The 72,089-nt window shown below is 39.6% G+C and overlaps 2 pseudogenes; both read right to left on the bottom strand.

The window, feature by feature from the left end:
* Nucleotides 1-13,572: 13,572 nt before the first annotated feature.
* On the bottom strand, nucleotides 13,573-14,480 carry LOC149254670 (NDR1/HIN1-like protein 6; annotated as a pseudogene).
* Nucleotides 14,481-16,471: 1,991 nt separating this feature from the next.
* Nucleotides 16,472-39,991, bottom strand: LOC149254669 (aspartyl protease family protein At5g10770-like; annotated as a pseudogene).
* Nucleotides 39,992-72,089: the final 32,098 nt, after the last annotated feature.

Here is a 72,089-nt window from a genome sequence, read left to right as displayed (position 1 = left end):
GGGGATTCATTTCAGCCACCTCCTCTTCATCCTCATCATGAGACAAACAGTTTTTAACATTCACTGTTTTCTCTATGCTTCCATCCCAAGCTTCCTCTTCAATGAATTGAACATCCCTGCTGACAAAGAACTTCTTGGTAGATGGAATGTACAGCCTGTAGGCTTTGGATTCCTCACTGTATCCAATGAAGATGCATTTCTCCCTTTTGCTGTCCAACTTCCTCCTTAGTTTATCTGGAATGTGTGCATAGCCCACACACCCAAAAACTCTCATGTGGGTGACTACTTGCTTTCTCCCACTCCATGCCTCTTCTGGCACTTTGTTCATGACTGCCTTTGTAGGACACCTGTTCAAAATATAAACTGCACAATGTACAGCTTCAGCCCAATACTCATTTGGCAAATGCTTTGCCTTCAACATGCTCCTTGCCATCTCCATGATGGTTCTGTTCTTCCTTTCAGCAACTCCATTTTGCTGTGGGGTGTACCGAGTTGTGAACTGTTTATGTATTCCATTTTCTCTACAAAACTTTAGGAATTCATTTGAGATATACTCACCTCCTCTATCAGTTCTCAATACTTTTATGTGCAGCCTGCTTTGGTTCTCCACAAGTGCTTTGAAGTTTTGGAATTTCTCAAAGACTTCACTTTTGTTCTTGAGGAAATATATCCAAGTCTTTCTTGTAAAATCATCAATGAATGTCAAGAAATATAGGCTGCCAGCTAATGATGGAGCTTGCATTGGTCCACACAAATCTGAGTGGATAATCTCTAAGGGTGCCTTTGCCCTTATACTTTTCCCTGATGGAAAACTCTCTCTATGTTGTTTGCCCAATATACAACCTTCACAAAGGCTGTCCGGCTTCTCTATTAATGGTAATCCTCTTACCATTCCTTTTTTGCTCAATAAGTTTAGACCTCCAAAGTTTAGATGCCCGAATCTCAAGTGCCATAACCAGTTCTCATCCTTTGGCACGCTTTGGAAGGCCTCTTGGGTGACTGCTGCCATTTCCCTTTTGTTTTTCAAGTCTGCCCGGATCCGGAGAGGGAACATCCTGTTCCTTGTCATCTTCACTTCAGCAATGCATCTTTTGCTGGGTGGTATGTCCATGATGGTGCACACATCATTTACAAAGTAAACATTGTAACCCTTTTGGATAAGCTGTCCAACACTCAATAGGTTACATCTCATTCCGGGGACATAGTATACATCTGCTATGGTTTTCTTTTCTCCTTGTTTTGTAAATATTTTTACCTCCCCTTTTCCCATAACAGACACTTTACTATAAGTTCCTAGTGTGACCTCTGATTTCAAATTCTGATTTAAGGCTGAAAAGAGGGCTATATTCCCTGTCATATGGTTGCTGCAACCTGAGTCTAAAAACCATATGTCTTCACTATGTGTTTCAGCCATGTTACAAGCTAACAGGACATTTTCTTGACTGCTGTTTTCTCTTGTAACATTTGCATTTTGTCTGCTGTTCATATCATGCTGTTTCTTTCTACAATCACTAGCATAATGTCCATACTTTTTGCAATAATAGCATTGAACATTAGATTTATCATACCTTTGTCCTTGAGCATGATATTGTTCTCTTTGTTGGCTGCTGCCTTGGCCTTGGTTCTGATTTGGATTGCTGCCTCTTCCTTGTGCATTTGATGGGCTGTTCCTTCCACCTCTGTTCTGGCTTCTGCCTCTTCCTCTTCGGTTTCCTCTTCCTTGACCCCTTCCTCTTCCAAAGGACATCTGGGTCTTGAAGGCTTGCTCAAGAGATGAGTTTTCATTCCTACTCAACCTTTGCTCATGAGTTATCAGTGATGCATGTAGCTCATCAACTGAATATTTTGAGAGATCCTTTGTCTCTTCAATGGTGGTGACTATGGCATCGAACCTTGAGGGTAAGACCCTCAATATTTTCTCCACTATTCTTCTATCTTCAATTGTTTCTCCATGAGTTCTCATTTGTGTGATTACACCAATCACATGAGTGAAGAATGAGTCAATGTTATCTGACTCCTTCATGTTCAAGTTTTCAAAATCCTTTCTCGGCATTTGCAATTTTGCTGTCTTCACTCTCTCCATGCCTTGATAGGCTGTCTTGAGAGTTTGCCATGCTTCATGTGATGTTGTAGCTGCTGCTATCCTTGGGAATATACTCTGGTCCACTGCTTGATACAACAAGACAATGGCCTTTGCATCCTTCTTCCTATTGAGCTTCAGCTGATCCTTCTCTCCCTGAGTTAATGCATTGAACTCAGTTTCATCTGCTGGTTCCTCAAACCCATATTCTACTAGTTCCCATATATCTTGAGCGATGAACAAAGCTCTCATGGTTATAGACCAGTAGTCATAGTTCTTCCCATTAAAGTGTGGGAGCTGGGTGTTGAACATACCCATGCTTGTGCTTGCCATTCCTTGCATCTTGAACTATGGTTTTAAATCCTTGATTGTGATTTTTTTTAAAAAAAAACTGACTGTCTTCAGCAATAACAAAAGAAATGCTTTTGAAGAATACCTGAATCCTTCACTGTCTGAGTCTTCTGTCTACCTGAGAGGTTTTGCTGCAGCAACAACCTTCTCCCTTCAGCTTCTTTAACTTCTTTAAAGAGCCTGGTCCTGCTCTGATACCACTGTTGGGTATTTTTCAATGGAGAAAATACCAAAAACCAAATAAAAATTCACCACAGAGACAATGCTCTGTTTACTCTGTCCAGGATCTTTTGCAGACAACCTCTTAAAACTAAAATGACTCAGAAGACACCATTACACAGTCACAACACATTTCTATTAATTTAAAACAAGCATTCTGTTACATATTTCTTCCTCTGTGCAAAGAGGGAATTACAAAAAAAAAACTCTGTTGCAGACACAAATTTTCCACTGCTGTGGATATTACATAAACAGCTTCAAAACATTCTTGTGTTTTTCATTTTCAGACAAACACTACAGCACTGCTGTGCATAAAAAAAATCACTCACCCTCGTGCGTAGCCACTCCACTCACAACATAAAAAAAAACTCGTGACATCGTGCGCATGCACCATATATCAAAACTACAGCACTTAGACCCTTTTTTTGTTTTACATATGACAACGTGTACATATAAAAAAAACATATAAAAATGTGCCCATCACTATATTAAAAACAAGCCCATAACAATATTAAAAGCATGGGACGTGTTATCACAAAACCAGTACTAGGGACTGCAACCAAGCAAGGTCTCATGTAACTGTTTCAGACCATACTTTAGATTAGGAATTAGCCTTCCTAATCAGAGAGGGCTCTCTCATGACTCTTGACAAAATCCTTCAAACACTAGAGGGCTAACTCTTCACACCTTTATAAAAATATAGCTGGCTGGACATACATCAAATTAGTCTTCATTGGGCTATGGAGTCTCTCACAGTTAATAAACCAAATCACAGTCATCTCATAGAAGCCAAGGCTCTTTGCATCATCAAAGGTTCAAACATAATTTACCTAAATCAAAACCTGCTGAACATACAGGAAGTCAGAGCATTAACAAATGAATTCTGAGTGATGTTCAAACATGCTTCACCAAAACCCACAGCCTGTCAAGCACACAGGAAGTCAGAGCATATAATATGAATTCTGAGGGATTGTACCATAACAAGGCTGTAAAAAGAACATTAAGAAACTAAAACCACCATCACATTTGAACAAAAGGATGCATTGAGAATCTTGGGAAGAAAAAACTCTGTTTGCTATTACTGTAACAGTCCTTTCATAAGCTCTAAAACTCTGTTTGCTATTACTGTAACAGTCCTTTCATAAGCTCTAAAACTCTGTTTTTGTATATACAATCCAACCCCTATTACATCCTAGCTTTTACCTTATATAGGAAAACATTCTCCCTTTCCTAGAATGAGCTAACTAAAACACCTCGAGCATCCTCCTCCAGCATGAGGGGAGCCTCGAAGGTGATTATTAATTATTCCTACATGCTACTAACTAATGCATTAATTACAAACATGTTGGTACGTAATTACATAAAGTCCTAGTTAAACTAAAACACTACTTTCATTTCTCCTCTTAGGCTTGATGCTTTATTGAATGCTGTGACAGCTGTCCTTCTTCAGTTAAGCTGAGATGGTTGAAGGAGAACGTACTGAATGAGCTGGCCTTGGATTCCAGTCATGTAGACGGCTTCATTAATTAACTAAGGGAAATGCCCTGTTTGCACGGCTTTTGTCTCCCAACATTCTCCTAAAATATAGCAGCCTGCTCCCAAATCCTTTAATGACCCCAAGTATGGAGTAACGCCAGATTTATGATGTGCTGGAGGTGGTCCTTAATAAACAGCTGTTCCTCTTCCTCAACTCCCGCTCACCGTGTTAGACTAGCTGCTCTGCACTTTAAATTATCACCTACAGCAGTTTCGTAGCGCGCTACGAAACTGCTGTGTGATTTTAAAAAATACACTCTTCCTCTCTGGTTTTCTAAATAATCATCAGTGTTCATGGCTTAAGCACTTGATTGTTTTGAAAAGATTTGCTTGCAACAAATATTTCTCCTGAGGAAAAACTTGTCTCCTCTGTTAAAGGACTCTTGGAACCTCCCACAACATCCATGTAAAGTAATTTACTGCATACTGGACCGTCCACAGAAGGTGAATAATAATGTCTTGATCCTTCTGTTGGTATAGACCAAAACCCTCGGATAAGAGTCCAATTCCCCATAAGAACTGCTGGAACATTCTTAAAAGGTGCGCGTTAATCTCTTGAAGCATCTATTATAGATGGCTGTGTCCTTTCACAAAAATTCCATTCTCTAATGTCAAATATAGATGGAAAGAGACTATTGGAAAATTTCAACATTGAATGCTTAAACTACCAATGAATGTGACATTGGGAACTCAAACTTTCCTTGAACGGGCCTTTTGATCATCTAAAATCAACTGTGGCCATACAATAGAAACATCTGGGATCACCATAAAATCTGCTCATCAACTTATTTGAAAAAATTCGTGCTTCCTTTTTTCCTTCCTCTACAACCTTAACTCCAGCTATCTGATGAAGATTCAAATTTTAGTGGCATTTCATTATTGAATGTCCATATATACTCAGCTGTTGTTAGTACTTTAATTTATCCAGTTGAACATATCTCATCTTCCATGCTGCTACAACAGAAACGTCTATCATCAATATATTCTGCATCCAGGCCCATCATTCATGAACCCACAGATATATCCTCATGTGCATATGTGTTTACAGAGGCACTGCTTATGTTAATATATTGTACAAGATTCCTCGACAAAATCATACAATGGAGCAGCTGTATTTTCCTTTTAAAGAGTTTACCATCGTGTTCACTAACCGAGCAGCAGTCATTCAGTCATCCATTATGCTCTGCGGCCCTAGCCAGAAACAGAGATAGTAATCTTCTTTTCGGTTCCCAGAATGATAAGTATATAAAATGACATAGCAATCAAGTAATTTGTTTCTCTGCTATGTTTAGGTTTCTTTCCTGCTGTTTCAGTAACCAAACTCATCTTAAGAAACTCTCAAATGCATTGTCCCTGTCATGAAAGCCTTTCCTTCGCCATTAAAATCATAGACATAAGATGCTGAAAGGTTGCGTTGTCGAGCTCAAAATTATGCAACAGATAATTCTTCAGATATCGGCTGACTTCAAGGAGTATCACCCTTTGTAAAGGAACAGAAGAAAATACACGTGACTGCCAATCCTTTTAATGAACTCTAGTTCATCAAATTGTGTTCTACCTATTACAGAAACCACTGGATACCACACCAAATCGAATTTTTCATATAACTGGAAAAAATGTGTAATATCAAGTCAATCCGGCAACGCACCCCTGATTCTATGAATTTGACATAAGAAGCCGCAATGTTTGAGACATCAGATGCCGTGCTGAGCTTTCCAATATCACATCTTCTGCTAATGCTATTTTCTTGACCCGTGGCTTTTAAGTGAGCGCTAAAAATATATATGACAATCCTCCTTCTCTAAGCCAACAGCTGGAGCATGTGACCGGCACGTTACCACGTTTGTAAAAGACCACATCAAAATAATACAGTCCACCTTGACTGAGGAACTTATCTATTTCGAGCTCTGCCATTTGCTTCCTTGTCTCTATGACAACGATTTTTCCTCTCTGTCATTGACATTTGATTATGAAAACCCTGAATTGACAGTATCTTTGGTATGAATTGCGCCATCCTTCTTTATCTTCAGGTATTGCAGTCTTAGACTCGGGCCAGCGATAAACAATGGTTGCATATTCGCTTTAAAGTCTCTTTAATGTGTTCATACACCTTCTCGACACATGGTGTTGCTAAATACTGTGTTGTGACACCTGTCCAACGGACTTTATCGAGCTTACATGAATCAAGCCAGCCGTTTGCCCTGAATCCACAGGGTTATGTATAAGTGAAACAATTCCTTTCATTAACCCCTCCTTTTACCGGACAGATGCTACAGTCATCTAAATCTCTCTAAAAATCCGATGTTTCAAATAACACGATTTGTCACAAGCGGAGAAAAGCCTGACGGTGGGCATGCAACAAGAAATGCCACGTTACATATGATTTCCTTGGTGTCTCCGGCTTCTATAAATCTGCACAGTCTTCAGCATGCTTATTAATGCATGGGTGAAAAAACCAAACTCACTGGCCTGTAATTTCTGATATAACATTTTGAACTTTTTTTTTTTTGCCCATAGCTATTCCCTATCCGGTTTGAAGAACAAATTTTGGTATATAAACCACCCAGGAAACAGATTTTCAACAAATTCAAATGCGCTTGGAATAAGAGGAAACTTGTCAATTGCCGCGATAAGTCCAGTTGAAGCCCCAAAGCACTATCACAGCTGCAAAGCCCAGTCTACCAACAGTAAGTTTGTCATCAGTCTTTTCCCAAGCTTCCTGAACAGGTTTGAGGACATTCGTCAATGGCTTCACTGGATCAATAGAGGTCTCTCCAGTAGCCATTGCAATTACTCTGCCTCTCCTTTTACCTAGGCGAGTGAATGATGTAGAAGAGACACCAGGCTGATCTAAACGACATCTCAAAGATGACAGAGAAACCACGTGAGGCGAACAACGACTAGCCGATCCTCCTGCATTGTGATATTAACACTGCTTCCAGACAAGCCATGAAGAGAACTCTCTTCAAAGCATTCATCTTTAGAGTCGACGATTATGGTGAATGACCTAGATAATTCTTTCTTGCTCTCAAAGTGAACACCTTGACTTGGTGAGACAGCATGCCTAGTCACCAGGCTATTATCTGAGATGGCTAATATACCCAAATTACTTTGATGCGGTATTATGATTCAAATTAGCTAATGTCCTCATTGCATATGTTCCTTGCCTTCTGATTAAACCTCCTCAGACTCTACCACAAGGCTGGGCTTGCATTCTCCAGAAGACCGAAGAAATTGTCAATCAAAACATGCCACTACGCTCCCTACTAATGCTGTATAAATTATGTATTCACTATTACCACATACAACAGCAAATCTTCCATTTGGATTAATGCTACCAAAGGGATCCAAATTTTTCCATAAAGACCCTTCAAATAAGAACTATGTAGGTATTATAATACTTTAAGTTATAATACCTACAAAACCAGTACTAGGGACTGCAACCAAGCAAGGTCTCATGTAACTGTTTCAGACCATACTTTAGATTAGGAATTAGCCTTCCTAATCAGAGAGGGCTCTCTCATGACTCTTGACAAAATCCTTCAAACACTAGAGGGCTAACTCTTCACACCTTTATAAAAATATAGCTGGCTGGACATACATCAAATTAGTCTTCATTGGGCTATGTCCATTTACAAATCACAATGCTATCTAATTTATAATCAAAATAATACATAATCAAAATACATAATCAAAATACATAATACATAATAAAATTTTATGTCCAACAAACAATGGAATTTTCCTCACTATTTTGATTATTATTTGGGGTAAGCTGCTGCAAGGAATTACAAAATTGAGCAAGTTTTTCCTCTGCCTGAGGGTCATAAAAAATTTCCTCCAATATTTCTTCTTGCTGGGTGCAATCAATTTCATCTTCATCATGATCTGAAGCCGGACCAAACTGCTGCATCTCTACATCAATATCAAAGGATAAAACATGGTTTTCACAGGTAAACTCTTGCTGCTCTTCATGCTGTGCTTCATGGAGTGTTATAGCTTCTTCTTGGTGCTGTAAAACATTGTCATGAAGAACCTCTAAAATTTCTTCATCTGTAAATTCATCATCACCATAATAATCCTCCAAGCACTGAATAAGATTCAAAGAATGCCTACTAATGCTCCCTACTAATGCTGTATAAATTATGTATTCACTATTACCACATACAACAGCAAATCTTCCATTTGGATTAATGCTACCAAAGGGATCCAAATTTTTCCATAAAGACCCTTCAAATAAGAACGGAATTTGGGAGACAACAGTCAATCTGGAGCGGAGTTCTTTGAGAGAAACATTTGATATATGCACATTATCAATAAGTATTTTCCCATCAGAGATTGGAGTGAGGCGAAATATGGCATTAAAGACACTAGAGTTGCTTTTCCAGCTATTCCAAACTGCTCAGTCATGCTGGAGATGTCCCTGATCAGCGAATCCTCAATTTCGTAGCGCTGCCAGTGCAAGATCAGTGTTTTTCGCTACGAAATCACTAAAACAGGAGGCGCTGCGAAACTGCTAACGGATTCATGCGCTACAAAAACAGTTTGTCCTTCAGCTAAACTGAAAAATTTTGGCAACACTATTTTCAGTGATAACAGTGGCTCCACTTGGGATAGTGTGCCCCTGTGGTGCACTAAGAACATGCAGCTCCAGTGCCTTACCCATTTGTAACAAAGAGAAATTTGCTTGACAAGCCTGACTGTAGGAGAAAGAAACTAATGCTACTGAAAAATAAATGCTCAGCCAACCTTGAGCTTATTTGCAACTTACCTACCTACCTACCCTAACAATTCAAACTTTCCTCAGCTCAATCAATATGAAACTTCCAATACAGCCAATCATTTGCTTTATCTGACATTTGATTTCTTTGACTGTCCTGGAGTTCAGATCCAATATGATAGTGCAATGACCGCTTCCACTGAAATCTTTTCTGACTGTATCGGACTTCAGAACTGATATAATAGTATAAAGACCGCTGCCACTGAAACTGTCTCTGATCTTCATTGGTAAGCTGAAACACTGGAGAACAAAACTCTTCCATGTAATCAGCCATAGGATCCCAAAACACATGATCAGCTTGTCTTTCCACGACACTTTCCAGCTGTGCAAACTGATCTTCAACCACACAAGACTCTTCTGATGTACTATCCACTTTTCTATTTGACAAGCTATCCAGTTGCTTTTCTGAATCATTCCAACAAACAATGGAATTTTCCTCACTATTTTGATTATTATTTGGGGTAAGCTGCTGCAAGGAATTACAAAATTGAGCAAGTTTTTCCTCTGCCTGAGGGTCATAAAAAATTTCCTCCAATATTTCTTCTTGCTGGGTGCAATCAATTTCATCTTCATCATGATCTGAAGCCGGACCAAACTGCTGCATCTCTACATCAATATCAAAGGATAAAACATGGTTTTCACAGGTAAACTCTTGCTGCTCTTCATGCTGTGCTTCATGGAGTGTTATAGCTTCTTCTTGGTGCTGTAAAACATTGTCATGAAGAACCTCTAAAATTTCTTCATCTGTAAATTCATCATCACCATAATAATCCTCCAAGCACTGAATAAGATTCAAAGAATGCCTACAACAATCTTTGAGCAGCAACAAAGAAGGATAATATTCTTTATACATTTCACAGAACACATCATGGAAATCAGCAAGAGAAGATAATGAATCATTTTCCAAACTTTTATACCAAGACCATGCTTCTCCTTCTAAAGTAGCCATAAACATCCTCATGAGACAATCTTCAGGGAAATGAACCTTAAGACTGCGTACATGTATGTGAAACTTAACCAAATGGAGAGCAGCATCATCCTTCTTTTCATCTTTAAATATTGGAAGATCATCCACCCAATCAACCTTTGGCATAGGATTTGGAAAACCAGGGATATGAGACCGATTCATAGGAGCATACCTGGCATTCTTTCTTGCGGTGGAATCCATCTTGAAACTTCATCAAGCTACTGATCTTCTAGCAGTGGAGTCACCTTCTAATTTGTTCTTTGCTGTGTGGAGTCGCCAAGGTAGTTTTGCAGCCTTGAAAATCATTTGAACTCCTGCTACCTTCAGAAATTCAATCTTAAGCTCCCGGCAGACGCACCAAAATGTTATCACAAAACCAGTACTAGGGACTGCAACCAAGCAAGGTCTCATGTAACTGTTTCAGACCATACTTTAGATTAGGAATTAGCCTTCCTAATCAGAGAGGGCTCTCTCATGACTCTTGACAAAATCCTTCAAACACTAGAGGGCTAACTCTTCACACATTTATAAAAATATAGCTGGTTGGACATACATCAAATCAGTCTTCATTGGGCTATGGAGTCTCTCTAAAAATCCGCTGTTACAAATAACACGATTTTTCACAAGCGGAGAAAAGCCTGACGGTGGGTATGCAACTAGAAATGCCGTATTACAAATGACTTTCCTGGTATCTCCAGTGTCGACCTCCATAATTGAGACATATGTCATGGTGACAGCGTCCAAAGGTGGAGCATTGTTACAGCTCAGTTGAGTTTATTTGTCGACATATTCTCCACACAGCTTGAGAAATCAAACAATATAACCAAGCTAACATTGATAGATGATACCGACGCTTTTATATCATTTGCATGAAATATTGTGATTTCTGTATGCGCAAGAGGGCGCCACAGTAAAGAGCGTTGATAGGCAGAGGCAACTCAATTTTGTTGTTTTATCTCTGAATTCACAACCCTTACATATGCTACCTGACCCAGAAAATATAGAAAATTAATCTTAAAACATGTCCTTACTTCCTTCTCGAGGATCTTGGTTTTGTGTAGTTGCATACAAACTCCTATTGCAGCTGTACCCTCAAATGAAAATCCTTGCCTATGACTCTCCAAAACTGGACTACGAGAGCATATCTGGATTCCAGTTCCCTCACGATCAAACGATGGATTAGGGACCTCCCATAAACAAGAATCATGATTCTCCAGCTCCCCTATGGAAGGTATTAGATTCTTTACCTTTATATAACCTCCATTCAAAATATCAGCGCAGCTATCTCCAAGGGAAGTATGATATGTTTTAGAATTAGTGTGGTACTGTGAGGCCACAGACAACATTTCCCCCAGCATTCTTTCTTCTTCAAAATATGCATCCATACGTCCATTTGGAACTCTGTACTGAGAAAAGCTTATATTAACTGGAAATTTTGGGAACTCACTTTCCACAGATGGAAGACATGCAGATTCACATTGCATCCTTGGAGTGTCTAGCATAGCATCAACCTGTGTGTGAATTGTGTCCTCCTCAGCTACCACACTTTAAGAGTTTGAACTAGTGTCGTCCAGAAATATGTCTAACCATTTCATAAGTGGCGCACTATCTCCAGTTGTATCAATTAAAATCTTCGATGATATTTTTGATAGTAAATGTAAATTTACATCAATCCCCTCCACTGGCTTTGACTGATCTTCTGATTGCACTTCAATGTCACCAGAGTAACCAAGGGAGGGATTTTTCTTTGTAGGAGATAAATCACCCTTCTCAAGTGATGCCGTGCACTGTTCTCCACTTTTTTCACCAAGTCCACTCTTCACTGAGAAGCAGTTTAGCTGCATCATCATAGGGTGCCTCCTTGGACACACTGTCACTGCTCTCATCAACATTCCTGGAGGGAAGCAAAACTCTATACAATAGGCATGCTAGGATTTGGACCCTTGCTGAAAACTCGAACCAATTCCCAATTTCGTAGCACGCTACGAAACCACGCAAACAGGTAGCGCTGCGAAACTGCTAAAAATAATTCAGGCGCTGCGAAAACACCCATTCTTTAAGCCAGGCTAAAAAATTTTGACTACAGCATTTTCAGTGATAACAGGACGTATGCCCATCATAATATTAAAGGCCACCACCAAAAATCATGTAAAGGCATTTAAAAACCACGACGTTTTCACCTACAGCGGTCAATGGGACAATGACAAAATTTGATGTGACGTGGGCGGACAGCACATTCTGGAAGTCAACGGCAGAGATCACGCGATCAAATCGCTGAGCCGATCCAACGTGGTTCGCACGCCAACCTCCAGCAAACCAAACGACCTTTACCGTCCGGGGAAAGTGGTTTTTGGGCGTTCGTACATGGGACGCGTGGCGGAGTGTGAATGTGTTCGGAGCCTCCTCCTGCTCGTACAGTCTTTGCCAAGAGCGGTGCGGGGAGACCGGGATGGTTTTCAAAAGCCACCGTGCGGCGTAAAATTACAATTTTAACAAGGGAATATAGATCCTATTGAAGGTGTAGTATTTTTCAGCGTCTTTTCTTGCAAAATGGGAATAGAAACCTGTAATTGTTGCTTTACTCAGGCAGTTTAGTTTACTTGCAAAAAGGGAACGGAAATCTTGAAATGTTGCCTTACTGAGGATGCGCATGTATTCTGTGATCCATAGTGTGTAAATTTATTTTTTTTTGCTCAGTTTTCACTGCTTAAAATTTTTCTTTTCCAACTTTTTAATGTCAAAGATGCGCATGTATTCTGTGATCCATAGATCCAATCCCCTATTAAAACAATAACTTTTCTCTTAGAAATTAACAACATTTTAATAACAAAACAAAATTCAAAATTATTAAGGAATCCAATTCCTCCCAATACAATTATTTCCTTCGAATTTTACAATATTAAAATAAAAATAGTTTACATTTCAAAGTATCTGATCCTTCTTTAAAGTTTAAAATATTAAGACGAAAATTGTTTGCATTTCAAGGTTTTTGATCCTCTTCAAAATAGACTTTAGCATATATTATTGAATTTTTTTTTTTGGTTTTTAAATGTGCGCAGCCTATGAGTTTGATGGCACCCTCTTTTCTTCTTGTATGCAGCCTATGAGTTTGAGGCTATGTGATTTGTGTACATATTAACAGAATTCCTTCCATAGTTTTCGTTTATGTACAGTCTGGTTATTGTAGCTTATAGCTGCATTAAGCAGGGTTTGGTGGGTGCTTCACTGTTAGTTGGAGGACGCCTTCATTCGGAGGAATTCCCTTATACTATACATTCATGCTAGCTACCATGGTTTGAAAAAACTGTGTGCGACGAAGCCCAAAATCCTAAAGTCAAACCCTCAAACTTTCCATGGGAAAATTTAAATATTTAGACTAACAGTAATGGCTCAAACAATTACTCTACATCCAATCTCATTCTAAAATATTCCTAAAATATACCATCTTTAATTGTAAATTTCACCAACATACCCACAAAATACTTACTCATCCGTGAGAGCAAGGAAAGAACAATAGAGAGTAAAGAATCCAATTATATTTTGGAAATACTAAAACATGTCTACATAAAAACAGGGCCACGCTATTAAAAATAATATGTCTGCCAACTGAAAGTTTGCAGTTAATATTTTATATGGAGTCTGAACAAAACAAATTGTATATCAAAAAAATATATCTGCAGTCGTAGCATCTATATGGTCCTATCACAAAAACACTTAACCCTAACCGTGCCATAACCATGAATTCAATGCAATCCTCACAGCTTGACCCGCACCTTGGAATTCTTAACAGTCACTGTGGCCTTGGCATCGAGCTGGTCGACGATAAGGTCCTATCACGGCCGAACTGTTATCTTCCATAACTTCAACTTCCCAACCTCTATCTTCACGGGAACATCGCCTTCAATTTCAGGGGAATGCCCGCCTGATTTATCTGTGCATTGAGCGTAGACTTCATGGCGTTGGTGAGCTTAGCACCGGTCCCACTGAGTTCCACGTCCAACATAGTGGTGTTCTTGTGGCCCTGGTAGAATACCAGCAGGAAGTCTGTGCAAGGCTCCGAGCCTGAATACAAAACTGCGAGAGGGTTGTTGTCGACATAATATATAACATAATATATACCGATCCTCTTGTTGAGATTCCGGGTCTTTATTTTCACATCGAATTGGCAATTTGTACTGAAATCGACGGGGTTGATGGTGAAATTAGTAATATGGACGCTGTCGACAGAGTATTTGGGGATCTTGGGCCGGAAGACCAAGTACAGAACGCCACAGGGAAGCGCGATTAAAAAGCAAATGGTGCAGCACAAGCAGCGGCAACAGGAGCACCGTCGCCTGGGAGGCGGTGATAAGTATCTGGGATGCTCTCTTCTGGAGATAACCTGGTCCTTTGAAATCTTTAACTCTCACGGGATCGACTCCGCCCTTCTTAGACGAAAGATTGTTGGAATTGGGCGCCAATGGAGCGCTCGGCTTCTCGTTTACATATTCGCCTGCATCCTTCTCGACATCTGCAGTCATCGGGTAGATTCTCTGTTGATCTGCCATCATGGCACCCGGCCCCGAGCTGCGAACAAAGCGATATGAACCGATTTAGGCTGACCAGATTTGATCCTGGGAGTCCCTGAAACTTAAAATGGACCGACTTAAGCCGACGAGACTCGATCCTGGGGCTCCCGAAACTTAAAATGAACCGACTTAGGCCGACGAGATTCGATCCTGGGGCTCCTGGAAACTTAAAGACCTTCACGCAATGATGGGAATGAATTCTGCAGGCGCGGAGCATCCACAAAAGAGATGTTAGTTCACGGCAACCAATATTTCCAATCTGCCTTTTGGAAGGTGAGGGAATGTAGCATAGGTCGCCTGGTGGAAAAACTGAGTAACGAAGCTACCCGCAGCAATTGGAGCGGTTAGTATCGTGTACCAGTTTCGAACCACGTTCTTATGCATTGTTCTGTGTATGTGCTTCGGCAACAAGCGGGCTGAGGAGACCCTGTTATCTATACAGGGCATCATGTCGGAGCTCTCCCCGATCAACTGACGTCTAGACGAAGTCTTACCAATTCCAGAGTTCTTCTATATGGGCATGGTTCGCATAGAGGTTTGGGTTTTCGAAGGAAGTGAGGGCGGGGTTGATTTTCTAGAACGAATTCAAATTTAAAAACTTGAGCATATACAATCATGTATGCTCCATGCCATAACCTCCAAAAGCATGGCGTACTGTCAATGCAATTTTTGGGATCCATCATGGATGAATGCGAATACATATAGAGACATCGACACATTCTTTTATTAATCAGAATCTGTTCGTGTGGAAAGGATGCACACGGGTTGACAGCGATGGCCGATGTCAGAACCCGTCTGCCAACGCTGTCTTTAGAGTCTCTTAATGGATCCATAGAAGTGGAAATAGCGCTGGCCATAGAGATGAAAATAGTTCTTGCCATAAAGTTCATGCTATGTGGAGGTGCATGTGTGGAGGAGACTTTAATTGTGCCCCTCCGCGTGTCTACACTCAACATAGAGTGTCGCACAACTGCGTTTGTACAAAGACGCCACCTCATTGCGCCCCTGACATCCCCTATGAGCTTTAGCGGAACATTGATACATCACGTGAGGGAATTGGGAAGAAGCTTCCTTGCAGTGACGGTGATAAAGGTAGAGCAATTGGAGTCACTCATAATTTACGAAAACCATTCCATGTAATCCCATTTCAGAGAAAATATTTATATATTAAAAAAGCTCGTCATGAACTGAGCATTCGGTATTTATTGAGAGGCATTGTGTCAGTGTGGAGGAGAATATTTCACTTTTCGAGCTAGACCTCAACTTCAAATTTTACGTCAAAGGTGTTTTTCACTACGGGGTTCGGGTGGGAAAACATGGTTTGCCCAGCAAATCAGAAAGCTTCAAGAAAATTACATTCTGACACATGGTGCTTATTGTGTTACATGACGGGGATTGTCGCCTTTTGCAGAAACATGTGTTTGGCAGGGTTTGCTGATGGGAGGATATTGGGCGTGGGGAAGAGCCGATGGATTTCGAGGACGTTTTGGGAGATGCTTTTGTTTTTGGGTGGCGCAGCTGTCCGCACACTCCCCTGCTCGTCTCAGATTATTTCCATGTAGTTTTGTCCCTTCGGGGTTTTGATGGCAGGATTTCAAGATTTTTTTGACTTTCTTTATGTTTGTCAACTGGGTTTTTAGCTGATGGGAGGATATTGGGCGTGGGGAAGAGCCGATGGATTTCGAGGACGTTTTCGGAGATGCTTTTGTTTTTGGGTGGCGCAGCTGTCCGCACACTCACCTGCTCGTCTCAGATTATTTCCATGTAGTTTTGTCCCTTCAGGGTTTTGATGGCAGGATTTCAAGATTTTTTTGACTTTCTTTATGTTTGTCAACTGGGTTTTTAACCTTCATTGCAATGAAGTTTTTTCATGTAAGCCTGCGTTCCTGGTGGAGTTCAACTTCACAATTATAGCTCGGACAATGTACATGGAGGCTGGGGGAATTTGCCAGTATTATTGAAGTAGAGTGCTAAGTAGAGCAGGATCTAGAGGCGAAGCCAATTCTTCCGACTCTCGTGTCAAAAGAAACCTAATTTTCCTGCTGTTGGAAGTTCCCAATAATGTTAATACCACTCACCTGCGGTGTAGCTGCGAATGCCATGCACGTCTAAGATCATTCATCCTGAATGGGAAACAAAATCCCCTTATCGCTGATAGTCACGTCCGCATTGTTGTCAAAGTGGAAATTTATAGTTGGAAGGTTGACCTGGCTGGAGCCAGACAGGTCATAGCATATGTCCAGGAGCGAATCTGGGTCCGGGTCTGCTCTAGGAAGATGTTGGGTCTTGCTCTGGAATGAAGTATTCAGGGTAACATATGTGTCTGGGGCAAGCTGAGTTATGAGAGTTCCAAAGGCCACAAATGTGCCTCATCCTCCCAGAGAAGCACACGAAATCGAGAGCCTCTCGCCTTCGACGCTTATGCCATTCAATCCCATGAAATAGAAGTTGGGATAATCAAAATTTGAGACAAGAGGGGTGAAAGCGACAGTGGAAAGAATTGAATTCTCACCGATGTTGAGTGAGCCTATTTCTGTGGAGGATAGGAAATCTGGAAGAAAATATGAAAATTGGCCGCCATATTTGTTTTTTGTCTAGAAATAAAAGGCAAGGCCAGTCCGCCCCAATTCTAAAATCCTGACCGAGCCTTTAAATTCCCCTATATTTGAATGCCTACATTCGAAGGTGAAGCCCTAGAAAGAATCAAAACCCAGAGTGTAGGTTTTCTGGCTGAAATCTCTCTAGGTTCTTGATCCATTTTTTTTTCAGAGGAAAAAAACCATCATAGATTTATATTAAGAAAATATAAAGATCTGCATTACATAACAAGATTGAGGGCAAAAGAAAAGCCCAGAAGTTGATACTAAATATAGGGACAGATTTTCAGGATCATCCAAAACTATGACAGAAACATATACATAACCTGCATTATCCGATCATGATACAAAATCATTCTACCGCAGAAGAAACAAAACCAGCAAAAGATTGCATGATAAAACACATTCATATAGAGAGCTTGCGGCCTTGCCATGGATGAGAGTCACATTCCATTTATGCTGAAATCCTGAATGAGGAAAGAGATACCATCATGCATGACTGATAATGAGCACAGACCAGGCTGCATGCTAAGACCATCCTTTGAGAGGATATCAGCCTGAGCATTCCAGGAACGGGGAATATGCTGAAACGTAATCTGGTTAATTAAGTTCCGAAAGAAGCTGATGCGGCTTAACCATCCGAGGAGATGTGGACAGTTTATAAGACCCAGACCGTTAACATGATCAATGAGCGATTTTGAGTCTCCAAAAATAGATATAGACTGGATGCCCAAGAAGACACAGAAGGCAAGCAACCCCGAGAGAGCCCTAGCCTCCGCCAGAGAGTTTGAGCCAAAACCGCCATGCCAAGATAAAGAATAGTGAAGGTTGTCACTTATAACGATGACAACCCCGCAGCCACAACTATGGTTGCGTTCAGCTCCATCAAAGAACGCGGCAGGAGTCTGATAGGAAAAGATTCCCAGCTTCTTTTTGCAGGCTTTTTTTGGCTGTGAGTCGTCCTGATGAAAAGAGTCATGGCATGCCATAATACGCTGAAGAATTGCATGAAGGGGCTCCTTTGATTCTTGAAAAATTTGTGCGTTTCTCCATTTCCATAAGAACCAAACAGCAATGATGAACAATGATCTCCAGGATAGACATTGCCCACTCCACCACTTATAACCATCCTGTACAGAAGGAAAGATAAGGTAAGGAAAACCAAAAACTAAAGAAAGTTCATACCAGATATGGAGGGACGAGGCGCATTGAAAAAACATATGCAGGTTTGATTCCTCTGCATTGTGGCACATGGCACATCTACTTGGGCCCTGCCAGTTTTTCCTTTGAAGAACCTCCCATGTAAGATTCCTGTTCCCAAAAACCAGCCAAGAAAATATAATCATTTTAAGAGGACATGCAGCCTCCCAAAGGCAAGGAGGGAAGAGCAGACCAGGACACCTAGCGAGATCAGAGATCATTTCAGCATAAATATCCTTTACGCGTACTGGCAGTTTTGCTTTTGGAAGAGACCAAACCAATACATCCTTTGTTCCCGCTCGAAAAATCCCCAGGCTATTTAGTCTCTCTTTAACAGAGATCCAGAGAGGGATCAGCGATTGAGGCAAATGCAGGTCCTCCCCATCCTTCCAGACAGGGATAGAGTCTGACCAAGATTTTATCAGTTTGTCCCATGAGAAACATCCCAGTCTATGAAGAATGCATACCAGCGGAGGAGGGAAAGAGAAATCCAGACCACATGAAATAGAGTCAAACCCGATAAGCATACTAGATCCCGAGCAGAGATTCCATCGAAGATTTTCCATGAAGAAAGGATGGACTTTCCTGAGGCTTTGCCAGATTGTCGATCCCTTTCTAATGCCAATGGAGCGCCTTCTGTACCAGAACTCTAAGCTCCTGCCTTTTAAATATTTCGCCCTTATAACCTTGCTCCATGGCCCATCACCAAAAATACCTCTATAAAGAGATTTGCAGAGAAGTGCTTTCCCGAAAGAGCGCATGTCTAAAAGACCCCAACCCCCCGCCTTTCTTGGTTTTGATATAGAAGCCATCTTGACTAAGTGAAATTTGCTCTGATTAACTTGTCCTCCCCAGAGGAAATTGGCTGCCAGATTGTTCATTCGGTTTATAATACTAGCAGGGAGAAAGAAGATATGAGCCCAATAAACTGCTAGTTGAGATAGAACAGCCTGGACTAAAATGAATCTACCAGCTAATGAAAGAAATTTTAACTCCCAGCCTGAGATCTTTTTATAAAAACGGTCCAATAACCATTGCCAATCCCTCTTGGAATTGCCTTTTGCCTTTAAGTTGAAACCCAAATATTTAATCCCTTCCTTGATCGAAGAAGGAACAATGCCCATCAATTTAGAAATCCAAAGAACGATTTCCATGTTAGAATCATTGTGAAACAAAGACGATTTTTCCTTATTGATAAACAGACCTGTTGCTTTCTGAAAATTTGCAAGGATATCGTTTAGGCAAGCCCAAGAAGCCCTACAGAGCATAGCAAAGATGAGGACGTCATCAACAAAGAGATTGTGAGAAAGAGAAATGTCCTTGCAAATCTTAACCGGGCGACATCTCTTGTCCTCGACTGCTTTATTTATCTGCAAACTGAGAGAGTTCATAACCAGGATGAAGAGCAGTGGAGAGAGGGGACATCCCTGTCGGAGACCTCTCTCCGCTTGGAAGAAAGACGAAGGAATTCCATTTACAATGACTGAATATCTGACATTCTCAACGCAAGACATCACCCAGTTGATGCTCTGAGTTTTCAATCCTATTTTGGCGAGCAGGATTCTTAAGAAACCCCAGTCTACGCAATCATAGGCTTTTTGCAAATCAATCTTGAGAATAGCCACGTCCAAATTGTTTGACAGCATTGAGAACAGACTTTCCTGGGTCATGGCAACAACATCCAAGATGATACGGCCCTTTAAGAACGCATGTTGGTCCCTAGAGATGAAGGAATTTAGAATGGGCTTCATCCTTTCCGCAATGATTCTTGAGATAATTTTGAACATGATATTGCAGAGTGAGATAGGCCTAAAATTGTAGAAGGAATCAGACCTTTCCTTTTTAGGAATTAGAGCAATAAAGGTAGAGGAGATAGCACTATGAATGCTTCCAGACATTCGAGATGCATCCACCATCCGCAGCAGATCTGCTTTAAAAAGGTCGAAGAAGTGAGAGAAAAATTCGATTGGCCATCCATCCAGCCCAGGGCTTTTATCCTTTTTGAAAGCTTTGATAGCTCTCAGGAGTTCTTCTTCAGAGATCGGCTTGAAGAAACTTTCATTTGCTGTGTCGTCAAACATTTCCGGAACCAGTTCAATGCCCCATAGAGCATCTTGAAAGATTACCTCCCTTCTTCTGTATTGATTCTGGAAAAATCTCGTTGCCTCCGCCGAGATTTCGTGCTGAGAGAAGAGAACATTTCCCATGTCATCTCTGATCCTCCAAATAGAATTTTTCTCTCTTCTTGCATTTGCATAATTATGGAAAAACCTCGTATTCCTGTCCCCCTCTTTGAGCCAGATGGCTCTGCTCTTAAGTCTCCATGTAGCCTCCTCCTTTAGCAAAATCAATTGTTTCCTTTTTTCCAATTTTCTTATCATACTTTTTAGGTCTAGAGACAGGCTATTCGGATCTGCAATATCTAATACGGAATCCAGTTCCTTTTGGATATCATTCAACTCTTGTTTGTCCATTCTTTTCTTTCGAATTTTCCAATCCTTTGCCACAGACCTCAAGCATCCCATCTTTTCTCGAAATGTCATGAATGGAGCCATTTCAGATTCCAGGAGTTCCTTCCATTTGCTTGTGATGATTTCATTAAAATATGGGTCATCTAAATGGATCCTGTTGAATTTAAATGAGTAACCGAGCCTGACATCTTTTCCACGCCATTCAAGGAAAATGGGTCTGTGATCAGAAGTGTAGTCATTCCCAATAGACGATACTGGCATTCCCAATTTCCCAATAATGCTTGAATGAATGATAAATCTATCGATTCTCTTTGCAATATAGGCCTGCCCAGTCCTGCTGTTATCCCAGGTAGGCTTCATTTTATTGGGCAGGATGTCCACCAGATTCCTATTCAGTAATTCCTTCCTGAGTCTATCAGCCAGAGGGTCTATTTTCCTACATTTACCCCAGCATTCATCAGAACTGAGAGTCAGATTTAAATCACCTGCTATCATCAACGATTCGATCTCAAGAATTTGCGAGGCAAAGAGCCTTTCCCAAAAAGAGAGTCTATTCTTATAAGGAGCATAGACATTTAGCATATTGAGAACTAAGGCATGACCCCTGATAGAAGCCGAAATTAAAATTCCTGCACAGCATTTAAAAGCTTTTGCCTTAATCCAAGCTGGGTCCCACAGGACCGCAAGACCACCCGACTGGCCATTTGCCTCAGTGGCAACCATAAACCACGAAGGGAACATTCTCCTAAAGAAAGCTATAGACACATAGTTGGGGTGCATGGTTTCCTGTATAAAGATGATTTTAGGATGAGCCGAGTAGAAAATTTCTTTAAGCACACTGTATTTAGGGGATGCGCCCAAGCCCCTGATATTCATTGAAGCAAGGAAGGTCATTTGGATGACTCGCCAGCCACGCATGCTCTAAGAGGCTGAAACTCTGATGAATCCAGAACAGGAACTTCCACTAAAGATAAATTTCTCACACCATGCTCAGAAACTATAGATCTCCCTCTAAAGTGGCGACTACCACCCTTGTGTTTCTTCCTGACCGTAATATTCTTTGCTGATTTGGGACTAATGAAAGGATAGGACGGGCTGGAAGGTTTATGAATGGTCAATGGCTCAAGATCCAAAGATTTTCTATGGAGAAGAAAGTCGATATCACTGTCAAACTTATTGACCGGGGACTCAGAAGGCGAGTTTACCGGAGTAGGCATGAGAATAGGATCTTTTCCCTTTGGATCAAAAGAAAGGGATTTGACAGGAGTCGGAGATGAGGAGGAGATCTGAATGGGAAGAGAGCCGACCACGAGATCCCTTTGGTTCATAGCAGGAGGAGAGGGAACCAAAATTTCCTCCAGGGGCTCAGGAATAGGAGTGCAATCAAAAGGAGGTGAAGTGAAAGCATCGGGTCGGCCTAGAGAATCTTGAAGAGAGCAGCAAGGGTCCGGCTCAATATGGGGGCCATGGATGGATAGATTATGAGACAACATTTGGCCAGGAGCCAATTTATTCAGATTTTTCTTTTGAGAGTTCTCTCGAAAGCCAAACGAATCCGAGGAGCATTCGGGCTCAGACCTCCTATCTTGTTTCATAGAAAATCTCTTGTTCCTTCGGGAGAGACGATGACTGCAATTTTTAATCAGGTGTCCAGTTTTATGACACAAGGAACACCTAAAAGGTATACCCCAAAAGTCTAATCTTTGATGGATTTTGAAACTGCCCCATGCAATCTCGATATGATCAGGATAACCTCCTTTGTACGTCTTCTCTATGAGGACCCACACAATTCTCTTATCTTTCTCTCCTCTGCACCAGGGGTTTACATAAACAAACTTGCCTATCAAGTTCCCAATCTGAGAGAGAGATTCCCCCGACCACAGTTCCAGAGGAAAATTCGGAAGTTTCACCCAAATCAGATTGTTTGATGGAGTATTCTTTAATGGATCAAAAGCTATATACCATCGAGAGAGGGACAAGAAACTTCTGCCAAAAACCCAGGGATTATGAAGAATAGTCTCTAAATCAGAATCTTTTAGGAAATGGAAAGAGTACCATTCCTTCATAAGACGGGGGATGATAGGAGTATATCCGATCAGGGGGGACCATTTTTCAGTCAGCCACTTCCTCATATCCGCTTCACCCATTTCATGGAAATGCCATTTCCCAACCAGAGCTAGGCTTTTCAAACTATCAATACGTTCTGTAAGAACGACACTGTCCAAAGAAATGGCCTTTGAGGGAGGTATTGTTTTAACAGGGCTTTTAGACTTGTTGAAAAATAGGTTGGGAAGCCCGTCTTCTCTAGAAAATTCCTTACCTTTTTTCAATACTCCCGAAGTGTGCTCCACAGGATAAGGAATATTTGTATCATGCCAGGCAGGATTGATTATCGTATCTTCCACCATGGCTTGCCAACCTGTACAATTCAAAGATTTTATTCGAGCCTCCTCAACTTGGATAGAGGCTTGAATGAGAGCCCGCGTGGCAGATGAATCAAGCCCATCCGCCATTTTGGTGGAAAATAGGACGCAATAAAGCCGGCGAATACAGACCATAAAAAGAATAGCGATAGTACGGGAGAAATCCGATCCGTAGATCCCTTTTGAACAAAATCCCCAGATGGAAAAACTCCTAGAGAAGAAGATTTAAGAAGACAGATCAGGAAGGATCCGATCCGTAGATCCTATCCTGTCATAAGGACGCTACAAGATAAGGATAATTAAGAGTTCTGCAGAATGAACTCTCGGGATCCGAAAGATGGAAAGCTCTAGAAAGGGAAATTGAAGGCGATAAGACTAACACTATTGGGTCCCTATAATACTAGTGATTACCCCATTACTATTGTAGTTATACCCCTTATTATATTGTTGTGCCCCTATTACCCCCATGTTGTTATTTCTGTGCCCCATAGAATCCTTCTATTGTTATTTTTGTGGCTTTATAGTATTATTGTTAGGTCGGCTGGATTATATTGTGACTCCTTAGACTCCTATATATAGAAAGGAGGTTTTGTCATTTGTATCATCAAAGAATTGTTCATTTATGTAATGTAAAGGAGGTTGCCCCCTCGAAGAGGCTGAATTCTAAGGCGTTGATCTATCTTTTATATATTTTCTTGAGTTGGTTTCATAACATTTGGTATCAGAGCTTTGGGTTCTAGGGTTTCGCTGCTCCAAACAAGTCATCGTGGAATTTTCGCCATAACGTTTTTTCTGTGATGTTTCAGAAGTCACAAAAAAAAACCATTTGAGAAGAAATTGCGTTGAACCTTGGGTCTGAATTTTAGAGCTTTTCGCACGATATTTGCGGAGATATGATCTGAGGAAGTTGGTATTTTTGCAAACTCCTGAATTACATTCAAAACAGGTGACCTGGGGAAAATCGTCATAACTTTCTCTCTGGGGATTGGATTGAAATTTCGTAAGAAGGTACAGAAAGAGGACGGACTGTAGTTTATTTTATGGGCGTTTCAGATCCAAATGTTGAAATAGTGACTCGTGGCATGTCGTACAAGTTCGCTCTACTGAACTAGTCTAAAAGCAAGTCACTGTGGAAGATTTCACATAACTCTTCCTTGGAGAATCCAATTTGGGTCAGACTTGTGGCATTGGAAAGAGGACGCAGAAGGATACTACTGGTCACAATTTCGGAACTGGATGATCCAAAATTACAGAGATACATCAGATTCAATACCAGGCTTCTATAAAGTGAAAAAGGTGTGTAGTTTTTTTTTAATTTTTGTGTAAGCTTGGTTTAACGGAATTCAAAGGGCATAGTAAAGCATTATTATCGGTAACTGATGCCCCGAGGAAAGAAAATGCAAACACCTAGTAAGGAACCTGAAAGCTCTAGCATGACTCATGAAGAAGAGGAAGAAATGCTACATGATATATCAAAATTACAAGAACAAGTGCAACAAATGTCACGCTCACAAAAGCTAACAGAAGCTAAGATAAATGGTGTGGAGTCTAAGATAAATGGCGTGGAATCTAAGATAAAGGGCATGGAAGCTAAGATGGATGATTCGAAGACAGATTTGAAGAGAGACATGGCAGATTTGAAGACAGATTTGACAAATTTTCTACAAGAAATACTTACTAATGGTGAAAAGGTTGTAAAGGAAACTCATGATGTGAACAAAAGTAATGTTAATCATGATTCCATAGACTCTAATGTTGGATCGAAGACCCACCATATTCCAAAAATCGATATGAGGAAGTTTGATGACAAGGATCCCGCCACATGGATATTACAGATGGAGCAGTTCTTCGATCATAATAATGTGCAAAACACACAAAAGGTACGTATGGAAACTGTATATTTGGAACCAAATCAGTTTGTATGGTATCAATGGCTTTTCTCTCGTAAACAATTTATAACTTGGGCAATTTTTACGGAAGAATTGATAGCACATTATGAAGATACAAAAAGCAACACTTTTTTTAGCCAATTGATAAGTCTCAAACAAAAGGGTTTAGTAATGGAGCACATTGAGGAGTTCCAAAAATTGAACATAAGGGTGAAAGATATTCCAGAGGAGCATAGGATTGATGTGTTCATAGGGTCTTTAAAGGATAATATCCAACATGATGTTCGCCTTTGGGAACTTGATTCATTAGAGAAGGCATTCAGGTTAGCAAGAAAAATGGAAAGCAAAATTATGGCAACCAGGAAGCATACCACTCACAACTATAAATACGGAAGTGTTGTTGCCCCTAGTCTTCCACAATCTATAAGGTTGACACCACAACAATTGGAAGAAAAAAGAGCAAAAGGGCTTTGTTACAGTTGTGATAGCAAATACACTAAAGGTCATAAGTGTGCTGAGAAGAAATTATTCTACATAGATTGTGAAGAGGAAGAAGAAAAGGAGCAAGAAAGGTCAAAAGAAGAAGATATACTCCAAGAACAAAGCCTAGATGAAGAACAAATAAATCCGACCATATCTTGTAATGCATTGGCGGGAATTACCACTCCTCAAACCATCAAGATAGAAGGACAAATCAAGAAGAAAAAGGTAATAGTGTTGATTGATTCAGGAAGCACCCACAATTTTATTCATTGTAGGGTAGCAAAAGAATTGAATTGCTTCCTATATCCAGCACCAGAGTGTCAAGTGATGATTGCAAATGGAGGAACAATAAATTGCTCTGGAAGGTGCCATAATATCAAGCTATCCATGGGAGAATATGTATTGACTAGCCCAATGCTTTCCATTCCAATGGGAGGTGCTGATGTTGTACTAGGAGTCCAATGGCTACAATCCGTGGGTACAATAGCTTTTAATTTTCAAGAACTTTTCATCAAATTTTCTACAGAAGGAAAGGAAGTTGAATTAAGGGGTATTGCAGGGAAACCAGGAAAGATAATCAGCGCTAATGGTATGACAAAGCTTCTAAAAAAGGAGCAAAGAGGTGTAATTGCACAATTATGTTCGCTAGATGTTTCCACATTGGAATCATCTATTTCTCCAGATCTCCAAAAAGTCCTGGACAATCATTCCAAGGAATTTGAGACTCCCAAAGGTCTCCCACCTATGCGTGATCATGATCATGCTATTCATCTGATTCCAGGAAGTGTTCCTCCAAACATCAGGGCGTACAAATATCCCTATGTCCAAAAAAGTGAAATTGAACGTATGGTTGCAGAAATGCTAGAGGCTGGTATAATTCAACCAAGTCAAAGTTCTTTCTCTGCTCCAGTAGTATTGGTGCACAAGAAGGATGGATCATGGCGCATGTGTTCGGATTATAGGGAGCTCAACAAGCTCACTATTAAAGATAAGTTCCCCATTCCTGTCATTGATGAATTACTGGATGAATTGCATGGATCAATTTACTTCACCAAGTTGGATCTTCGTTTGGGTCATCAAATCAGAATGAAGATTGAAGACATTCCGAAAATGGCATTAGAACTCATGAGGGTCATTATGAATTTTTGGTCATGCCTTTTGGCCTTACTAATGCACCTTCAACATTTCAAGGTTTGATGAATTCAATTTTCAAACCATTCCTTAGAAAATTTGTGTTAGTATTTTTTGATGATATACTAATCTACAGCAAGTCTTGGAAGGATCATGTTGAACATGTTGATAGGGTGCTACAACTGTTGGAGGAGAAACAATTATATGCAAAAAGATCCAAATGTTTCTTTGGAGTCCAGGAGGTGGAATATTTGGGTCATATTGTATCTCATGAAGGAGTTAAGGTAGACCCTAGCAAAATTAAAGCCATTAAGGAATGGAAAATCCCCACATCCATAAAGCATCTGCGAGGATTTCTTGGGTTGACAGGGTGTTATCGCAAGTTTGTTAAGAATTATGGGAGAATAGCAGCACCTCTAACAACATTATTGAAGAAAGATGCATTTTCATGGACTCCGGAAGCAAAAAAGGCCTTTGAACATCTTAAAGAGGCAATGTGCCAAGCACTGGTCTTAGCTACACCGGACTTCACAAAAACCTTTATTGTGGAATGTGATGCTTCAGGAAATGGAATTGGTGTTGTTCTAATGCAAGATGAAAGACCCATTGCTTTTGAAATTCGTCCAATCAAGGAAAAGTTTTTAAGCAAAGCTATTTATGAGAAGGAAATGTTGGCAATACTCCATGCACTTAAGAAATGGCGACCCTATCTAATGGGAAGACACTTCAAGGTAAAAACAGATCATGATAGCCTTAAATACTTTTTAGAACAAGGATTATCCTCTGAAGAGCAACAAAAGTGGGTCACAAAGATGTTGGGTTATGACTTTGAAATCATCTACAAAAAAGGGAAGCAAAATGTGGTGGCAGATGCACTCTCAAGAAAGGATGAGTGTTACACAGTAATTTGTCACCATTGGTCACCGTCCCTGTTACCCCTATTTCCATACATTGGAGGACGCATTCCGGAACCTGTGAGCAGTGACATAGTCTAAAAACACTTGCATTATGTTCCCCTGAGTATGTACTTCATGTTCCCTGAAGACACCTTCTGTAAATTATCCCTGGAAAGTACTCTTTTTCCATTGGCGCAGGTCCACAGTATCTTACCCGCGCCAATCACTGAGATCCTCAAAAGAGGGCGCGACCATTGGCGCTCTGTCACAGAACAACACTCGCGCCAGCCCAGTTTGGTAATGATTTTTGACAAACGCACGCCCATCTGCTTTTTCCTTTCAGATCACGAAGTCTTTTGAGGGTAAAATCCATCTGATAGAGGTCGAGAGTCATCATCTATCCTTGACATCTATCCGCAGTGGCTTTTTCAGAGATAATGCCAATCCACAATGAGTGTCCTGGTTCATCGAATCTTTCTCCCTTGTCCATCTATAAATATCTGTCCTCATGCATTAGACAAGCTAGTGGTTGAGTTCTAAAGTTTTGAAGGAATGCTAGTGAGTGATAGTGAAGCATAGAGAGGTTATGCTGCCGGAGAGGAGGTACATTGCAAGACACATATAGTTGCTCGCCCAGCCAGAGGAGAGGTTCAACGTCAGAACCTTGGTTGTAACTTTTCCTGTCTATTATTCATTAATGAACGACTGTTATTATAGTTCCAATCTCATTGTCTATTATAGTGATGTTTGATTTATTTCCTTTCTGACTGAAATATAGTTGTGCCTTGGTGGATTTTATGCTTGTATCTATTTCTTCCTTTGCATGTGCAGGTGTCCATTTGCAAGGATTGCAAGGATTGTGACCTGCCGGAGCGAGGGAGCGGGAATACCAACTCTGCTTCAACTATAGCGTTGGATTCCAGGTTGGTCTTCTTAATTCACCTTTAATGTACAACTAGGAACTTGCATGGCAGCGTGAATTGATTGTGGCTAGTTCTGTTTTAGGCTAGTGGGATCGCCTCTGTCCGTAGAGGGGATTTACCTATCCAACAATTTGGCGACTCCACTGGGGAGAAGCTATTTGGAGTTTGTATTGCATGTCAATTTTCTCTTGCTTGCTTGAGTGAATGAGCTTTCTAGGTCAGTTTCGAGATTGTTATTTACTGTTTGATCCATCTGAATACTGTCGGCCCGACCTGGGGTCGTGTTATTTTTTTTTTTTAGCTGGCAAGCTTAGTTGGCACGGTTTTTACTCTGACAGTCGCGCCAATTGGCGCTATTTTCAGTGTACAGCTCACGCCAATGCTCAATTAGCGCCGTTTTCTTCCTGACAGTAGCGCCAACCCTGCGAACTTGTTCATTTTGCTTGTTTACAGCCTCCCAAGCTTGGGTTTCCTGTTTTGTTCAATCATCTGAATGTATCAGAGTCTTTTTTTGACTGGTTTTGAGTCTTTTTCTGGAAAATTATTAATTTGATTTCCTTTGATCATTACTTGGAGGTTTGTCTCGATCTGTTCACAATTTTGCATCTTTTTGCTTTTGTTTTTGCAAAAAAATTTCCCCCTCATTCGCCGGGGGGGGGGCTAAATTGTGTATGAGTGTTAATCGCCTTTGAGTGTTTTTAGTTTATGATCTTTGGAACTCTCACCCGTTTTTCTTGGTTTGCATATATGCAAGATTAAATCTCTAATCTATCCTCACCTACTGCTAGAAATTAACAACTAAATAGCATGTTCATAAAAGAAGATTGAATCCTGATAAACACACACTTAAACTATGTTGGAAGTTTGGTTATATAAAGAGGGGAGTGGGTGAATCAATATAATGCTGATTTGATCATTATTAATCAAATTTTGGGTGATTCACTTCTAGCTTCTTTGGATTTTGCTCGACTTCATTTGAACTTAGATTACATGGTTCATAGAAAGTCTTTGTGTTTCTCCTTGCTTGGATAGTTCATCTTGGTGTTTCAGAATTGGTTCCATTTCATTGAGTGAACTTGGTTTGTTTATACTTGTGAATATCTCTTAAAATTTGTTTAAATGCATCATACCATCTTAAAGGAAAGAAAAACAAAAGATCTTTTGCATCATATTAGTTAGCGTTTATTGTTATTTGTTGCTTTTAAAAAGAAAAAGAAAAATTTTCATTTCTTGTTATTAGCTGCATTAGGATCTTTGTTGTTTGCTGAGTGATCATTTCGTTTGTGTAAAGATCTCAACCCTCCTGTAGATAGAATTCATTGAATGAAATGATATAGTTTTGGCATGTAGTTCGCATTTAAGAAATTTTTGAGATATCACATACGGTAGGACCAAAAAACTGAAACATAATTGAAGATAAACTTTAAAATAAACTCAATGAACTTAACAACGCATTGGAATCTAACGCAAACATTCTAGAGGTCTAGGTTAGAGACGTGTTCCGGCGTCTTTAAACCCGGTAGCTTACCGTCGAGTGGTTGGGTGATTCCTCCACGGTGAAACGATAGGTGCCAATACGGACTGAGCTCCCACGTACCGTCGCGTATATACGGGAGACCCCACTAGGCTATCATCCTTTATCCGTAGGAAGCCGAGTCTGCTGCCTTACAAGCCGTAATGCACTGAACACAGCATTCGGGAAGATTGACTGCAGTACGGGAAGTCCTTGGTTTTCATCTGATTGCCGAGGTGTATAAGCAGTTTTACGGATTGTTTGGTAAACCTTTTTGCCTAGAGTCTCCAGAGTAGTCACTTTTGATCCTTTTCGGACTCTCTAAAAGAAAAGGTGCCTGTGAGCGTCTTGTCACTTCGTGCTCATTAAACATTCGAAGGAGACTAGAGTCATCTTTTGTCCTTTTCTCGACTCTTAAAATATGAAAAGGTCAAGTTGTGTCTTTGCGTCTTAAAATTTATTTGGCCACGATAACATTTACCCAATTAGATTTTGTTTGCGTTAGCTTGAGTAGGATTCTTTCTCGTTCAATGGCATCCTTCCCTGCGTCCACCGGCCAAGGTGTTCCCCCTAATGGAAACCCTAGTCCATTTCCTTCTGTTGGAAATGTCGGTGTTCAGTATATCGCAACTTTGTCTTTGCCTGGGTTAACCATCGGTTTGCCCGTATGGTTGTTTTCAAACTCGGTGGTCTCGAGTGTGATAACAGGGAAAAGGGAAGGTTCGTTTCCCTTGTCGACTTTGTGGAGGTAATCATCTCCTTCGCCTTTGTCCACTTATGGATGAAGCCTCCCGTCTTTTGGAAAGTCTGTCAGCTCCCTTACCCCAACTACTCGCTGGATATCAGCGTCTTTTTGCAAATGCAGATCATCTCTCCGCTAACCAAGAGATCAAGCATGATTCCTCTTTGGTCCAGCCTTCTCTTCCCGAACCTGGCTGTGCTCAGCCTGTTCCAGACCAGTCCCTGGTCGGAAAGAGTGTTGACTTACGTTCATCGTCTATGCACCACTTTGTTCTGGGAGTATTCATCATCAAGGATGAACCATCTGAATCCAAACCAGATGAAAGTCCACAGGTCCAGATGACAGTTGACCCGGTCTTTCAAAAGGTCCAGATGACAGTTGACCCAGTTTTGCCTTCAGAAGTTCCATCCTTAGATGATATTATCATTGTAAAGAATGAAGACCACAACGTCCAAATTCTATACATAAACACAGACTCTAATGATCAAGTGAGCATCCCTCTCATTCCTTCGCAGTAGGAAGGAGGTTCATCAGAGTCATATCCGGTCGTTTATCCGGTCCCACCTCCAAGCAACCTAGTTGTTTCCTTCAATTGGGATCAACTAGGCAATCCCCGGTTACCAGCTTCCATACCATTTCGAATTATAGTCCAAGTCTACCGAATGGTTATGGCCGGTGCCATTATTGATGAGGGATCTCCTGTGAGCATCCTTTCTTCAACAGCTTGGGAAGCACTTGGTTCGCCATTGCTTCTGCCTGAGGTAAGAAACCTTACAGGTTTTAATCGAGAAACCAGTCGACCTTTAGGAATTCTTCCCAATGTACCTATCACATTAGAAGGGAAGACCATTCAGATGGGCGTCATGGTAGTCCAAGGTCCGTTAGATTACAATTTACTCCTTGGGCGAGACTATATTTATCGCATACGTGTAATCGTGTCCTCACTCTTCAGAGTGATGTGTTTTCCACACGAAGGAAGGACGATCAAGATCGTAGACCAACTTTCGTTCCCCGGTTCACACTTCACATATAGTCATCTACCATTCCTAAATGGTCTTATTTCCACAGGAAATGCCTCAACATCCAGCCCGTCATTCTGATGACGGCAGCTGACCCGGGCAAGTGACTCAAGCCCGGGGGGCATGCATCCTCCTTTTCAAAATTGAGTCTTTCCAAGCGAACCTTCATTCCATCCACTCCGTGCATGCCATGAAGCTTGGGGGGCATGTACCTCGATTTGCATTATCATGCTGGGGGCATGCAAATTTATAACAAGCATAGTTTTTTCGTTTCAAGCTTGTGTAAACATGAAACCGAATCCAAGCACAGTTCTCCATGGTTCAAGCTTGTGTAAAAATGAACCCATACCTGATTTACATCCCGTGATTGCCGTTTATCCGCTAAGTTTTGTTAGATGAGCCTTGGTTGTTTCATTCCATCGCCACCATCTCTTTGGCCGATCATATGCTTTCACTTGGTTGTTTATCCTTTCTTGAGAAACCGTAGCGATGAGTGGTTTGTATTAGCCAGCCTCTTGACCATTACATGTTTTGAGCAGTTCCACCATTGCCGGAACCAGTTGCTACCCTTTATACCACTCGTTCCTACAGGACGAGTCGCCTTTACGCTCTTTTCTGACTCGTAAAAGATGAAAAGATGGTCGAGTATTTTTTCCTTTTTGACTCGTTAAAGAGAATAAAAATGGAGGTCCGCTTTCAGCTCTTTTTCTGACTATTTAAAGAGGAAAAGATTACCGAGTCGCTCCTCTTGACTCGTTAAACGTTAATAAGGGGCGGTCGTTTTAAGTTCTTTTTGTCGACCGTTAAAACATAAAAAGATTACCGGGTTTTTGTCGTTTCAAACTCGTTAATGGTTACGAAACGACGTGGTTTTGATCGCTTTTTTACTTTTTCAGGTCGAAATTACTATTTATGAAAAGTTCTCCTCGATCGTAATGGTCGGGCGGTTCTTTCGAGCATTTTTTTATACTTTTTCGGGCCCAAGAGACACAACTTTACGAAAAAGGACACCCCTGGAGTTTCCTTTTCTGCTGTCTTTTCAAACTCTCTAAACATGAAAAGACGCCGAGTTCTTCCTTTGTCAGACTCGTTAAAACCTGATGACATCGGATTTTGTCGAAATGACGCACCACAAGCATATGTTATCCCCATCAAGCTTGTTAAAAATAACTGGGGTACTCGCCAGAAATGGTGGGGGAAAAGAAAATTTTGGAACCATAATTATTATCGTGTCGGCAATATGTCGCTCTTGAACATGGCACTTGTTTGCTTTCGTGTCTGGGTGGGGATATCTCATCTCATTTTTCACTGGCCTCCGTGGATTTGGGTAATCCTATTTGACCTCTCATCTACTCATTGCCTCGTCATCATGACCTTTGCTACATTGATGTCAAATACTGCCAATTCCATTAATGTGCCGCCGATATGTTCAAGAGAAGTTGACCTCTGAAAAGAAACAACCTCCATCTGATAGTTCACATAATCTTGATTCACAACATTATCTCACTGTCTCGTGTTGATGATGTGGGAAACATTATGGCCCACCTTCGATCAAGGTCACTTCCTGTCGACTTCAGCTCATTATCCAGGAAGCTGATCTAGAGACTCCCTTCCGGTGCCTTGGAGCCTGCATGCCTCAATGGCAGGTTCTTCGCGTTCGACGTGAGGTTTTCATCATTGGCCTCCGATCGAATGATTCTACGGGTGTTCGACGCCAACTCATTAATTCGCACGCCGTAGATTGTACCTATAGTACCTTGAGGGCCATTGTCATTATTGGTGGTACCTCTCGCGTCTGTTAACAGTTCCCACTATTGACTGGTAATCAGATGATGTTCATGCATGTTCGACTTTAGCTCATATATTCGCATGCTTGAACTTGTACTCTTGTTCGGGCCGAGATGGAGCGCAAGACCCTGGATTGTGTCTGTTGTAATCCAGGCGTGATTCTTGATACATGACTCATTCACTGGATGGCTGCGACCATGCCTGAGTCTAGTCATTGATCCTAACTAGATGGCTGCGTCCATACTATGGATCTCGATTATTTATGTACTCTCTTATGGATGGCTACGACCATACCACTTACATCATGTAATTGAACTATCAGTCGTGTCTCTCAATGCAGATCCTCGGCGACAGCTATATGTGTGTTCTTGTGTGTTCCTGTAAAGCATTTCACCCCTCTCTCTCTCTCTCTCAGACTTCATGCTTTAGGGGGCATCTATTACACAGTAATTTGTCACCATTGGTCACCGTCCCTGTTACCCCTATTTCCATACATTGGAGGACGCATTCCGGGACATGTGAGCAGTGACATAGTCTAAAAACACTTGCATTATGTTCCCTTGAGTATGTACTTCATGTTCCCTGAAGACACCTTCTGTAAATTATCCCTGGAAAGTACTCTTTTTCCATTGGCGCAGGTCCACAGTATCTTACCCGCGCCAATCACTGAGATCCTCAAAAGAGGGCGCGACCATTGGTGCTCTGTCACAGAACAACACTCGCGCCAACCCAGTTTGGTAATGATTTTTGACAAACGCACGCCCATCTGCTTTTTCCTTTCAGATCACGAAGTATTTTGAGGGTAAAATCCATCTGATAGAAGTCGAGAGTCATCATCTATCCGCAGTGGCTTTTTCAGAGATAATGCCAATCCACAATGAGTGTCCTGGTTCATCGAATCTTTCTCCCTTGTCCATCTATAAATATCTGTCCTCATGCATTAGACAAGCTAGTTGTTGAGTTCTAAAGTTTTGAAGGAATGCTAGTGAGTGATAGTGAAGCATAGAGAGGTTATGCTGCCGGAGAGGAGGTACATTGCAAGACACATATAGTTGCTCGCCCAGCCAGAGGAGAGGTTCAACGTCAGAACCTTGGTTGTAACTTTTCCTGTCTATTATTCATTAATGAACGACTGCTATTATAGTTCCAATCTCATTGTCTATTATAGTGATGTTTGATTTATTTCCTTTCTGACTGAAATATAGTTGTGCCTTGGTGGATTTTATGCTTGTATCTATTTCTTCCTTTGCATGTGAAGGTGTCCGTTTGCAAGGATTGCAAGGATTGTGACCTGCCGGAGTGAGGGAGCGGGAATACCAACTCTTCTTCAACTATAGCGTTGGATTCCAGGTTGGTCTTCTTAATTCACCTTTAATGTACAACTAGGAACTTGCGTGGCAGCGTGAATTGATTGTGGCTAGTTCTGTTTTAGGCTAGTGGGATCGCCTCTGTCCGCAGAGGGGATTTACCTATCCAACAATGAGGATGTGGAAGCATTGTTGTGCGCCATTTCTATTATCCAACCAGATTGGATAAACGAAGCAAGGGAGGAATGGAAGAATGACAAAGAAGTGTGGGCACTTATTCGAAAGTTACAACAAGATTCCAGTACGTTTGATACATTTAGCTAGCAAAATGACTCGTTATGGTACAAAGATCGCTTATACCTCTGTAAGAATTCTCAGCTAAAACAAAAGATTCTTATGGAATTGCACACTTCTCCCTTAAGAGGGCACTCAGGATTTTTAAAAACTTACCACAGGGTTAAGAAGGAATTTTTTTGGGATGGCCTTAAATTAGATATTCAAAAGTTTGTGGCGGAATGTTTGGTTTTCCAACAAAATAAAGTTGAAACAATTAAGACACCGGGTCTATTACAACCTTTTTCCATTCCAAGCCAACGTTGGGAGGAGGTTTCAATGGATTTTATCACAGGTTTACCCAAGTCTAAGGGAAAGAGTGTCATCATGGTGGTAGTTGATAGACTTACTAGGTATGCACACTTTTGTGCATTATCACATCCATTTAAAGCCAGTACAGTTTCTGCTGCATTTATGGAAGGAATTCAAAAGCTACATGGAAACCCAAAGATTATTGTAAGTGACAGAGATCTCATTTTCACTGGAAATTTTTGGACAGAATTATTTTCTTGTCTTGGCACTCAGTTAGCTCATAACTCATCTTATCATCCTCAATCTGATGGGCAAACTGAGATAGTAAACAAATGTTTGGATGGATATCTTCGTTGCTTTGTATCTGATAAACAGACACAATGGGTCAAATGGTTGCCTCTGGCTGAATGGTGGTATAACACTTCCTTCCATACAGCAACAAAAATGACCCCATTTATGGCACTTTATGGGTATCAACCACCATCCATCACATCATATTTAAGAGAAAATTCTAAGGTTCAGGCAGTGGAACATCACATCGAACATCAACAACAAGTCCTCCAACTCTTAAAGGATAACCTCGTGTTGGCACAAAATAGAATGAAACAACAGGCAGATCAACATCGCAGTGAAAGAAGTTTTGATGTAGGTGATTGGTTATTCCTACGGCTACAACCATATAAGCAAATGTCCCTAAAGCAAGCTAAGAAGGATAATAAATTATCACCATAGTATTATGGTCTGTACAAGGTATTGCAAAAGATTGGTACTATGGCATACAAATTGGAGCTTCCTGCAGCTTCTCGATTGCACCCAGTTTTCCATGTTTCATGTTTAAAGAAGGTTATAGGCGACAAGATCCCAGTTCAAACAATATTGCCAGAACTTGACGAGGAAGGAAAAATTATATTGGAACCGGAAGCAGTCACAGAAACAAGAACTCGACAGCTACGAAATCAATCAATTTCAGAGTATCTTATTAAGTGGAAGAACTTATCCGCTGAAGATTCCACATGGGAGGATGAGAATTTTATGCAGAAGTATCCAGAACTACTCAAGCGTTGAGGACAACACTTTTTTGAAGGAGAGGGGCATGTTGGGTCCCTATAATACTAGTGATTACCCCATTACTATTGTAGTTATACCCCTTATTTATATTGTTGTGCCCCTATTACCCCCATGTTGTTATTTCTGTACCCCATAGAATCCCTCTATTGTTATTTTTGTGGCTTTATATTATTATTGTTAGGTTGGCTGGATTATATTGTGACTCCTTAGACTCCTATATATAGAAAGGAGGTTTTGTCATTTGTATCATCAAAGAATTGTTCATTTATGTAAAGTAAAGGAGGTTGCCCCCTCGAAGAGGCTGAATTCTAAGGCGTTGATCTATCTTTTCTATCTTTTCTTGAGCTGGTTTCATAACAAGCACTCTTGAACGCGCCTATTGAGAAGATAGGAGAGGACAATTCCCCACCGTCATTCCAAAACTAGAATTGAATGAGAAGGATTTGAGAAGCTGTAATGGATGAAAAAAGGGTACTAATAAGTACAAAAGACACAACGGATTAGAATAGAGCCAGATTACTCTCCGGAAAATTTTGAAAATCCCCCTTTACAGATCATCGGAGAAAAAGACGATGACGGAAATTGACTGGTTATTCCGATAGCCATCCCAAACAGGAACCTTAGAAGCATCAAAACCAGAATAGAGTAAAAAAAACTAAGTAGTAGAATGGTCCTGACAGTCAATGCAGCAACAGTATAGCTGAAAAATGCACCACCATTTACCAATTCTAATGCGGAAGTCTGAGCACGGACTGTAAATGACTATAGAATTCTTAATCTTAACAAATAATGACTTCAGCATATTTATAAACAGAAGGTTCAGATCATAATCAGATATCAGAGCGATTTTAATCAATATTCCTATGCCATATAGATTTCATATAATGGAGACAAGTTAATCATGCTTCAGTTTTAACAGAAACCTTTAAGATAAACTTCATCTAAAAACAGAAACTACCAGCACAGGGAAAGGATAAAATCTGACCTTTTGAGCTTCACCGAGAGCAGCGAGAGAGAGCGTCCATGAGCATAAAACGATAACACCAATAGATAAAACGAAGGGGAAAAAAATAAAAGCAGGAGCTCTCACGATGAGAAAACCAGGAAGAAACAGAGAGACTCTGAGGCCGCAAGGCCTGGGGTCGAGAAAACAGATGACAACTTCTTGGAAGGCTTTATAAAGGATAAAAATGGGAGCTTTCGTAGAGCACAGATAACCCTCTAGGCGTCCTCATGCATGCTACAGAGATTCCGAAAACGCCACGCCTGCTAATCCATGCATGAAGAGAGAAACGTGGTAGTAAATAGAACCATGTAGTTGGAAGCTGGCACATCTTCGAATGTCTATAGGGTGGCACAAAATTCCCTAGGAAGGAGATTGGCTCCCACCAAACCGGAAACCATTCAACTGCTTGTCTAGGATCCCCTGAGGTGCGTGAATGAAAGCTAAAACCTGTCAGGTGGCTGGCTCCTGTGAAATCTGTAGGCAAGGTGGCTAGAAGCTCCCTACGACGCTCCGCTCTCTCGCGCTCCGGCTCAAACTCCCCCCAAAATTTTGAGCACCAAGTTCTTGATCCATCCCTGTAGTTGACTTCACAAACGCATCCCCCAACACCGCAGGGGTTCCAATTGCCTTCTGTAGTGGTCAATTCAGTATAGGTAGCCGATTGAAAGGGTAAGTGTTTATAAGAAGATGACTGCTAAGGATTGAATATGGAATCTACCTGCGAATAACAATTTGAACAAGGCTTGTATTGTATCCATGTCACATTGTTGCCCGTTTAAATTACCAGCAAACAAATTCTTAGCTTGTGTCCCAAACCCTACTGTTACAATATAGTTTCTTGTACCGACTTTTCTTCTAGGTTGAAGAGAAACATTGCTCACTGAAGAATAATTGTCACTGTTTCTGGACCTAAATATATTCAAACAATCATTATCTCCTTCGAAAATCTGAGAGACCAAGTCTATCCATGAGCTCAAGTTGATGAGCCGAGAGGTGAGGAAGCCCCATGAATATGATCCAATCTTAACTTCATTGGTGGCTTTAGCACTTCATGACTTGCACACACAAATTGTAATTAATTTTTTGAGCACGTGAATATTTCAAATATAAAGCGTTCTAAGTTTTGGTTTGACCAAGCATGAAAAAATTCAAGTAGACACATGATCCAATGCTTATTAATATAAACAAAAATAAAAACCTTCACATGCAAGTAACTGGGTGGTCGGATTTGTATTGACATAACATTTAACACATAGTAAATATATGGAAATGATACCATCTGACTCGACAACTTATCCAAAATTTTATTATCACTAAAAACATCCTTGTTAGGATCTCAACCATCAAAAACATGAATTCTCATCCTGCCTTTCAAAACTAAGAGTTTTGATGAACGTGAGTCCTGAAAATTGATCCAGTGAAATTTACTAGAATCACCCTAACACAAAAATATCTTGAAAAATTATTTCCTCTCCATAACCTGCAAACGAAGATGAACACATGGAAAATTCCTGGGAATTTCTTCATTTGAAGTTTGAGGATGAGATAGTGTGGTAATTTTGGTGGCCTGTGGTTGTTAAACTTCCCATGAGACAAACAATAACCATGATTAAACAGCATTAGAGAATGTATTATTTGGATATCTATTGAGATGGAATGAGTAGATAGGAAAGGAAGATGGGATGAGATGATATGCAAGTATTAGTACATTAAGTTACTAAGACAACTCAACCAAAGGAACTCGCTCCCACCAAAAAAAAATCTAGAAGCATTTGGAAAATACCTACATATGAATTGGGATAGTATGGTGATTCTCATGATATTGAGTTACTTAACTATCTATGAGCCTACATAAGCATATCAATGGCTACTCTTTAAACAAAATATGAGAGAGGCTACATTGTTTGGATATCCATCCAGATGAATTCAGTAAATATAAATTTCTCTACTATATTGTCAAAATTCATTTGATCAACTTCCCTACAGATCATGTTGGGCATTTGGAAAATCCTCGTGTGTCTTTCCATTATAAGTGTTCAATTGTGATAGGGTGGTAATTCTCATGGGATTTCTGAACTACGCATGCACGTCATTGAAGCAGAACAACATGAAAGGAAGTTGGTCATGGAAATCAAAGTAGATATGAAAGGATGCTAGTCATGGATGAGGTCAAATGCAAGTTCTAGGTGATTTATGCATCTTGGTAAAAGAGATATCTAAGTACTCTGAAAAAATAAAACAAAAAGTTACCTAACCTATGAATGAAGCTAGGCATTTGGAAAACCCCTGTGGCTCTTTCCATTTGAAGTTTTGAATCGAGATAGTATTATAATTCTCATGGTATAGGGTTGTTGCACCGCCCATTTGCCAACATTGAAGCATTAAAATGACAACCACCCTTATACAAAGGACTACAAAAGACTAGAAAATGTGTTGTTCTATTACCCATTGAGATAGAGTAAAGAGCTATGCAAGGAGGAAAGAATAATAATGGCTATTAATTACACTTTTAGGCATTTTCTCTGTGGGGTTTGGGTGGGAAAAAATTGTTCACCTAACCAATATGAGAGCTTCATTTTCTTTGTTTGAGCCAATTACATTTTGACACGTGGAACGAGTTTCGAGCAAGTTTTATAGAGTTTTGGGTGAGAACTAGTCTCAAGTTGAGTATTCACCGAGGACTCATTTCATGAATGGATTCAACACAACTCATGAGTCTTGGGAGGTCTCATTAATCCATCATCATGTTGCTCTGGCTAGCCATTGTCGAGAATATGGGTAGATCCTACCTTCGTCTCTTGCAAAAAACTCACCAAGTGTTAATTGACAGTGCTTATGGAGGAATTTCCCCACCAGGGTTCGCTAACGGTGTCGTAAAAAAGTTGCTTCTATTTATGTTGTTTTCATGGGAAAGGTTTGTAGAGCTTTGGGTGAGAACGAGTCTCAAGTTGAGTTTGGATGTGACTTTTTGTAGACCTGAAAATGATGCTTTCATATTCCAAAGGTCATTTCCAGTGTATGTGTTCACACTCAAGTGTGATTGTTTGAGGAAGACCTTTTTGCAAACCCATTCGATGTAAGTTTCACTAAGAGAATGAAACTCTCTCTCATGAAATTGAAAAAAACTAGCTAATAACATTTCCCATTGCATTCAAAGAAATTTGTGCCCAAATATGCAAGGACAAGTTTGCAATTTTCCAAGGATCAGAATGATTGGAAACTCCAAAAATGTAGGATGGAAGCCTTCAACTCAGGGCTTTGTGATGTTGTGTGATGCAATTCCCCAAACGAAAATCTAACTTCAAGGATCATACCTCTTTAGGTTGAGAAATCCACCTAAGGCATGTTTCCAATGGTGATGATATAGGTCGCAGGTTCAAATCTGATTGAGTCCCTGACCACCTGATCAGAATTAATGACCATGATGGAATTCATTGAACAAAAGCGACCTCGTGGGGGTGCACACACCCACTTTCTTAGTAAATGTACACATGATGTAAGAGGCTTTGAACCCTACTGGTTTCTATAGTTGTGCCTTACTTTATATGACTCAACTCACTTCATGTGGCAAAAATTATACTTTGTTATTAAAACAATAGGTTGCCTACATTTTGAAGAGTTGCACTAAATTTTTTTTCCATTGCCATTGTTTTGGAAAATTTATGTCAGTGTAAATTTGTTCTTAAATTTAACCACCTGCTACATTCTTTGGAAGATATTTAGAAACTCAAATTCTTCTTGTATTTCATTGTCCAAACATTTCACTTCGTTATTACCTTCTGTTATCTCAAAATCAGACCCTGATAGGCTGTTGGTCAGGTTGACTCTAAGTAACTATTTCAAACCTACTTTAGGCTGAGGCTTAGCCTCCTCAACCTGAGAGGGCTCTCTCTGGGTATAATAATGATTTTGATTAAAATAAGATGGCTAACTCTTGTAGAACAACTGTGACAAATATGAATGCTGGAAATACATTAAAAAGGTATCCATTGGGCCTATGGAGTCAACAACACCTCAATATAACAAAGATCTTGACCTTACATGGAAGTCAGGGCATTCAAATTTGAATATTCAGAACATACATTCATATGGAACCACACAGTTTACAGATGCATACAGGAAATCAGAGCACATTCAGTGAATTCTGAGTGATTATACATCCATACCACTATAAACAAAACTAAGAAAAGGAAAACATCACACATTCTGAATATAAGAAATCCTTCATGAATCCTGAGAAGTAAAATCAAAATTATATTACTGAAAGTGAGTCTTTACATAAGCCAAATACTATGCTCTGTTATAAAGTTTTCCAACCCTCATTACATTGCTGTTTTAGCTATATATAGAACTCTTATTCTAACTGATCAAGATTCCTCCTCCAGCATGAGGGGAATTCGAAAACTATTTCTAATGACACCTATCAACCATTTAACTAACTAATAAATACAACAAAGTGCTGACTGGAGCTTTTTTAGAGATTTAAATCAACTATGACTCTAACTCCATATTGTATGTATGATGGCTTCTTCTCGTTCTTTGACATCTGGCCCTCTTTCAGTTTAGCTGAGATGGGTGTTTAATGCTCCATGTTGACCTTGGATGCTGAATCTTTTTAACTGCTCAGAAATATTAGGAGATTACCCTTGCTTCTCGGCTTCAGTTTTCCCCAAAATATTCGAATGCACAAAAGCATGACCTTTAGCCTTTAATTACCCCCAAAATGTAGAAGACTGCCACGTCCTTGATGCGTTGTAAGCTTTTCCCATGAACATGTGTGCAGGAAAAAGTTTCTTGCAGGCAAACCGTTTGATATATCCTGAACTGTGGTAAAGGTGTTCACTTTACGACAGAAATTGGATTTGAATATTAAACCTTTTTAAGCGTCCACCTGTCTTGACCTAATTGACTGTTGACAGCTTCAAATGATGTCTTGCATGCCCTTTAGACGTTTTCCTTCCAAAATTCCCGCTTATAATTTAAACTGCTTGAATTGCGTAAAAATCATCACCTTCGCGCTACGAAACTGCTGAGTTTTTTTTTAAAACAGCTTGCTTTTGACCCGAGACCTTTATTAGCCGAGTATTTTATTGCCAAAAACTCCCTTAAACTTTCCACATGTCGAAAAGGGATTTATATTTCCTCAGAAAGATAAGATTAAGCAAATTTGTCAAAAATTTGGAAACAAAACCTTACTTGAAATGAAAACTCATTTAGCAGGTATCTGGCTTAGCTGTGCCTTCAGATCTTCAATTTGTTTCTTCATAGCCTTATTCCCAGCTCTCAATTGCATATTAATCCTTTTGATGTACTTGGCTTCTTTGATTGCTGGTACTGTCCATGTGTGAAACTGTGAATGGCCATCAACCACTGAATTCAACTGGGCTTCTAGGGTTTCATTCCCTTTCCATAGAGCTTTATAATACTTTGCGTGTATAACTGCATGTCTTCTAGCAGCTTTCTTCAATTTGGCAATCTCATATTTAGCTGATTCTAATTGGCTCTTTATGGCTGCTATATTATCTCCTTGAGATGTGATGACTGTTTTGCTTGCGTTTTTCTGTGTCTCTTCCCCTGTTTCCTCTGTTCTTGGCAGTGCTTCCTGTACTTGCTGGAATCTCCTTGTCATAGGTCTTCTAGGTTTAAAAACGAATTCTTCAGCTGGCACATCAAATTTAAGCCTTTTTGAGGCCTTGGATTTCTTGGTGCTTTCTTGTTCTGACTGCATCAATTCGATTTGAACTGGTAGAGACTGCTCGAATTCAATAGCCTGTAATAAATCATTTAAACTTGCCTTGGACACTGGACTGTCTTCGACTGCTATAGCTTTACCTTTCTCCTTATTTATCTGGCTTCTTGTTCTTACCCTCGAGACTACTCCAGATGTGCTTGTTTCAGGTACAGTCTTTTTACCATGAACTTTTTCCTTAGTTGATTTCTGAGGTTGATCTTGGATGATGAGTGGCTTCACTTGTTTTCTTACTTGTGACTTTGGAACTCTTTTAGCTCTTACTTCTGTTTGGAGCTCAGCTATTGTAGCCTCTCTAACAGGTTGAGGAGTGAGGCCAGTCTGGCTTTTGAAGCCAGCCATAAAAATGAATGAATTCCAATCCCTGTCTATCTTTTGGAGCCCATCTAAAACCAGTAGTTTAATCAAACCATGATGAAACAAAGAGGTTTCACAGTCCTCTTTCCTCAGCTGTACCTTATCACACATCTTACTCAAACTACGGAACAAATAAAAAGGTAAGTCTATGGAGACTTTCCCGGTGAAATGCAAAAGTAGTTTGAAATGGTAAGAATAAACCTTGTTATACCTTCCTTCACAAGTCAAATATTTCTGTATGCAGGTGAGTAAGAGAGCATAATGTTCTTTGACATAATTCCTGGGCACTGCCTTACATAAATCTTCATTTACATAATCCTCCTTCAAAAACTCCTTGCAAGGATTCATGTCAAATTTGAAATTTTTGAACCATTCCTCTTGTCCTCTTGGGATCTCTGTCACAGCAGATATCACTTCTGGAGAAACCTGCAATTCTAACATGGCTACCTTTGAATTCAAACCTGTGAAGTTAAGTGCAAATTCCTTAGTTACCTGTGCATGTCCTCCTTGTAACTTTTTGCAAAACTTCCAGCACCCGACATTTTTAAATGCTTTCTTCACCTCTTCATTTCTCAGTGTTATATCCAGGCCTTCAGGTTCAGTCCTTAGAGGTTTACCGGATCTGTGCTCTTTTTTCTCCATTGATTCTTTCAGATCTTCACAAACAATGACTAGCAGCTTCCGGTTGGAATTGTGATTCGGCTTCTATTTGAATTCAGCCTCGCTTGATTATCAGCCACGCTTGATTATCAGCCTCGCTTGATTATCAGCCTCGCTTGAATTTTGAATTTTTCCGTTTAAAACCTTTCAAGATGTAACCTTGCAGATTTTTCACTCATGCAAGACTTACGGCCATCATTAAGGTTTATGCACGGTTGTCTTTCTTGGGAATGATAATTTGTGCGTATCAACAGATCTAGTGGTGGTGATAGTGGCAATGAGTGGTGAAACGTGATAAGAGGGGTACATGAGCTGACATGAGAAGACATGGCCTATGACTCACCTAACAGACTTGACATTTCGGGAAAGATTCGTTGCGGAAGTACGAATCCATGATTTCGCAGCGCTGTCAGTTTAAAATTTTAATGATGCGCTGCGAAACTGCCTAATCATGATACGCTGCGAAACTGCCTAACTATGATTGCACTGCGAAACTGCCTAATTGGCATTGCGCTGCGAAATTACAAAAAGACACGGTGACTGACATAAGATAACCGGTGGCTAAAGAACAATGGTAGATGGAGGGGAACCAATGGGAGCTGAGAATAACTTGACTCAAAAAACTCATCAAAACTCCAGATTCTAAGGAAAAAATTAAAACCAAATTAAACTAACACTGACCTTCATCATCGGGCTAGGATGGAAAGTTGCCTGTATCAATTTTAGTTCTAAGTGATAACAGTGGCTCCACTTGGGATAGTGTGCTCCTGTAGTACACTAAGAACTCGTATGTCCAGTGCTTTGTCCAATTTGTGAAAACATAGATGAGGTTGACAAGCATCCTTTTCTAGCTTTGTGAGCCTTCACCTCGGGCTTGAGCTTCCTATTCAGCTTGTCATTTATTTGCAACAAAGAAAAACTAATAAAACGGTTATGTACAATGTTGTGAGAAACATGGCAGAGATTCAATCAATTGTAATGCTTTAGGAACCTGCCATTAACAGGTCCTCCAGCATACGGTGTTCCATCAATCTCTTGTAGAATGTAGGTGTTATTCCCATGGAAAGCATAAATTTGATATGGCCCTTTCCACAAATTTTCAAATTTACCATGTTTACCTTTCTCTTCAATTCTAGCTTCCCATTTCAAGACTTTATCATGAATCTGGAATGTAACTTCTTTGATCTTTTTGTCAAATGCTCTCTTGATCCTGTTCTGGTTTTGTTGATGACTGTCAAACACCTCATTTCTTTTCTCTTGTAAAGCTATTAGCTGGTTGATCCTTCGTTGTATAGCATTTGGTTCCTCTTCTAGTCCTTGAATCAACTTCATTACTGGTACTCCGAGGGATGTAGGAAATATAGCCTCTGCCCCATATACTAGCTCATATGGTGATGTTCCAATGGACCTCTTTGTGCAAATTCGGTCAGCCCACAAAGCATATTTCAGTTTCAAATGCCAAGCTTTTTTATTTTCTTGCAGCAGCTTCTTAATGATTCTCACAAGACTCTTGTTTGATGACTCAGCCAAACCATTTCCCTGTGGATAATAAGCAGTAGAATGTCCAAGGGAGATGTGATACTGATGACAAAAATTAATTAACCTTTTGGACTTGAAAGCTTGAGCATTGTCTGTAATGATCTTGATTGGGCAACCAAATCTTGATAATATATTGTTTTCTAAGAAAGAAATAATCACTGAATCATTTGCTTGCCTTGTAGGTATTGCTTCTATCCATTTTGTAAAGTAATCGGTGGCTGTGAGAATCCAGCGATGCTGTCCTGATGAAGGAGGATGGATTTCCCCTATGAAGTCTAATCCCCACTGCTGGAAAGGTGCTTCAACATAAATAGGAACCAAGGGCATTGGCATAAGCTTTCTCTTTCCTTCAAAAACTTGACACTCATGGCATGTGGCTATCTTTTTATAGATGTCTCTAAACATAGTTGGCCAAAAATAGCCAGCTCTCAAGACCTTGTTTGCAGTGGCTTTCCAATAGTGATGTCCTCCGCAATCCCCTTTATGAAACTCATCAATTACTTTATCAGCTTCTTCTTCAGTGAGGCAGTTTAATAATATTCCTCCTGCATCTTTCCAAAATAAATTTTGGTCATACACAAAATATCTGAGAGATTTCAATTGGGTAAACCGAGCTTTGGATTTTGAAAGATTATCAGGAGCTCTATTATGCTGCAAAACAAATGCTATATCCTTGTACCATTCTGAGATCAAGAATTTTTCATTTATTTGGACCAATTCTTCTTCATTTTCAGAAATTTCTGAGATTTCTGTGCTTAAATTAATATCAATACAGCCCAAATTTGACTGAGTCAACAATTTGGCTAGGCCTTGACCCTTTACCAACTTTGTGGGTTTGATCTCAATGTCATACTCCAGCAGTTTTGCTATCCACTTTCCCCTTTTTCCATCTGGATCAGCTTGTGTAAGAATATCTTTTATAACAGCATTTGGGACGTATGCAACAATGTGAGAGTGCAAAACATAGATTCTGAAATCCTTAATTGCTTTCACCAATGCATAGGCTTGTTTCTCTAAGATATTATATTTCAATTCAGCATTGGCCAATGTCTTGCTAAAGAAAGAAATGGGCTGTTCAGTACCTTGACTTCCTTTTTGCAATAAAACTCCAGCAATTGTGTCTTCAGAAGCGAATGTAAAGATAAGGAACTCCTTGGTAAAATCCGGGCTGATGAGTACTGGTGCTTGAGTAAGTGCCTTCTTGATCTCTTCAAATGATTTCTTTGCTTCAACTGTCCATTTAAAATCTGCTCCTTTCTTTAACATCTTTGTTATGTTCTTGACAACTTCAGCAAAATTAGGAATAAATCTTCTAACAAAGTTAACTTTCCCAAGAAAGGATTGAATCTCCTTCTTACTCCTTGGTAGATCTAATTTTTGAATTGCATTAACTCTATTAGGATCAATCCTAATTCCTTCTTCAGAAATAATATGACCAAGCAGTTTGCCAGAAGTTAGAGCAAAAATACTTTTGGTTGGGTTTAGAGAAATACCAAACCTCCTACACTTCAGTAGGACCCTTTCAAGGTGCTTTAAGTGGTCTTCTTCCCTTTTTGAAAAAACTGTGATATCATCAAGATAAACTACCACTGATTTGTCCTTTTCTTCAGCAAAAGCAATATCCATTGCTCTCTGGAAAGTGGCTCCTGCGTTCATGAGGCCAAAGGGCATCTTTGCATACATGAATGTTCCCCATGGTGTAGTGAAAGTTGTTTTCTCCTGATCATCTGGGTGAACAAGAATCTGATTGTACCCTGAGAAACCATCAAGCATAGACATCCTTTGTGAACCAACAATGTTTTGCAGAATGAAATCCATTTTGGGGAGGGGGTAATTATCTTTCAATGAAGCCTTGTTTAAGTTCCTGAAGTCTATACAAATTCTGATCTCTCCATTCTTTTTTCTGACTGGTACCAAGTTAGCAAGCCAATTTGAAAATCTGATTGGGACAATAATTTTAGCATCAAAGAGCTTTTTCACTTCTTTTTCAATCAGTGGCATTAGAAGAGGATTAATTCTTCTTAGCTTCTGCTTAAAAGGCTTTTCATTCTGTTTAATAGGAATGGTATGCTGTATGATTGAAGAGTCATATTGTTTCAAGTCAGCATAGCTCCATGCAAAAACATCAATGAATCTTTTCATCATCTCAACATATTTAGTCTTCATATCAGCTGAAAGGAATTTGGAAATCTTGACTATTTTAGGTACAACCGAGTCACCTAAATTGCAGTTTTCTACTTCCTCTTCATTAGCTTGTAGTCTTGGTGCTTTGAACACATCATTTTGATCAAATAATTTTTCAAGGGGAATGAGGCCTTTAGGGATTAAGTTGTTTTGTAACTGTAAGACTTCAGAACTTTCCTTTGACTCTATTAACATATTCTGCTGATCTATCTGATTGTGCTCAAACTCTTCTCTTAATTCAATGAAGTTCCTTACATGCTGATCATCTTCAAAAACTTGCCAATTTGTGATATTATCCGGTATGACTGGTCTATGTCGAACCTCCACTTCATAGCTTTCAGAAGAATGCTTAGGAATAATAAAGAGACTGGCTGAAACAGTAAGAGAATCTGCAATAGAGTTTTGATCTCTAGTTTTGATGCTGAAGGAATAGGATTGAAATTTTTCCAACATCTCCAACACTAAATTTCTGTATGCTCTCATCCTTGCATCCTTAGTTTGATATGTACCTTCTACTTGTTTAATTACCAATTCAGAATCTCCACAAACAACAATGTTTTTAGCTTTCAACTTTATCAAGGTTTCCAAACCTAAAACCAGAGATTCGTACTCAGCCATATTGTTGGTACAATCAAAGTTTAATTTGTATGAGAGAAACTTACTTTCTTCAGTTGGACTAGTGATCCAAATCCCAGCTCCTGCCCCTTCTTTTCCTGCTGATCCATCAAAGTATAACGACCAGCAGCCCATGATGTCTCTTTCATCTCCTTGCTGCCCTTCTTGACACTGATTTTCCGCAGGTTTATCTTGTGATTCTCTTCCAACTGATTCATTGAAAAGGATAGCTGATCCAAGACCAGTATCACATGAGTAAATAGGAAAATTCTGAGGCTTATCCTTGCTGCTTACCATGTAGGCCATCCTTGTCTCGCGATACAACCTCCTTTGTTCACCAAACACTGGGATGGTAGCATATGTAAGATCCATCTGCATTGTGCCCTTGATTTTTGCTGCCCATGACCTTGAAAGAAGCATCCCAAACTTTGGTGGAATGTCTGCAACAACAATGTCCATAACAATTGTTTTTGCTGGAATTTGTGTGAGCCCCACAACAACATCTTTTATCAAACCAATGCAATGGACTCTTTTTGAATCAAAGGAAAATAAATCCTTATATGGCCTAGTTACCTCTAACCCCAGTCTCTCCATGATTACCTTAGGCATGAGATTATGTGATGCCCCCAAGTCTAACATAGCATTGTGTAGAGTCATATCATGAATGCTAATGCTTATGTAGAAAGGGGGAAACTCATCATTTTGTTCATCCTCTAGTCTTGGACCCAAACAGATAATAGGATTATCTTCTTGTACATTTAGGATATCAGCCACTCCTGGTTGTGAATTAAGCATCTCCACAATTTTTCTTCTGTATTTATCTACCTTGAGAATTTCATTAAAAGGAACTGATATCTTAATTTTTGCAATCTCATTCTCAAGATTAAAAACAGAAGTAGTCTTGTCAATTTCTTTAGGAGGAGGAAGAATTTGAATATCCTTTTTGACAAGAGGAGAATCATCCTTACCTTCCACCACCTTTGATTTTTCTTTTTTATCTTCAACTGCCTTTGAGGTATTCTTCTTGGGCTGTGCTTTGTTTGCTGTAATAGGAACATCTCTATTCCGTAGATTATACTACTTTTCCATCTCAAAAATAGCGTGCTGATAGCCCTTTAAAAACTCCGAAGGCTCTTCTCCTGACTTTATCATACTGGACTCATCATGTTCTTCCTTAGTCAAGAAAATCCCTGACACTTCTTCATCAAAACAATGGATTGATTCCTCAGGGACTTCAGGTTCATCTTCTTCCTCTTCATCTACCAAATTTTGTTGGAAGGGAGGTCTCACTGGAGGATCTGCCTGCTGATTTCTGTTGTCTCTTGGCCTTTGCTGATTCTGAGGTCTTCTGAACTGAGGGTTCCTGAATTGAGGTCCCTACTGTGCTGGAGGGGCAGAAGCATTCCCAAGAGCTAGTCGGTCCATCAATTTCTCCATGGTTTTCATCATTGTTTCAAACTTGTCTTCTTGAGCAGAGGTAGAAGGTTTCTCTTCTTCCTTTAGCTTAGTCTTTGCCATCTTTGATTTTTAGCAGCAAGCATATTTACCTCCACCTTAATTGCATCATTTTGCATGTCAGCAAGAGAAGCAGATTCCCTTTCTCTGAGTAAAAGAGAGAAATCTGAATCAAATGATTCAGCATATCTCAACTGTGCCAAAGCTCCAGGAGGTTTCAAATGAGCTGGAATAGAATTGTATATTTTATTAAACCTCTTAGAGAAGTTTTGGACAGTTTCTTCTGGAGCTCTCCTAAGATTGTTGTATTCAGTAAGGGCTTGGACAGGGTTGGTTCTGTTTCCCCATTTCCTTAGAAAGCTGTCTTCAAATTCTACCCAGCTATGAATACTTCCGGCTCTAAGGGCTTTAAACCATTTTCTGACTTCCCCAATGAAGGTTTGAGCAAACAATCTTAGTTTTACATCTTCATCATCCACTTCTTCCCTGTCAACAAAATCATTGAACCTATCCACGTGTTCCTCTGCTGTAATATCTTCATCTCCTCCCCATGTTGGAATTCTGGCAGCATATTTGCTAGGAAGATCATGTAAAACAGCAGGGAGAGCTAGAGGAGCATACCTAGCAGGTATAGCCATAATGAATGGAGGAGCAGTGATAACAGGTATTGTATGACCGGTGGGAGCAGAACTAGTGTGAGATAGTGTCTGAGGACTGTTTGGACTAGCAGAGGCAGAAGATAAAGTATGGGTACAGAAAGGACTATTTGGACTTTGCAAACCACTGACAAAGTAACTCCAATTTGGGAGAGGTAAACCAGTTTTGGACTTGAGCAAAACTTCAAAAGGATCAAGTTCTTTGAGTTGATTCAAATCTTCTTCCTCTAATAATAATTCTGAAGTAACAACCTCCCAAAACTCTTCCTTATCCCTTTGTGACACTAAATATGAAGTATCAATGCCTCTTTTTTGTAAATCTAAAATAATTCCAATAAGCTCTTCTTCGTTCTCAGACCTCAACAATACCTCATGAATTTTATCATCTACAATTTTATCTTCAGGACTTCTAGAAAATTCAGGGAACAAAGATTTTGATACAGATGAAGTACCTGGTATATCAGGAAATCTTTGCCTACTCCTTGAAATGGTGTTTGGATTATCCACAGGAGTAGGTGGATTTGGGTCAGGATTACTCCTTGTATATCTTCCTCTCGAAGCCACCTTTTTAACTTTAAGATTGTATGGAGTCACCAAGGTAGAATGCAGCCTCGAAAACCTTCTGAGCTCCTGCTACCTTCAGAAGTTCAGCTTCATGATTTCGGGAATGAGTAATCTTCAGACTCCCGGCAGACGCACCAAAATGTTATCTCAAAATCAGACCCTGATAGGCTGCTGGTCAGGTTGACTCTAAGTAACTATTTCAAACCTACTTTAGGCTGAGGCTTAGCCTCCTCAACCTGAGAGGGCTCTCTCTGGGTATAATAATGATTTTGATTAAAATAAGATGGCTAACTCTTGTAGAACAACTGTGACAAATATGAATGATGGAAATACATTAAACAGGTATCCATTGGGCCTATGGAGTCAACAACACCTCAATATAACAAAGATCTTGACCTTACATGGAAGTCAGGGCATTCAACATTTGAATATTCAGAACATACACTCATATGGAACCACACAGTTTACAGATGCATACAGGAAATCAGAGCACATTCAGTGAATTCTGAGTGATTATACATCCATACCACTGTAAACAAAACTAAGAAAAGGAAAACATCACACATTCTGAATATAAGAAATCCTTCATGAATCCTGAGAAGTAAAATCAAAATTATATTACTGAAAGTGAGTCTTTACATAAGCCAAATACTATGCTCTGTTATAAAGTTTTCCAACCCTCATTACATTGCTGTTTCAGCTATATATAGAACTCTTATTCTAACTGATCAAGATTCCTCCTCCAGCATGAGGGGAATTCGAAAACTATTTCTAATGACACCTATCAACCATTTAACTAACTAATAAATACAACAAAGTGCTGACTGGAGCTTTTTTAGAGATTTAAATCAACTATGACTCTAACTCCATATTGTATGTATGATGGCTTCTTCTCGTTCTTTGACATCTGGCCCTCTTTCAGTTTAGCTGAGATGGGTGTTTAATGCTCCATGTTGACCTTGGATGCTGAATCTTTTTAACTGCTCAGAAATATTAGGAGATTACCCTTGCTTCTCGGCTTCAGTTTTCCCCAAAATATTCGAATGCACAGAAGCATGACCTTTAGCCTTTAATTACCCCGAAAATGTAGAAGACTGCCACGTCCTTGATGCGTTGTAAGCTTTTCCCATGAACATGTGTGCAGGCAAAAGTTTCTTGCAGGCAAACCGTTTGATATATCCTGAACTGTGGTAAAGGTGTTCACTTTACGACAGAAATTGGATTTGAATATTAAACCTTTTTAAGCGTCCACCTGTCTTGACCTAATTGACTGTTGACAGCTTCAGATGATGTCTTGCATGCCCTTTAGACGTTTTCCTTCCAAAATTCCCGCTTATAATTTAAACTGCTTGAATTGCGTAAAAATCATCACCTTCAGCGCTACGCGCTACGACTGCTGAGTTTTTTTTTAAAACAGCTTGCTTTTGACCCGAGACCTTTATTAGCCGAGTATTTGATTGCCAAAAACTCCCTTAAACTTTCCACATGTCGAAAAGGGATTTATATTTCCTCAGAAAGATAAGATTAAGCAAATTTGTCAAAATTTTGGAAACAAAACCTTACTTGAAATGAAAACTCATTTAGCAGGTAGCTGGCTTAGCTGTGCCTTCAAATCTTCAATTTGTTTCTTCATAGCCTTATTCCCAGCTCTCAGTTGCATATTAATCCTTCTGATGTACTTGGCTTCTTTGATTGCTGGTACTGTCCATGTGTGAAACTGTGAATGGCCATCAACCACTGAATTCAACTGGGCTTCTAGGGTTTCATTCCCTTTCCATAGAGCTTTATAATACTTTGCGTGTATAACTGCATGTCTTCTAGCGGCTTTCTTCAATTTGGCAATCTCATATTTAGCTGATTCTAATTGGCTCTTTATGGCTGCTATATTATCTCCTTGAGATGTGATGACTGTTTTGCTTGCATTTTTCTGTGTCTCTTCCCCTGTTTCCTCTGTTCTTGGCACTGCTTCCTGTACTTGCTGGAATCTCCTTGTCATAGGTCTTCTAGGTTTAAAAACGAATTCTTCAGCTGGCACATCAAATTTAAGCCTTTTTGAGGCCTTGGATTTCTTGGTGCTTTCTTGTTCTGACTGCATCAATTCGATTTGAACTGGTAGAGACTGCTCGAATTCAATAGCCTGTAATAAATCATTTAAACTTGCCTTGGACACTGGACTGTCTTCGACTGCTATAGCTTTACCTTTCTCCTTATTTATTTGGCTTCTTGTTATTACCCTCGAGACTACTCCAGATGTGCTTGTTTCAGGTACAGTCTTTTTACCATGAACTTTTTCCTTAGTTGATTTCTGAGGTTGATCTTGGATGATGAGTGGCTTCACTTGTTTTCTTACTTGTGACTTTGGAACTCTTTTAGCTCTTACTTCTATTTGGAGCTCAGCTATTGTAGCCTCTCTAACAGGTTGAGGAGTGAGGCCAGTCTGGCTTTTGAAGCCAGCCATAAAAATGAATGAATTCCAATCCCTGTCTATCTTTTGGAGCCCATCTAAAACCAGTAGTTTAATCAAACCATGATGAAACAAAGAGGTTTCACAGTCCTCTTTCCTCAGCTCTACCTTATCACACATCTTACTCAAACTACGGAACAGATAAAAAGGTAAGTCTATGGAGACTTTCCCTGTGAAATGCAAAAGTAGTTTGAAATGGTAAGAATAAACCTTGTTATACCTTCCTTCACAAGTCAAATATTTCTGTATGCAGGTGAGTAAGAGAGCATAATGTTCTTTGACATAATTCCTGGGCACTGCCTTACTTAAATCTTCATTTACATAATCATCCTTCAAAAACTCCTTGCAAGGATTCATGTCAAATTTGAAAATTTTGAACCATTCCTCTTGTCCTCTTAGGATCTTTGTCACAGCAGATATCACTTCTGGAGAAACCTGCAATTCTAACATGGCTACCTTTGAATTCAAACCTGTGAAGTTAAGTGCAAATTCCTTAGTTACCTGTGCGTGTCCTCCTTGTAACTTTTTGCAAAACTTCCAGCACCCGGCATTTTTAAATGCTTTCTTCACCTCTTCATTTCTCAGTGTTATATCCAGGCCTTCAGGTTCATTCCTTAGAGGTTTACCGGATCTGTGCTCTTTTTTCTCCATTGATTCTTTCAGATCTTCACAAACAATGACTAGCAGCTTCCGGTTGGAATTGTGATTCGGCTTCTATTTGAATTCAGCCTCGCTTGATTATCAGCCACGCTTGATTATCAGCCTCGCTTGATTATCAGCCTCGCTTGAATTTTGAATTTTTCTGTTTAAAACCTTTCAAGATGTAACCTTGCAGATTTTTCACTCATGCAAGACTTACGACCATCATTAAGGTTTATGCACGGTTGTCTTTCTTGGGAATGATAATTCGTGCGTATCAACAGATCTAGTGGTGGTGATAGTGGCAATGAGTGGTGAAACGTGATAAGAGGGGTACATGAGCTGACATGAGAAGACATGGCCTATGACTCACCTAACAGACTTGACATTTCGGGAAAGATTCGCTGCGGAAGTACGAATCCATGATTTCGCAGCGCTGTCAGTTTAAAATTTTAATGATGCGCTGCGAAACTGCCTAATCATGATACGCTGCGAAACTGCCTAACTATGATTGCGCTGCGAAACTGCCTAATCATGATACGCTGCGAAACTGCCTAACTATGATTGCGCTGCGAAACTGCCTAATTGGCATTGCGCTGCGAAATTACAACAAGACACGGTGACTGACATAAGATAACCGGTGGCTAAAGAACAATGGTAGATGGAGGGGAACCAATGGGAGCTGAGATTAACTTGACTCAAAAAACTCATCAAAACTCCAGATTCTAAGGAAAAAATTAAAACCAAATTAAACTAACACTGACCTTCATCATCGGGCTAGGATGGAAAGTTGCCTGTATCAATTTTAGTTCTAAGTGATAACACCTTCCACATTCCCTGCTCCCCTATCGACGTTCCTTTGCACCTCTTGGTGCAATTGCTAGTATTAGAATAATGAAAAGACACTTTCAAGATGGAATGTTAAGCAATCATGGTGCATAAAAAATAAATGTGCGTGAAAGGAATACAATTGTGAAAATAGCTATGACGAGAATTGCAACAAGAAGTGTTGTCGGGACATGTGTAATCTAATGAAGCAATAAGATTCGACATGTGATATCATAAGTACATTAAATAAAGTTGACAATGAATAAAGGCATCAACAAAAAGAGGAGAAATCAATTATATTCCCTTTGTTTGGAATTCCCCACATCTCTATCTGTTCAAAAATTTTCATAAGCATGAATGGGAGACTGGGGTAGTTTCAATGTATGGAAAAATATTGATTTATATAAGTTTCGTAAGGCCTAAATACCATGTTGGTCTAGATTAAAAAAATCTCTTCCATATGGTCGAATGGCTCATATCTCGCCCCTCCCCTTCATACCTCGGGAGAGTCCCTATGGGTCCTCTCATTCACTATTTTAATTTAATAAAAATTCTTTTTTAGGGGGTTGGAGGAACTCATCGGGGCACTTAAGTTGGCTCGTAATCTTCATGGGAGAATTGAGTGGAAAATCTATGTTCGAACGGAGAGCAAGTGAAATAAGTGATAGCAAACACACCTAAGATGGTACTTGTATGCTATGCTATCGTTCATTGAGGAATACATTGTTTCTCATGATTTGTTTGGCTGGTTCAAAATTACTGCATGAAGCTACCAATCACTGCATATCCTAGCTTCATGTCATGTCTTCTGCTAGTATGGGTGGATTATTCCATGCAAGTGTCTTGTCCCAGCAAGCAATAATAAAATTAAAAATGTTCCAAAGAAAGTAACTCAAGCGCTACAAATTTGATTCTTGTGTTATATACGTAATTATCCCACAATAAGAAAAGCAACGAGATTTATTACAATAAAATAAATAGGAGAGTTCAACTTTCCTTATGCCTAGTCAAGTCATGAAAGGGTCAAAGAACCTTGTGTCATGACCCAAAACCTTTGATTAGGGGCTCGACCAAATGCCTGTTAACATTTTGTGACTATCATGATTATTGACATAGGTCCACTTTCGAAGACCCCGATCAATCTTATAGATGGATGGTTGGTACACACCGCCCATTACGTCAACAAAGGGGGGATTTGTACTCCCAGTTCCCTCAAACCAAATCGACGACAAAGGCTTGTTTTGGAGAATTTGGTATCTATGGATAAATACTAATTCTCTATATAAGTATCCATATCTAGAACAACAGTTTAAAGTGTTTTAGTATTTTCCTGTAAGCAATAGATAATATGAGAAGATAAGAAGACCTACTTGTAGTTCCTCTTTCCTCTCGTCTCCCTTGTATCGATCCTGACACTCCTTCTCGTACTTAATACACTTGAGAAGTACCTGCAAACACAACAGAAAACAAATAATTGATCAAAGAAAAAGATCTATTGAATATAAGTGAAAGGAATCAGATACAATTCACACATATAAGCATTATAAATCAATACAAACATATGGGAGAAAGGTTCAAACACTTTATTGAATAGAAGAAGGAACTACAACCATTGGTGTCTGATTCAAAGCCATTCCTCCAGCTTGGATCCCATCCACATCACATCAAAAGCATGACAAACTTGTAGCATTACAATAATTGCTTCAAAGCCAATTCTCATAGGAAAATTATCTCCTTACAATTCAACATAATCTAGCCTATGATCACTTAGATGAGTGGTCAATTTATAGGGAGATGAAGGAGGTTTTGTCATAAATGGTGGCATTGAATGGCCTTCCATACTTAGAATTAGTTCCATGGAGGAAGGGATGAGAGGATAGGATGCATATTAACTCATTCCTCATCCATTTTCGAGCTCATAGGAGTTGATAAGTGAGGGAACCTTCTAGATGACTCCAAAAGATAAGAATATTCTCCAAACCCTATGTGAATTTCTCTCAATCTCGCCCAGCGTAGGTGAAAGGAAGCCTAAGTGCTCTGCAAAGCACCATGGCATGGACTTAACTGCTCTGCAGCGCACCCTTACATGGGCCTACATGCGTTGGTCCCTTTAGAGGACATTTCTAGATGTCTTCAAGTCATGAAACTGTCTAGGAAGGAGGCATTCAAAGGGGTGACTTGTTTAGGGCATGTAGCAACTAAAATTAGGGTTTGATGAGCCCTAAAACACTAATCTGAATGATGGGATTGATGTGCCCAAATGGATCTATAACAATTTCCCCCTAAAGCATGAAATCGGAAAAAGGCCAATGTCGAATGAAATGCTTTATGATGTGATGAGGAGGTATCGAAGTGGAAGGTGACCTGCATCAATTACAATACATATATCATGATATTTGATTTTTACATGAATCACTGAGGGAAGGCATACCCATGCTTAGCTTATAAAATTTCATTATATGTACATAAACAGTCGTCTACAAATATAGACCCATTATCAGAATGATCATCAATGTAAAGCCATTGTACATATGATTTAGTACTCCTGAAATCGCAGCCCGGATGGATGAAACTAGATCCAAGGTCTTCTATCTCATTCAATTGTTCTCTCAAGTACGAGTCTAACCATGTGAATATGTGATTTGAAGTTGAACATGGGAAGACACCATCTAATTACCAACCGATGATGTAAGTTATTAACAAATGCGAGAGAAATCAACGATAATGATAATGATCCTCAAGGTACTGCAATACATTCTGCACGATGTGAATGGATGATTTGATGTCAAACACCATACAAAGTCTTTCGGTCGAAGGTCATTGATGTCAACCTATGATCGGAAGCAAGAAACCTACCATTGATGTATGCAAACCTCAAGGTACTGGAAGACTATTTCTAAGTCAACTTCTTGGATAATGTGTCGATGTCAACAAGAAGTGACTCATCGCAGGAGGGCCTTGATGTGTCCCACATCAACGACACAGAATGAGTGTAGTGATTTTAGAGATGGAATTTGACTGACGAAACAAGGTTTAGGAATGGCGGCCATGAAAATGAAGGTTTATGGTATTGCAAAGGATGAATTTTAACTGAATGACTTCTCTTGAACATGTCGGTGACACTGAAATGAATTGGTCACATTGACCCAAAACAAAGTGATGGATGGTATGATATACCAATGGTGTGATAACCATCAAGCTAATAACCTAACCCAAACAGTCATGGTGATGGAGTGAAAGTGTCATGTTCAAGAGCGACTTGCTACCATAAAGTGGTTTTCCCCTTTTTCCATTTTCTCCGGTGATTGCTAACCAGTACCTCTTTATTTTTATCAAGATTGAGGAGGATAACATATGCTTGTTGTATAATTTCACCCTTCAGGTAAATCCATTGCTATTTGATGTTTTAACGAGTCTAGCAAAGGTGAAACTCGGTCTTGTCATGATGGACAATTTTGTCACTATTTGATGTTTTAACGAGTTTAGCAACAAAGATAACTTGGTCCTTTTCATGTTTAGAGAGTTTGAAAATGGACAAAAAGAAAAATCCACAACTTCTTTTTCATTGATTTGTCTCTCAAGGCCAAAAAAGCATAAAACAATATGAGAGAGAACCTATTGACCATGTTCGGTCAACGTATTCCTTTTTCGTAAATAATCTATCTCAGCTCGAAAAAGGGTTAAACTTATACTGAGTAGATGTCATTTCCAATCCATTAACGAGTTGAAAAGGACAAGCGCTCGTCAATATTTTCATATTTTGAGAGCCTCAAAAGAGCTTAAAGAGGACTCCACTTTGAGGAACAGGTGGTGTCTAGGATAGCAACTAGTTCTGATGATGTTGGAAATTCTCAAACATGTTGATTTATGTGAAGAGGTTGGCTAATAAGACCACTCATTGCAACTGTTCCTCAAAAAGGGTAAAACAACCAAGTGAAAGCGTATGATCGGCCAAAGGGATGAAAAGAACCAAGGCTCATCCGACAAAAGAGATTGATAGAATGGGAATCATAAGGGTTAAAAATGGAAATGGGTTCATTTTTACACAAGCTTGAACCATAGGGAACTATGCTTGGATTCAGTTTCATGTTTACACAATCTTGAAACGACAAACTATGCTTGGATTCAGTTTCATTTTTACATAAGCTCGAAACGAAAAAACTATGCTTGGATTCAGTTTCATTTTTACACAAGCTCAAAATGAAAAACTATGCTTGAGATTGGTTTACATACCCCCAACATGATGAAAGGGAGAGTCTCCTGTAACTAGATGGAAGTCGCTGCTATGAAGCAGGATGGTTATCCAACACCTTTTTGGCTTCATCCAGATAGGGACAAAGGTGAATGGGGTGATTCCCTTCACATAACCTACAGGGAAACTTAACTTTACCATTAGGTTCATGCCCCCCAAGCTTCATTACATTCACCTAAGTAGACTACTCGTGGCTATCAGGTGGATGGAGTGAAGGTTCATTTACAAGATCAAGTGAAAGACTTGACTGAGATTTTACAAGATCTACTCAAAGACTCAAATTGGAACTTTTCTCCAGGGGACCTTGTTTCATTTTTTAATGAGCTTGACACAAGACAAGGAACTCTGCTCAGATTCCTTGTTTCATTTTTTAACGAGCCTGACATAAGACAAGGAACTATGCTCATACCCTTTCTTTCATTTTTTAAGGAGGTCGACATAAGACCAGGAACTATCCTCATGGGAATTGTTTCATTTTTTAATGAGGTTGACACAGTAAAAGAAGTATCCTCATACTCCTTGTTTCATTTTTTAATGAGGTTGACACAAGACAAGGAACTATCCTCATGGGAGCTGTTTCATTTTTTTATGAGGTTGACACAGTAAAGGAACTATCCTCATATTCCTTGTTTCATTTTTTTATGAGGTTGACACAGTGAAGGAACTATCCTCATATTCCTTGTTTCATTTCTTTAATGAGGTTGGAACAAGACAAGGAACTATTCTCATGGGAGCCATTTCATTTTTTTTAATGCAGTTGACACAGTAAAAGAACTATCCTCATATTCCTTGGTTTCATAACGAGGTTGAAACAAGACAAGGAACTGTCCTCATTTCCTTGTTCACGATTCATAACAGGTCATGACTTGCAAGAGGTTCTCATCATATGGGAGAACAATGCTTTGGAAGGAGAGATCTGGTTCTAATGCCCCCAGTACATAATGTACAACATCACAGAATTGATTGTCAGTTGATGTACGCATGGAACGGGTTGCCACATAATTAATCCATGGCGGGGATGATACCATTGGTACAAAAGTACCATTTAGGGATGATGGTTCACTGGAAGCCATTTTTGGACTGGGAAATGAAAGCTAGTCAACGGTGACAATTCTCCCTTCATGCGAGAAATAAATCACTCAAAAGAGTGTTGAAACAATAGCTCCCATGTCATAAACATAATCGCTCCCAAGAAGTAAATTGTAATCTAAAGGGCTTGGGACTGCCATCAATTCAGATAAATGATTTTTCCTACCAAAGTAATAGGCAACTAAGGAAGGATCCCTAATGGCTGACTGGTTCCTCTATTAAAATCTAACAGATTCTGGGTAACACGCACAAGTGGCGGTGAATTGAGCGCTTGCCAAGCAACTGAGGAAAGGATACTCACTGATGCACCTTCATCTATAATAGTGCTGGGTACAATCATATTACAAACCTGTACTATGATCTGGAAAGGCACATCAGAAGGAAGACGACATCCTACCAGTCGATTCCAATCAAAGGAAGTGACCAGACTACTTGGAGGGGGTACCGTAGAAATGGGAGTATTATCCCCTTATGTTACGAGAACAGGAGGATTTTCCTCCTGTATTAATGGAACAAGAGGGTTGTCTCCAAGCTCATTAGAATTTGAAGAAACAAAAAGAAGTTGATTGGTATCATACTCACTCTATTTGGGAAAGGTATGATTAACTGAAGGTGAAATTGGGTCAACTGTTTCCTTGACTTGTTGATTTGGTTCAGGTATAGACTCATAGGATTCACTTTCATAGAGAGTGGGTTCGACCGACGGTTGATTTTGGTCAGTCAATTTATTAACTAGTGAAGGATTAAGGGAGAGTTTCCTGTAACCTGATGGAAATCGCTGCGGAGAAGCATGATAGTTATCCAACACTTTTTTGGCTTCATCCAGATAGGGACAAAGATGAATGGGGTGATTCCCTTCACATAACCTACAAGGAAACTTGAATTTTCCCTTCTTTCCATGAATTTATTACCACTATTTGATGGTGTGTCACCAACATGATCTTTAGAAGTTGATGACATAGGATTATGCGAACGAGAAGACCATTCTTCTAAGATCTGAGGAATATTAGGACAATTTAGAAGAAGATGATCTCTCGCACAAAGTTTGCATGGATATTGAACTTTGTGAGGCTTGATGGATGGTTTATCATCAGATGTTACATTCAAAGCAATGGTTTCTTGGTTGCCCCTCTGCTGATTTTGCTTCTTCTTCTTCTTCTTAGCCATCTGGTTACTAGCACCAATACTTTCACCAGGGGAAGAGGAAGAAGGGGAAGAAACGACCGAGGAAGAAGGCAAAGGGTCAACTTTAGGATCAAATGGAGGTTGATTTTGTCCAGTTGGAGGTGTACTCAATTGCGGAGAAATGATGATGATTTAAACCAAGGAGGTTGAAAACAACCATACGGGCAAGCTAATGGTGAGTCCTAGAAGGAACAATGTAACCATATAAGGAGCACCAATATTTCTGAAAGGAAGAAAAGGAATAGGATTCCCATCAAAAGGAATTCCTTGATTGGTGGACTCCGGATTTGTCGCCATATGTTTCAACCTAATATCAACTAAGGAGTGAGCGTGGAGGATGTTATCCGTGGTCAATTAATTTTATTTTAATCAAAGTAACATAATAAAAGAAAAGGGATAATCTAGGCAAAAGGTTTACCAAGCAAGTGTGAACTGCGGGATACCTCCCAACGAACCGAGAAGTATGGGCTGGCAATCTCCCCGAATGATATGTTCGATGTATCATAGTGTACAAGGCAGCTGACTCGGTTACCTAAGGATGGATAGCAACCTAGTGTTGTCCTCCCATATATACCCGAAAATATGTGGAGGCCCAATCCGTATTAGCGCTGTCTAATGCAAAACTGCATAGTGAGGGCATTCCCATATACTTTACGTACTGTAACACTGCTCTATATATCCAAAGGTACATGGATTAGCTATGATATACTCATGTACGTGGAATGAGGTATCACATTCAGGATGTATTGCAGACAAGTTAGCGACAGCTGCTTTGTTTTACGACGCCGGAGCACGTCTCTAGCCTAGACCTCTAAATGTTTTTCGTTAGGTGACAATGCTCCATTAGGAAAATTCAAATAAATTTTAATTTGATCTTCTTTAGAATTTTCCTTTCAAGGTTCACCCGTGATGTACGTTTGGAATTCCTAAAATGCAACTAATATGATAAGAATTATTCTCATTCAATTGAACAATGAAAACCTTAGCTAGTAGGGATAGAGCAATCAGAGCTTTGACAAAGAGCAAAGAGCACATCTAATGCAATTTCCCTAGCTATTCCTTTCAAGCATTCACAAACTACAATATGAACGATGCAAGTTTTTCTTTTCGAATCCCTTGATTTTATGATGAACAAAAAGGAAAACTATGCACATACAATCAATCAATCTTTAACAAGAACGAAGACTTTTACAATAGTTCTATTTCAAAGGAAAAGAAGAATTTACGACACTTTCTTTCGAACAAAGATTAATCAACTATATTCTAACTTTGACTATAGATTGATAATGACAAAGAAAACATTAAAGAAACATTAATCAATCAACTCAAAGTAGGGCTAGACAAGGAGATAGAAACTTGTTCTTTGAGACATAACATTCATTGATCAATCAACAAACAAACAAATAGAGAAAAGTTGGCAAAAACACTTTCCAAAGGTGGGAAACTGACCCTAGGAGGATCAATGCAGCCCTGAATGGGAGACAATGCACTTTAGAGCACTGTCCCTAAGCCAGGGGTGCTCTGCAGTGCACTGTGTCCCTCACAAGCCTGCATTGGTGACAGTGAGCCATTTCAAGAGGCAATTTGACACAGTTTTGACCAATTTTTCAATGCAAAGAGATGAATTACAATCTATGAACACAAATAAGGTCTGCAAGGATGTCTTAGGAGGTGGATAAGCTACTAGGAAAGAGGATCTTCCCCAGCGGAGTCACCAATTTGTTTTGGAGAATTTTGTATCTACGGATAAATACTAATTCCCTAGATAAGTAGCCATATCTAGAACAATAGTTTAAAGTGTTTTAATCTTTTCCTATAAGCAATAGATAAGATGAGAAGATAAGAAGACCTACTTGTAGTTCCGCTTTCCTCTCGTCTCCCTTGTATCGATCCTGTCGCTCCTTCCCGTACTTAATACGCTTGAGAAGTACCTGTAAACACAACAGAAAACAAAGAATCGATCAAAGCAAAAGATCTATTGAATATAAGTGAAAGGAATCAGATACAATTCACACATATAAGCATTATAAATCAATACAAACATATGGGAGAAAGGTTCAAACACTTTATTGAATAGAAGAAGGAATTACAACCATTGGTGTCTGATTCAAATCCATTCCTCTAGCTTGGATCCCATCCACATCACATCAAAAGCATGACAAACTTGTAGCATTACAATACTTGCTTCAAAGCCAAATCTCATAACAACATTATCTCCTTACAATTCAACATAATCCAACCCATGATCACTTAGATGAGTGGTCAATTTATAGGAAGATGAAGGAGGTTTTGTCATAAATGGTAGCATTGAATGGCCTTCCATGCTTAGAATTAGTTCCATGGAGGAAGGGATGAGAGGATAGGATGCATATTTACTCATTCCTCATCCATTTTCGAGCTCATAGGAGTTGATAAGTGAGGGAACCTTCTAGATGACTCCAAAATATAAGAATATTCCCCAAACCCTATGTGAATTTCACTCAATCTCGCCCAACGTAGGTGAAAGGAAACCTAAGTGCTCTGTAGAGCACCCTGGCATGGACTTAACTGCTCTGTAGCGCACCCTTACATAGGCCTACCTGTGCTGGTCCTTCTAGAGGCCATTTTTGGATGTCTTCAAGTCATGAAACTGTCTAGGAAGGAGGCATTCAAAGGGGTGAATTATTTAGGGCATGTAGCAACTGAAATTAGGGTTTGATGAGCCCTAAAACACTGATCTGAATGATGGGATTGATGTGCCCAAATGGATCTGTAACAAGGCTCCATGAAATAAATCCACGAATTGCAAGGTATGTCCCTTGCATCAACACAAGAGGGGTCCAAACTCATGATTCATCCCTCACAGTTCTGAAATGAAATAAAAAAATGTTTTATAAATAATAGCAAAAAGTCAAATTATTGTGCGGAGGTTTTCTATTAAGTAATGTGTGGAGGTTTGCTTTTGCAGAGATTTCCGCACATGAAAAGCTCTGCATAAGAAAAGCTCTGCACACTACTTAATAACAAACTACAATTACAAAAGCGTGTGGAGACGGGCGCTTATAAGTTTCATTTGCAAGTTTATGCTCCACTCCCTTGAATAAGGGAGAGGCTTCTATTGTTGTGCAGGGACCAGTAGTTGTTATAGTACTGGTCCCACACAACCATCAAAACATGACAAAAAACATTCATAATTAAAACATAAATAGATAATATTAAGTTATATAAGTTATTCAAATATGTCCAAAATGGGCCCATATATTGATTGGGCTTACAACTATCCAACACTAGCCTTTAGTATCACAATTTGACAAGACATCCTGTCCCAAGTACCTCCAGATTTGATTTAGAAAACAAGACAAAATTAACAAGCAAAACTTCCATCCCATACTATCCAACAAGACACATATCACATCAGACCAACCCCAATAAATATAAACTGGAGCAGCTATGACCAAAGTTCATTGCTACCTGCACAAGAATAGAGAATGTATGTGTCAGCCATAACTGCATATATGTTCATCAATGCAACCTGCTCAAAGCAATAAATGACACCAACACACAAGATTCAGGAATTAAACACAGGATTCAGGAATTAAACATAAGAAAACACAAAGGAAAGCACAAGGATCAACTATAAGGATTTATCAGCGATTGGATGACATCCAAATCAATCCATAACACACATTTGAATTTGGAGAAAAGAAATCCATGTCAATCCTCCCTTCCAATCAAATTCAACAACAAAAATCTATAAAACCACCTCACAATTGCTTCATAAAATTTCATTCTACTCATATGCAGTTGGATTCACTCCATCAGAGACTGTACACATTGTAATCAAGTTTGAATAATTTTAGTGATTTCTTTCTATTTTTTTAAATCTTCCATTAATTTACAGTATAAACTTTAATTTTTTCCCTTTATTTCCTTATGTTATTTTTAATCTTCTAAATCTTCCATTAATTTACCATATGAAAAAACTTTGTGTGCATTTTAGCTTCTATGTGTGAAATTCGGCTTCTATGTGTGGAATTGCAAACAAAAAACCATAACATCTGAGTGAACAGGGACAAAAAATTAATCATGCCCAACAAAGACAACAGAGACAAAAATACCAGAGCATCTGAGTCAAAACACATAGGCTTGATATTTCTATCAAACACATAGGCCTGATATTTTTGTCAAAATAATGTTGAAGTCCAATCTTGCCATAATGCGAAATTCTAATGTATAAGGTAGTGAAACAGGTCTTGTGTTCCATACTTGCTGAATTGTGAGTATGGATTAGATCATCTCTGAAAGGTGTTTTTCATCAACAGAGTCAAACTCGCAAGTTTGTCTCTGTGACCCACCAAAGGTGCCAAATTCACTCATTCTCTCCACTCCATGCATTTTTCTCTCCCACGATGACTGCAAGCCACAATCTAAGATAAGGATATCTATGGCATCATAACATTGACATATTTCCAAGGTTTATTGTTTCACAGTGCAACAAGCAACTATGGTTTCATATCAGTGATTGTTACAACATCTTCTCTAGCCCAAGAAGCACCTCTACATGCTCATCTTTTCATTTTTTCTCTTCTATTAGGGTTTTAGGGTTTATAGGTACTGGTTTTTGGCTTATTTCACTCTTTTTATGTTTTTTAATTTTTTTCTGGTGTGTTTTTCTTCAAGAATTTTAAGGTTGCATCATAACAACCATAAACTAGAGAATACCATAAATTAGAAATTGTAAACAAAATTCGGCTTCTATGTGTGAAATTGCAGACAAAAAACCATAGCATCTGAGTCAACAGAGACAAAAAATTAATCATGCCCAACAAAGACAACAAAGACAAAAATACTAGAGCATCTGAGTCAAAACACATAGGCCTAATCATTCCTTAATCACAACAATTTGGCAGCTTGTATGCAATAACGTGGATGTTTGGTCATGTCATGCCTCTAAGAAAAAATGAATAAATTTGTTTCAAAATCGCTTGGAAGTTTCTAGTCTATTTTAAAAAGAAATTGTAGTATGTTAGTTTTCAGTTAGTTGAGACACAAATGGAAAATGAACACAAGGTAGTTACAATGGAGGAGACATCTTCACAGCTGCTAAGGAATTCAGTTATGTATGAGAAACATAAGCCTCTTCCATTGCAAGATGTCAAGGCTTTAGTTATCATTTTAAAGGAGGCATGGTGGCAATTGTTATGGGTAATCCCCTCTAAAACTTCTACATCTGAGAAGACTAATCATTCTGAATCAAATCAAAGGAGATTTCCATTACAATCTATCAGAAGACTAATGATTCTGAATCAAATCAATGGATATTTCCATTGAAATCCATCATAAGACTAATCGTTCTAAATCAAATCAAAGGAGATTTATATTACAATCTATCCAAAGAGAGAGTTAGCATGTTACCAGCTAAACTCAAGGCACAATTACAAAATTGGAAGCAACTATAGCAGACAATGTAGAGAACTGGAGTGTTTTGAGATATGGTCAAACACTGCAACTTTTAGTCACCTTTTTCAGTGACCTTAACAACAAATGAATTTAAAACTTATTTCAATTAACCAACACCTATTCCTAGCATTTGTAAGGAGACAATTTTCAGTACCCTTCCCTTTTTTTTGAGGTTGATCAGGATATTATGGATTTGATGCCCTGCTCAAGATACATGATTATGTTCAAGCTAAATTTAGGCCTGATATTTCTATCAAACACATAGGCCTGATATTTCTATCAAATTAAGTCATGATATCTGTGGATGGAGATTCAAGTCGATGCAAACACATAAATTTCTTATTCAAATATATGCAGGTTGCAAGTATTGATTAACCTGTTCATATTTAAATTTCAGGAAATAAATAAGACAAAGTTTCTATTATCCAGGTTGCAATGAATGATTACCATTTTCATATTTAAATTTCTTATTCAAATAAGATTGAGTTTCTATTGTTGAAATAATTTCCTCTGACATAAATAAATTTTAACAATATGCATGTTTTTGCAGCCATGCCACACATTTCAATTGTAGATCGTATAAGGAATAGGAGGAGATGAGGGACCAAAGGTGCCCAATTGTGATGCACTTCATTGGAAGAGGAAATGGTCGATGATATGAATACATCCAATGTTCCATGCAATGATGATGAGAATGTCGATGTTGTGGCAGATCCTATTATCCAACCATCTACTATAGAGCCAGCCTCAACCACAATACAAGGTGCAATCTCAACGAAGAAGATTGGTTCCATAAGTGGGTAGACAAAGGAAGACACACTATGTGCAATTGATGACATAGAGTTCAGGGGATATTCAATACGTGCATCTGCAAGAAAACATGGAATTGTAGTCGCAAGCATACATTATTGGATTAATGGGTTCACTCATACAAAGCGTAGAGAGCCTATTACTATTATGACTGAAGAGGAGGAGGCTGAGGTGGTTGTGGTGTAAATAGATGGCCCAAATGGGACACAGATTAGAATTGATACAACTCAAATCCACAGTAGCTCAAATCTGCCAGGGAAGGCCAAACCCCTTCAAAGATGGGTTTCTTGGCAAATCTTGGTGGAGTGGGTTTAAAAAAAGGCATCCAGACCTTGTCTTATGAACATTGGAGGGTCTTGACAGAGACAAAGCTTTAAATTTATTCCCTGTATTTGTGTCTAAGTTCTATGACGCCCTTTCCCGTGCATATGAGAAACGCTCTTATGCCCCAAACCATATCTGGAACTGTGATGAAATAGGCTTACAGGCTGGAAGGAATTGTGGCATGCGGATAATTTCCAAGAGAGGGAGAAGAAATGTGCCAATTTTTTTTGCCTAGGAGCAGGGAGTGGATCACTATAATTTATTGTGTCAATGCAACTGGTTCTTCAATCCCGGGTTTTTATTTATTCAAAGGAAAAACACAACTTAAAAACTATATACAAAATTGTGAACTAGGTGCATGCATGGATGATAAAGCAACTCTTCTTGAATTGGCTTTTCCACTTTGTTGCATCTGTGCTAGGTGGTGTCTTGTGTGAAAATAAACACCTATTAATTTTAGACAGCCATGTAAGCCACATGGTTGCGTAAACAATCAAGGAGGCCAACCATTTGGGCATTGACCTATTAACACTACCATCTCATACTACTCACATATTGCAACCCATTCATGTCAGCGTGTTTGGGATTTTCAAGAACTATTTCAGGGAAGAATGAGCTTCATGGATGACAAAGAATCCAGGGGTGGAGGTAAAAACATTTGAGCTATATGAGCTTGCAAGTAAGACATTTAAAAGGGCTCTAACACCTTCTAATATCAAGGCTAGATTTAGGAGGACTGGGATTTGGCCACTGAATGTTGATGCTCTTATTAATGATACTAGTTGCAACTAAGCATTTGTTGTGGAAGGTAAGGAAGTAGAGGAATTACCTGACTAGGTTGATGCCCAAGAAGACGTGGATTGGCAAGAAGATGCTATTGTTGTTGAAGGTATGATATCAACATAGTTATTGATAAAACGAGAAAATTACCTAGTACCCGTTTTTTTAAGGTAGCAAAAAAAACACCCAATTTTGAAAAGTGGTTATTCAGAATAACCTTTTTTTTAGCATATTTTTGGCACTTTAAATTTTCTTATGTATCAAGTGTGAACATTTTTTTTTAATGTTAGTGATTTTCATGCTGATTTTGAAAAGTGTTTATGCAACATCAACCCCCTTTTTTTAGAGGGCTTATTTTTGACACTTTAAATTTTCTAATATATTAAGTGTGAATAATTTTTTTTAAATGTTGATTATTTTACCATTTTTCAAGTTGTCTTATTCATCTTCTTGTTTTTCGTCCTAAAATGTTTATTTTTTAAGGGTTTTTCAAACATGTGTTTTTTATTTTTCTTCGCAATGTTATTTTATAATGAAAATTTTAAATTGTTTTACAAAGCTTGAAAAAACTAATAACATTAATATTTTAAGGTTAGGATTTTCTATATATTTATATATTGTTAATTAATACTTCTATACACATAAAATAATTGTGACTAAAAAGCAAGGGCTACATAGTAGCTTAATTAAACTAAAACATAATAAAAACAAATATGTGTGTGTGTGTGTGTGTAATTAAATTATTAAAATATGTTTTTAATATAATACTAAGTGATCTTAAGAAGAAAGTCAAAAGGATTGTTTGGGATTAGAAGAAAAGAAGAGCGAATCTCAGAGAGTCGAACCATGTTACTGAGCAATGGCGGTGCGAACTGATCGTGATGGGTTGAGATCTTGCAGACGACGATCTGCATGATCGAGGCGGGAGGTTTCATTGGTTCGCATCTGTGCGAAAAGCTGATGCACGAGACGGATCACACAGTGCTTGCTATTGATTTTTACAGCGACAAGATCCAGCATCTCTTGGAGCCTGGTCACCCCTGGTCTGGCCGCATCGAGTTCCACAGGATAAATATCAAGCACGACTCCAGGCTTGAGGGGCTCATCAAGATGGCGGATCTGGACGACGGATCGGAGACTGCTGCCATGGCCGCCCCTGCAACCCTTCACCACGAACAGCGAGAAGCTGGGAAAGACATCCCAGGCAGCGTGGAATCGAAACAGGGAACTCTGGAATATGCCCGGAACCTTCTGGGTTTTGGATCTGCAGGTTTTTCCACCGGATCCAGCGCTGAAAACAACAGAGGCTGGCTGCATGAAGCGGATCCGCTCCCTCCTGCTGTGAACAGATACAAACATTCCAGATCTGGACTGGATCTAGCCAATAAACAAAGGAAATGCCAAGATCCAAGTGCCCTGGAACACTGGCCAGCGAAAGGCCATCCGATCTGGGACGCACAAAATTTCAGCCACCCGTTACACTGCACATTCAAGAAACCTGTTTCAGTAGCGGTGATGGGTCCTGCACAGGCACTCTACACCGATCTGATTCCCCAGATCTCAGAAGGGGCTATATGGCATGAGGATAGCCTGAATACAAAACAGAGGAGAATAGCTCCCACAGTCTCTGGGGCGGAAACCTCACCAGATCCACGTTTCCAAATCATTATAAAACCCCCCTCTGGGAAATCAACCCTAATCTGGGTTCAAGCTTCAGACAGTGTCTCAAATCTGAAGAAAAACATTGCCAATCACATTGGCCTCCCGGAAGGATATCAACATCTGCTCTCTGAAGGCAGATCGTTACAAGATCACAGAGCAATTGACTACTACAACATCAAGCCAGGATCTAATATTATTGTCAACATGAGGCTACGGGGAGGTGCAGCAGCCAGTGGCCCACGAAAACAAACAGAAGGGGGCAGTGGATCTAAAGCAAAACACAGCCCAGATCCACACCAGCAGCACAAAAGCGAAGGAACATCTTACAAGCATATTCTACAAGGGGGAAAATCTTCTTCTACAGCCCCACAGCAGGCCAGAACAGAACCCAGTGCATATATCGTGGAGCAACTGAATTATACACCTGAACTAACAATAGATACAGCAGAAGCAGAGGAGGTATGTAACATTTACGAAAGACAAGCCCTCATCTGTCGTTTTAACGGTATCTGGCCAAAACCCATGGACCTTTTTCACTGGATTTTCACAAAATGGTCTCTAAATTGTGATGTCATGCTCTGCTCCAAAGGCTTTTTTATAGTCAAACTTCCATCAGAAGAGGTCAGGGCCCTAGTTCTTCAGGAGGGACTGTGATTTTGGGGATCTTCAGGACTCTTCATTGCACCTTGGACCCCAGATTTTGATGCAAACACCTACATCGTCTCCAGGGTGCCAGTGTGGGTTCGACTACATAACCTCCTTGCACATTTTTGGGACCAAAAGACAATCGCATGCATCGAAAAATCTTTTGGCAGATATATTAAAATGGACACTCAGCGAGTGGAAGATGGAATCTACACTTTCGAACGAATCTGTGTGGAAGTTGATCTCAGCAAAGGATTACCGGATCACATAGTACTGAAGCATAAAGAACAGAGTTGGATGCAAACAATAGATTATGAAAATACAGCATTCCGATGCAGAATATGCCAGCAAACAGGGCACCTACAAAATGCCTGCCCAAAATTCAAAAAGACAGCCAAAGAAGGAGGAAATCCGGGAAAAAAAAAGGGTGGACATTCCCCCCACCAGACCCTGAGGAAGAGGAAGAAGGTGAGGAGGAATTGCCCATCCCAAATGAGAACAGCCAAGCAGAATCGCAAGAACAATCTCCACAAGTTCCCAAAGAATCGCAACCGGGAAAGTCTTCTGACACAATGGAACTCAGTGGAACCAAAAGGCAGCATAAATCGGACACCTCAGACTCTGACAAGGAAAACCCTTGACCCGGTGAGG

This window comes from Pinus tabuliformis, chromosome 7 (genome assembly GCF_031772625.1).
Source record: "Pinus tabuliformis cultivar Carrire ecotype Pingquan chromosome 7, CPIR1, whole genome shotgun sequence".
Taxonomy (NCBI): domain Eukaryota; kingdom Viridiplantae; phylum Streptophyta; class Pinopsida; order Pinales; family Pinaceae; genus Pinus; species Pinus tabuliformis.
This window is presented reverse-complemented; position numbering and strand designations above follow the sequence as displayed.